The 56,514-nt window shown below is 40.0% G+C and overlaps 1 protein-coding gene, 8 non-coding genes and 1 pseudogene across 9 annotated transcripts; 6 read left to right on the top strand and 4 right to left on the bottom strand.

The window, feature by feature from the left end:
* Positions 1-3,194: 3,194 nt before the first annotated feature.
* Positions 3,195-7,467, top strand: LOC134321631 (aurora kinase-like). Its single transcript, XM_063003432.1, has 14 exons — positions 3,195-3,418; positions 3,686-3,737; positions 3,925-4,022; positions 4,265-4,500; positions 4,699-4,779; positions 4,935-5,033; positions 5,202-5,264; positions 5,402-5,496; positions 5,692-5,742; positions 5,934-6,327; positions 6,368-6,580; positions 6,692-6,804; positions 7,044-7,077; positions 7,370-7,467. Exons 1-12 carry the CDS (start codon positions 3,195-3,197, stop codon positions 6,796-6,798), a joined length of 1,713 nt encoding a protein of 570 aa, XP_062859502.1. The 3' UTR covers positions 6,799-6,804; positions 7,044-7,077; positions 7,370-7,467.
* A 1,507-nt stretch (positions 7,468-8,974) lies between these two features.
* LOC134321630 (serine/threonine-protein kinase pim-1-like) lies at positions 8,975-13,552 on the top strand (annotated as a pseudogene).
* Positions 13,553-19,546: 5,994 nt separating this feature from the next.
* Positions 19,547-19,619, top strand: trnaa-agc (transfer RNA alanine (anticodon AGC)). The gene has a single exon. It is a non-coding gene; the product is annotated as a tRNA-Ala (tRNA).
* Positions 19,620-23,335: 3,716 nt separating this feature from the next.
* trnak-uuu (transfer RNA lysine (anticodon UUU)) lies at positions 23,336-23,408 on the bottom strand. The gene has a single exon. It is a non-coding gene; the product is annotated as a tRNA-Lys (tRNA).
* Positions 23,409-28,656: 5,248 nt separating this feature from the next.
* On the top strand, positions 28,657-28,729 carry trnaa-ugc (transfer RNA alanine (anticodon UGC)). The gene has a single exon. It is a non-coding gene; the product is annotated as a tRNA-Ala (tRNA).
* A 1,470-nt stretch (positions 28,730-30,199) lies between these two features.
* On the bottom strand, positions 30,200-30,272 carry trnak-uuu (transfer RNA lysine (anticodon UUU)). Its single transcript has one exon. It is a non-coding gene; the product is annotated as a tRNA-Lys (tRNA).
* Positions 30,273-41,907: 11,635 nt separating this feature from the next.
* trnaa-agc (transfer RNA alanine (anticodon AGC)) lies at positions 41,908-41,980 on the bottom strand. The gene has a single exon. It is a non-coding gene; the product is annotated as a tRNA-Ala (tRNA).
* Positions 41,981-45,921: 3,941 nt separating this feature from the next.
* trnaa-agc (transfer RNA alanine (anticodon AGC)) lies at positions 45,922-45,994 on the top strand. The gene has a single exon. It is a non-coding gene; the product is annotated as a tRNA-Ala (tRNA).
* A 9,831-nt stretch (positions 45,995-55,825) lies between these two features.
* trnak-uuu (transfer RNA lysine (anticodon UUU)) lies at positions 55,826-55,898 on the bottom strand. The gene has a single exon. It is a non-coding gene; the product is annotated as a tRNA-Lys (tRNA).
* A 203-nt stretch (positions 55,899-56,101) lies between these two features.
* trnal-aag (transfer RNA leucine (anticodon AAG)) lies at positions 56,102-56,183 on the top strand. The gene has a single exon. It is a non-coding gene; the product is annotated as a tRNA-Leu (tRNA).
* Positions 56,184-56,514: the final 331 nt, after the last annotated feature.

Here is a 56,514-nt window from a genome sequence, read left to right as displayed (position 1 = left end):
CAGCATCTTTAAAAACAGACCAGTCAGTGCAGTCAAAGCAGTCCTGCAAAGCTGTTGTGGCTCCCTCAGGCCAGATCCTCACCTGTCTTGTGGAAGGTTTAGTTCTGGTGAGCATGGGTCTGTATGCGGGTGTTAACATCACAGTTATGTGATCAGAAGAGCCAAGGTGGGGGCGGGGGGATGCTTTGAATGCTCCCTTGATGTTAGTGTACACATGGTCCAATAGATTGTCGCCTCTTGTCCCAAAGTCCACATGTTGGTAAAAGTGAGGGAGAACTTTCCGCATGTTTGCTTGGTTAAAATCTCCAGCAACAATAAATACTGCCTCAGGATAGGTGGTTTGCCAGTCATTCATTAAAACATAGAGGGTGTTTAGGGCTGCCTTTACGTCTGCGTCGGGGGGTATGTAAACAGCGCTGATGACTATGGTGGAAAATTCCCTTGGGAGATAAAAGGGACGGCATTTAACTGACAAAAGTTCAATGTCCGGAGAGCAATAAGAATAGATCCTGTCAGCGTTTCTGCACCATCTTTTATTTATATAAATGCACACTCCACCGCCACGGGTTTTACCACTCAGAGCTCCAGATCTGTCTGCTCGGAAGATGGTTAGCCCCTCCATGCTAATCGCGTCATCCGTAACCGCGTCGTTAAGCCAGGTCTCGGTAAAGATTAAAGCACAACAGTCCCTCACCTCCCGTTTTCTTGTTAAATCCAGTCTGAGGTAGTCCAGTTTATTCTCCAAGGAGCGGACGTTGGCCAGCAATATAGACGGCATCGGTGTTCTGCATGGGTTAGCTCTTAGCCTAGCGCTAGCTCCTCCGCGGGTACCCCGCTTGCGCCTCCGCGTACACCGTCTGCGTCTCCTCCGAAAACGGGCAGCGTTGGTAGGAGTTGTCGGTGTTGTACAGGCCTCTCCAGGTGAGCGTAGCAAGCCGAGCTCTTTTAACGTATCCAAAGTATTTGAATCAACAGGACTCGTTTGTATCGTTTTATGCAGTAACAACAAGCTGTTACGATCATAGATCAGTCTTTCTGCGCGATTTCGGACAATGCCAGATTCCCTAACGGTGTTTTTACCGGTGTTTTTATCGTGAGCCGATGCAGCCGCTGCCGACATGGGCGCCGCCATCTATCAAGTGTGATTGTGTGGGGATGCTTTGACATTTGGGTGACTTCATGGGAGTCTTAATCGATTGAACCAGGAATAATGAACCACTGCCCTGATTCTCAGTGCTGAGAATCATCCACTTACTAAATAATACCTGCTCTGTGGTGGTCCTGACCATTGAAGAACAGAGTGAGCAGTCTAGAGTCAGTAATTGTAGAACTACAAAGTGCTTCTATATGGTAAGTGGAGCTGATAAAATAGACAGTGAGTGTAGAAACAAGGAGGTGGTTTTAATGTTATGGTTGATTAGTGTAAACTCACACACTGCTGTATGTGCTTGCATGACTGTAGGACGAGTTTTCAGTGCATTACCGTAATATCCATAAAATGTGTCCTTGCGATTTCAGTGCAGAAAAGTTTGTGTAGAGACTGCAGCAGCGGATACTGTGTTTGTTTAGAAATTGTGGTCATACTTTTTTCAACAAGGTAAGTTTATTAAAATAAAAGTTTTTTTGTATATTAGCTTCTGGATATTTTCGGATACTACGGACAAAACTGTGTTGTACTGCTATGATGATACGACTTTGTTCCAAACCCTTTTAGACTCTTCCACCACCGTTAGCGCTTCTCTCGGTTAGTTCAGCTCATTAAATATATTATCCACAGTATCGCTTACTTTTACAAATCCAATTTTAAGGTTTAGACAGAAGGGAAAATGTCAATGTAAATATACAGCAGTTTGTAAAAGATGTTATTTATATTCTAGCATACAAACATACATCGCTCCAAAATATGAATGAACGCTTCAGTCAGGGTTCCCAGATTGCGCATTTAAAACTCCGCCAAAATACATGGAAAACCGCCCAACATACTCACGAAAAACAGCCGATAATCAGCGCTTAAACAATATTAAACCAGTTAAACATGATCTACTACTGCTGATATCTCACAAATCAGTGATTGATTATAAATTATGAATGGCATTTGAAATAATGAATGGCATTTGAAATAATAAAAAACTAAGACTAAGAAGTCTTAAGAAGTGTTTATTTAGGTTTTTTGTGTTCTTGCTAGAACTGTTTCTACTTGAAGAACTATTTAGTATAATTCAAGGTTCTTTGCTAACTCAATTAGATTTTTATGGACTTTTTTATTTTGCCACAAATAAATGCACATAACATTTAAGGACTGGAAAACAATCGTGCAATTGATACAGGAAAAAGGTGAAAGAAAGGAATCTGTTTGTAATCTACCTGCTAAATTTTCCTCCAGAGATGTTTTTCTTTGTGTGTGTAAGCAGCAACATACTTCACCTAAAACTTTATATAATCACCTTCAAGAGAGCCGAAACAGAAATAAAACGTTTTATATTAATTCTACACGACAACGTATGTTAAAGTTTGTAATTTAAGTCACATGCTTGTGAGGATTAAAGTTGTTTGCAGAGCTCGGGTAGCTCAGTCGGTAGAGCTTCAGACTTTTAATCTGAGGGTCCAGGGTTCAAGTCCCTGTTTGAATTATCCACAAAGTTGAATCAGTTCATCTGGACACAATTTTGTTGTAGAGATACGTTTCGTCACTCAATCCGAATGACTTCTTCAGTCTGAGCTGGTGTTGAATACCCTAACCTTATATGCAGTATATCCATCTCCTCTCTACCGCTTTCATAACATTGATTGGGGCATTTAAAAAAGTTAAAAAGTGTTTCTTCAGCAGCTGTTTTCTACCATTCATTATTTATTCTTTGACTAAAAATGATTTATGTAAATGTATTTGATACACATGTTGTGTAAGGTTACAGTAATTATCACTAAAAGCACAAATAAAAGAAATAATTAACACAGTAAAATCAAAGAAAGACATTTTTCATAAATTAGGTGTGGGGGGGGGGGGGGGGGGGTGTTAAAATCATTTGAGTAAAATAATGAAAAATAAACAAATGGTGAAATTTAAATGTACACCATCACCTGCAGCGCTGCAGCACTGAGACCTTCTGCCTTTGTGACATCATTGTGATGACACTGAGTGTTCTATGAGAGCTCAGTTTAGTTGAACCTTCAGTGTTTGTACATCATTTCTCATGATGGCTGCTGAACAGGAGAGACGTGCTACCGACCATCCTTCTCTAATGCGACGCTTTTGGCGTAGTCTGTGCTGGCCGTTCGGTCGAGTTCGTTCTCAGACGTCTTTTCAGGACGTCTGTGGTGTCGAGACCGAACCGGAGGGCAGTGTGGACGCAGAGAACCAGACAGTTATGGAGGGATACTTGTTCAAGAGGGCCAGTAATGTCTTTAAAACATGGAACAGGTCTGTAGAGAGCTAGAACACACGATGAGTAATCATTTAGGTAGAAATGAATGGCAAATTAAACCCCTCTAATCATCATAGCAATCGTTTCCTAAATATTGTACATTTTACTGACTCTGACTGATCAACGGCATGTTAAATCAGAATACACGACGATTCAACATGATTTAATATAAAGTTCATTTACAAGTGAAACCCTGCAGAATTTCAGTGCTATGCAGTTGTTTTATTTCTATGATTCCTTTTGTTTCTGTTTCTTTCCTTCAGGCGCTGGTTCCTGATTCAGAACAACCACCTTATGTACAAGAAGAAATCCGGGGTTAGTCACGTGTCCTTTGTCTAAAGTAAAATCAGTAGCAATAGTGGCCTACTGCAAAATCAACATAAAAAGGAGCAACTGTTCCTAAACAATCACTTTTAAGGACTTGTTTGCTAAAGTTTGAGTTGTTTTTGCTGGAACATTAGAGGTAAAGAAATGTTTGAGAAACCTTTTGTGCCCCCAGCAGAATATCATGGTGGTCATAGCTGATTTACGCCTGTGCACGGCCAAACACTACAAGAGCATCGGACGCCGTTGCTGCTTCCAGGTGGTTTCACCTACAAAGTAAGTCCAGTGTATCATCAGGCATGAAAATTCATTTGATTTCTTTATTTATGACACTCTGAAGGGCGTGGACGTGCAACAGTTCTGCTATACAAAGATGAAGAATTAAAAAAGGAAAATTTTACTCTCTTTCTAATAGAAATGACATGAAAACCGGAGTGGAATAAGCACTTTGTTGTGCTGTAGATTCATGCCATGTTTAGGGTGTGTGTATGTGTGTGTGTGTGTGTGTGTGTGTGTAGGATCTGGGTATTGCAGGCCGATTCAGAGGAGAATAGAGAGGCTTGGATCAGAACCATTCAGAACATGGTTGCTAACACCGATGGTGACAGAACAGGCGACTCCATCACTTCCCAATCAAATGAGGTGGTGGATTTGAGCCCAAAACAGGAAGGATCCAGTAGCTCCTCTGAATCACGAGGATCCCAACACACAGAGAGAGACTCGCTACGTCCACCATCCACTTCTGGAACCTCAGGTGAGTTTGAAACTCCAGTCTAACAAGAACACTCGATTCCATCAAGTATAAAGCAAACCAGTTTAAAATGGCCAAAATCAACATTTGAATGGATGCAGACACATTCCATTTCCACTCTCCTACTCTTTATGATTGATAACTGCTCCATTCCAAACCTCGTACCCTTGACCATCCACTTCTGACCTTGCCTCTGTATAGCTGAGCTGAGTCTTGGTGAAATTGTGCTGGAATCGGCTGCTGTGTTGGATTCCCTCTCTGATGCTTCTCTAGCGAGCAGTGGTAAGTACACACTACAGCAAGTCGACTAGAAAACCATTTTTTTATTCAGAGCTAAATTTACTAGGTGAAAGGTTTTGAGTGAATGAGTGCAGTGATTTAGAAAAGAATCCAGTTGATGTAAAACGCTGATACTAACACAAAACACGTCTTTTAAGTCGAGAGCATTTACGGTACAGTTGGAGGGACCTCACACATCGAAGAGAGCCCGGTGGAACTGAGCACCAGCACTTCCTCCAGCAACTTCATCCACACAGGTCAGCCAGAGCTTTACTGAACCATTCAATGATATTGTGAACTGGTAAGATTTAATGATAAAACATTTGTAACGTATGACTCTGTAAAGCTCTGTACACTTGTTGTACATCTGATGTGTTAGAGATCATTTACTGACAGCGATTAAATTACATTTGTGTGAACAACAGCTGGTGAGAAGAGCACGACTACAGGAAAGCACTCGGTCCAGAGAGGCAGCGCTCCTTCCAAAGGTCTGTCCAGCCTCACACCTTTCATAGAACAAATATTTTCTAGAGCTTAAATCATGCTGCTCGTGAGTTTTTTTTATTGAGTTTTTTACTTTTACTGAGGAGTTTCTATCAGATTAACAACACGTCCTGTTTTACAGAGTGCTTCGATAGCCTGTACGGAGTCGGAAAGCTTCTGGGCAAAGGAGGCTGCGGTTCTGTGTTTGCAGGACTTCGTAAGGCCGATGGAAAACAGGTGAGATATTTACTCGGCTCGGCTCAGAGTGACACGAGAATTGTCGATCATTACAAAGCTGCTTTGATCTTAAGATCCACATTGACTACGCATGTCATCAAACTTGTAGTTAAAAAGCGAACGGCCCTTTTGGTTACTGTTGGTCCGTAATATTCGTTCCTGATTTTAATAGTTTTGTTTTGCATGTTTTAATAGGTTGCTATTAAGATTGTGCTGAAGAGTGGCTGTGACAGATTCATCACCATTGTAAGTAACATTTGTTTCACTTGTGAAATATTGCAAAGATGCAACAGCCATATAAAATATAATATAATAATAAATCAATCTTATAAATGACATGATGCATTAAAATGCAAAATAGCATCGAATGTAACCGCCACTCTGCCTATTGACTATCGATTCCAACCCCATGTTAACCATGTCTGCTCAAATATTAGCCTGGTGAGAAGAACGGTCTCCCTGTAGAGGTGGCGTTGATGCTGATGGTGTCTGAGCCACCTCGCTGCGAACACGTCCTGGAGCTCCTGGAATGGTTCGACATGCCCGAGTGCTACGTCTTGATCCTGGAGCAACCCGCCCGCTGCATGGACCTCTTCGAATACCGCAGGAACGGCTCACTTCCCGAACGTCTGGCTCAGGTCATCATGTGGCAGGTGGTTCTCGCCGCCCGTCACTGCCGTGATCGCGGCGTTCTCCATCGGGATATCAAGGAGCAGAACCTTCTGGTCAGTTTCGACACGTTAGAGGTCAAGCTCATAGACTTTGGCTGTGGGGACTTGCTCAAGTCGACACCCTACAGACGTTTTGCAGGTAATTGTACCTCGGAGGTCAGTAGCTATGAAACACAGATGACAGCGATCGCATAGGAAAGCCGTGTGTGTGAACCGTTTCTCGCACTTTTATTCAGGCACCATACTATACGCCCCACCTGAATGGATCGAGGAAGGTAAGTATCATGGTTGTGCTGCAACGGTGTGGAGCCTGGGCGTCCTTTTGTTTGTTTTAGTGTGTGGAGAGCTGCCATTCTGGAATGAGAGGGAGATCGCTGCTGGACACTTGATCTTCAAAGCTGGTGTGTCTAAGGGTAAGAAAATGCAGAAACATAAGAAGCATGTCTCTTATCGTTTTTTTTTTTTAAGTGATGTTAAATAGTTTCTATTACAATATTGTAACGACCCGATCACTGCACGCACAGCCTGCCGTCATCTGATAAGACGCTGCCTGGCCAAGGATCCGAATGAGCGACCCAGCCTCGAGATGATCCTGGAGCACAACTGGTTTTCAGAGATCCTTGGGAACTAAGTCCAGGTCAGTCAGAACACATAAGGATAGACCTAAATGGATTTAGCTAAGAGTCTGTATTAGCATATAGGCCAGATCACATGTTGCAATGAATCATCGTTGCATTTTGCTAATAACATCAAAGACACTAGGTTAGTAATTGGTGTGTAAAGAACTTTTAACCAAATACAATCATAATTTTTTTATAGCTATAACAACAATTCCTCATGTCAAACTGTTTTTTTTCCCTTTTCTTTACTCTACAGGCACCTGTATGGGTTTGTAGCAGACGGATCATGGGTGAGCATATCGGAGACTAAGCAATGACTAAATGTGTATGAACAAAACCGTCCACTGTTTGCTTTCATGTAATGTCAAAGTAATCTGAGAGCATGAACACCAGAAAACACAACAGGAGTGATTTGGAGATCAGCAAAATTTTGTGGATCAGCTTGACGAGTCAGTCGACTGAATAATACTGAAGTTTTTCAAGCTGCTTTTCATCCGTTTCCCCCCCTTAGATAATTATTAGCTTAACATCCCCTTAACACATGATGGAAATCAATCTCACATTATGTTTTCACCACCACAGCACAGGTCTGCTACAAGAACACATCCAGAGGTTTTTAGCTGAGGTTCAGATCACCTCCATTCCTCAGCACCGTGTACATACCACGCCAGATCAGAAAGGTGAGTGCTGGGAGAAAGTGGTTTAGCCAGTTAGGAGTTTAACATAATTTAAACATCAATGATTGATATGGGTGTGTGTGTGTGTTCTGGGTAATTGCCTTATAGAAAGCCCCATCAATGAACAAGTCTAACCTACTGGAAGAAGCAACCAGATCAGATTTGGGCCTAAGCACCTTGATACCTGGCAGAAGATGAAATGACTTTGAGTCACCACAACAATCTACGGTGGGTGTCTGGGAATGGATCCTGCAGACTTTTAACACATGTGTATTGGGCCTTGATTGAAGTTGATGGTAATTTAACGGTCAGTACATTGTTTTGCGTCTTTACAGATCAACGACCACGTCTGTCGTCCAGAAAGCACTTTGACCTTCTCTGTGGTGGTGTATGAGACAAGAGATAATTGAATAAAATATTGAATAAAACTGTGTTTGTACTGGCGTGTGTATTTTCTTTACCCACTTTATGACCTGCACAACACAGGAGAGCACATTTTATAAAGAATTGATGCAGAAATGTAGATGAATCCTAAACAAGTTTGGAATGACCTTTTCCTGCAGCTGTAGTTTTGTACAGCTGAGAACGTATGGATATAAAAAATGATCAAAATGACCCTTTACAATTAGACACATTTTGCCCAGCAACATTCCAGAAAACCAGACTTCACTCACTAAATCACTAAAGTACTTTATTTAAACCAGAGGGTCTAATGTCATGTAACAAAAAGCTTTTTCAAAACTGATTTCGTTCATTAAAACATGTTACATGACATGTTCTGACATTTCAACAACAAATGTTTAAAACACAACATAAAGGCACTGATCCCATAAACTGTAGTCCAGTGGTCATCAACAGGAACACTTCCATGTTTTTAATAGAAGACTGTGCAACTCCCCAGCACATCACTGTTGTTTAGAACTGGCACTACTTATGTCTGTCCAAAGATCTCTCATGGTTCTGTACAGGCTAAACAACAGAAAAAGAAATGAACAAGCAACTCGTCACATAAGTGATAAAATATTATAAACTGAAATCTTTATCAATGAATAATGAAAATATTGAAAAAAAAATAATTCAAGTTAAATCAAGGAAAGTAAGGTGTGACTCATTTGAGAGTCGTTGCCCCACCCTGCCAGGTGTGAATTGGGGTTAAACTGACTACGAGGGACATGCTTTATAGGTGGCTGACCAATTGGTGTGAAGTCCTTGGGATAAAGCAGGTTGTGTCTAAAGGTGTTGCTGGGTCTGAAAAAGTCATTTTGACGCTCGCTCTGGCTGCACGCTTTCTGTCTGCTCTCTGCTTGCTTTTAGTTTTTAGTTATTTTAGTCATTTTTTATCTTTTATTTCTAAAATATAGAGCTCAATCAGCAGACACCGACAATAGATCGGCTGGAAAGGCACAGAATTACAGAAATACAATACAGAAATACATTAAACTAGACATTTAGTTAACGGAGTTTTCCACTAGCCGTCAGACTAAACTCGGGCACAGTTATCAGGACTACCATGGCTCCTATCACTACAGCGGGTTCTTCGTGCTGCTCCAACTGCTACAGACTCCTATGGAAAATTGCTGTGCTGGAGACAAAAATGCTCACAATCCTACCTGGAACGGGTAGGAGAAATGGTTTCAGATCACTCGAGGGTGAGTCAAAATCTAACACAGAACAACCAGCTAAACTAAGGCTAGACAGCTTAACAGACTTCCCGAAGCTTGACAGAAGTCAATCAAAACAGGGGAACAGAAACGAGCCATGTGAGAGAATAAGTCGGTGGCACAAACTTGGAGCAAAACCAAAAGCACAAAAGCAGCAGGTGGCTGTCTTAATGTCTTCCATGCCAGACTGTTCATCATGGGCTCGGAAAGCTAAAACTATTCCAAAAGCTAGCACAATTGCACCCCGTGGGAAAATAGCAGGGTCGCAACAAAAACCGATCCCTTTGCTGAATCGTTTTGAACCGCTCAGAAATCTGATCGAGGTTATCCCCAGTGGTAATGGTAACGAATCAAAACCAGCGAAGCTGACTATAAAAGGGGTCTCAAAGCGGGCTAGCTAAAACACGAGGCTAATTAAGCAGAGGCCCTCGCCTGACGCAGAGAACGCTCCGAAAACTCTGATCGTCTGTGACTCTGCCATCAAGAATATAGGCAGCAGATCAATGCTGTCTCCCGAACGTGCTGTCTCCCGAACGTGACTGTCACGGAATTAAATGAGGAACTTCCCAACATTCTCTCCCAGCATGGAGCGATCGACCGAATTATTCTGCACGTGGGCAGAAGTGACATCCGCAGAGAGGAGTCAGAAATCTTAAAGAACAACTTCACTGAACTGTTTAATACACTTGAGAAGCTGACTGCTCAGAAGTTCATCAGTGGGCCTCTCCCAGCCCGAGGATCTAATATGTTTTCACGGCTACTCAACCTCAACACGTGGCTAAGCAGAACCTGCAGTTTGAAAGGTATGGATTATATTGACAATTTTAATCTATTCTGGGGGCGCAGAGAATTTTTTTACCCAGATGGCACCCACCTAAGAAAGACTGGAGTGAAGGCACTAAAGGACAACCTCCATTTTGCTCTTCGCCACCCATCTGCTTCTTGGACTGACTCGACACAATACGTGCATCCTCAACCTCCCTCACCTGCCTTCAACCAAGAAGGACCATCAAACATACAATCCCCATCACTGGAGAACACAGCTCAGGCTGAGTTTCTGACTCTTGACGAAAGCTACAGTGGGGCCAAAAAGTATTTAGTCAGCCACTGATCGTGCAAGTTCTCCTACTTAGAAAGATGAGAGAGGTCTGTAATTTTCATCATAGCTACACTTCAACTATGAGAGACAAAATGAGAAAAAAAAATCCAGGAAATCACATGGTAGGATTTTTAAATAATTTATTTGTAAATTATGGTGGAAAATAAGTATTTGGTCAATAACAAAAGTTCAACTCAATACCTTGTAACATAACCTTTGTTGGCAATGACAGAGGTCAAACGTTTCCTGTAAGTCTTCACCAGGTTTGCACACACTGTAGCTGGTATTTTGGCCCATTCCTCCATGCAGATCTCCTCTAGAGCAGTGATATTTTGGGGCTGTCGCTGGGCAACACGGACTTTCAACTCCCTCCACAAATTTTCTATGGGGTTGAGGTCTGGAGACTGGCTAGGCCACTCCAGGACCTTGAAATGCTTTTTACGGAGCCACTCCTTCGTTTCCCGAGCGGTGTGTTTGGGATAATTGTCATGCTGGAAGACCCAGCCACGTTCCATCTTCAATGCTCTCACTGATGGAAGGAGGTTTTGGCTTAAAATCTCACAATACATGGCCCCGTTCATTCTTCCCTTAACATGGATCAGTCGTCCTGTCCCCTTTGCAGAAAAACAGCCCCAAAGCATGATGTTTCCACCCCCATGCTTCACAGTAGGTATGGTGTTCTTGGGTTTTTCTTCTTCCTCCAAACACGGCGAGTTGAGTTTTTACCAAAAAGTTCCATTTTGGTTTCATCTGACCACATGATATTCTCCCAATCCTCTTCTGGATCATCCATTTGCTCTCTGGCAAACTTCAGACGGGCCTGGACATGTACTGGCTTAAGCAGGGGGACACGCCTGGCACTGCAGGATTTGAGTCCCTCTCGGCGTAGTGTGTTACTGATGGTAGCCTTTGTTACTTTGGTCCCAGCTCTCTGCAGGTCATTCATCAGGTCCCTCCGTGTAGTTCTGGGATTTTTGCTCACCGTTCTCATGATCATTTTGACCCCACGGGATGAGATCTTGACCCCAAGGGAGATTATCAATGGTCTTGTATGTCTTCCATTTTCTTACAATTGTTCCCACAGTTGATTTATTCACACCAACCTGCTTGCCTATTGTAGATTTACTCTTCCCAGCCTGGTGCAGGTCTACAATTTTCTTCCTGGTGTCCTTCGACAGCTCTTTGGTCTTGGCCATGGTTGAGTTTGGAGTCTGACTGTTTAAGGCTGTGGACAGGTGTCTTTTATACAGATAACGAGCAGTGGTAAGTACACACTACAGCAAGTCGACTAGAAAACTATTTTTTTAGTCAGAGCTAAATTTACTAGGTGAAAGGTTTTGAGTGAATGATTGCAGTGATTTAGAAAATAATCCAGTTCAGGTTTGATTTAGAACAATTTTCTAGGAAAGACTCACTCTGTGATTGTTTGAAAGTCGATGTAAAACGCTGATACTAACACAAAACACGTCTTTTAAGTCGAGAGCGTTGAAGGTACAGTTGGAGGGACCTCACACATCGAAGAGAGCCCGGTGGAACTGAGCACCAGCACTTCCTCCAGCGACTCCATTTACACAGGTCAGCCAGAGCTTTACTGAACCATTCAATGATATTGTGAACTGGTATGATTTCATGATAAAACATTTGTAACGTATGACTCTGTAAAGCTCTGTACACTTGTTGTACATCTGATGTGTTAGAGATCATTTAATAACAGCGATTAAATGACATTTGTGTGAACAACAGCTGGTGAGAAGAGCACGACTACAGGAAAGCACTCGGTCCAGAGAGGCAGCGCTCCTTCCAAAGGTCTGTCCAGCCTCACACCTTTCATAGAACAAATATTTTCTAGAGCTTAAATCATGCTGCTCGTGAGTTTTTTATTGAGTTTTTTACTTTTACTGAAAAGTTTCTATCAGATTAACAACACGTCCTGTTTTACAGAGTGCTTCGATAGCCTGTACGGAGTCGGAAAGCTTCTGGGGAAAGGAGGCTGCGGTTCTGTGTTTGCAGGACTTCGTAAGGCCGATGGAAAACAGGTGAGATATTTACTCGGCTCTGCTCAGAGTGACACGAGAATTGTCGATCATTACAAAGCTGCTTTGATCTTAAGATCCACAATGACTACGCATGTCATCAAACTTGGAGTTAAAAAGCGAACGGCCCTTTTGGTTACTGTTTGCCAAAAGTACGTTCCCTTAATATTCGTTCCTGATTTTAATAGTTTTGTTTTGCATGTTTTAATAGGTTGCTATTAAGATTGTGCTGAAGAGTGGCTGTGACAGATTCATCACCATTGTGAGTTACATTTGTTTCACTTGTGAAATATTGCAAAGATGCAACAGCCATTAAAAAAAAAACCTTATTTTATAAATGACATGATGCATTAAAATGCAAAATAGCATCGAATGTAACCGCCACTCTGCCTATTGACTATCGATTCCAACCCCATGCTAACCATGTCTGCTCAAATGTTAGCCTGGTGAGAAGAACGGTCTCCCTGTAGAGGTGGCGTTGATGCGAGCCACCTCGCTGCGAACACGTCCTGGAGCTCCTGGAATGGTTCGACATGCCCGAGTGCTACGTCTTGATCCTGGAGCGACCCGCCCGCTGCATGGACCTCTTCGAATACCGCAGGAACGGCTCACTTCCCGAACGTCTGGCTCAGGTCATCATGTGGCAGGTGGTTCTCGCCGCCCGTCATTGCCGTGATCGCGGGGTTCTCCATCGGGATATCAAGGAGCAGAACCTTCTGGTCAGTTTCGACACGTTAGAGGTCAAGCTCATAGACTTTGGCTGTGGGGACTTGCTCAAGTCGACCCCCTACAGACGTTTTGCAGGTAATTGTACCTCGGAGGTCAGTAGCTATGAAACACAGATGACAGCGATCGCATAGGAAAGCCGTGTGTGTGAACCGTTTCTCGCACTTTTATTCAGGCACCATACTATACGCCCCACCTGAATGGATCGAGGAAGGTAGGTATCATGGTTGCGCTGCAACGGTGTGGAGCCTGGGCGTCCTTTTGTTTGTTTTAGTGTGTGGAGAGCTGCCATTCTGGAATGAGAGGGAGATCGCTGCTGGACATCTGATCTTCAAAGCTGGTGTGTCTAAGGGTAAGAAAATGCAGAAACATAAGAAGCATGTCTCTTATCGTTTTTTTTTTAAAGTGATGTTAAATAGTTTCTATTACAATATTGTAACGACCCGATCACTGCACGCACAGCCTGCTGTCATCTGATAAGACGCTGCCTGGCCAAGGATCCGAATAAGCGACCCAGCCTCGAGATGATCCTGGAGCACAACTGGTTTTCAGAGATCCTTAGGAACTAAGTCCAGGTCAGTCAGAACACATAAGGATAGACCTAAATGGACCTAAGAGTCTGTGTTAGCATATAGGCCAGATCACATGTTGCAATGAATCATCGTTGCATTTTGCTAATAACATCAAAGACACTAGGTTAGTAATTGGTGTGTAAAGAACTTTTAACCAAATACAATCATAAATTTTTTATAGCTATAACAACAATTCCTCATGTCAAACTGTTTTTTTTCCCTTTTCTTTACTCTACAGGCACCTGTATGGGTTTGTAGCAGACGGATCATGGGTGAGCATATCGGAGACTAAGCAATGACTAAATGTGTATGAACAAAACCGTCCACTGTTTGCTTTCATGTAATGTCAAAGTAATCTGAGAGCATGAACACCAGAAAACACAACAGGAGTGATTTGGAGATCAGAAACATTTTGTGGACATTAAGAATATAGGCAGCAGATCAATGCTAACATGCTGTCTCCCGAATGTGACTGTCTCGGAATTAAATGAGGAACTTCCCAACATTCTCTCCCAGCATGGAGCGATCGACCGAATTATTCTGCACGTGGGCAGAAGTGACATCCGCAGAGAGGAGTCAGAAATCTTAAAGAACAACTTCACTGAACTGTTCAATACACTTGAGAAGCTGACTGCTCAGAAGTTCATCAGTGGACCTCTCCCAGCCCGAGGATCTAATATGTTTTCACGGCTACTCAACCTCAACACGTGGCTAAGCAGAACCTGCAGTTTGAAAGGTATGGATTATATTGACAATTTTAATCTATTCTGGGGGCGCAGAGAATTTTTTTACACAGATGGCACCCACCTAAGCAAGACTGGAGTGAAGGCACTAAAGGACAACCTCCATTTTGCTCTTCGCCACCCATCTGCTTCTTGGACTGACTCGACACAATACGTGCATCCTCAACCTCCCTCACCTGCCTTTAACCATGAAGGACCATCAAACATACAATCCCCATCACTGGAGAACACAGCTCAGGCTGAGTTTCTGACTCTTGACGAAAGCTATTACGACCTTCATCATCAGGCAGTGACACAGCAGTCAACAGCAGAGACATCACAGTCATCCTCCAACTTCTCTCTCTCAACAACATCACCTCCACATATGGATTTCACAGAGAAAATGGAGAAACTGGTGTGTGTTGGGACTAAATTCTCACACTCCATCTCAGCCAGTCCACAGGTTTCACCCAAAAAGCCCAGGGCACCAACCAGTCTAACCTCTTACCTGTACCACGACAACCTTGGGCTGCCTCAGGGGCTCCTGTGGTTCCTTTAAAGCTAGCTCTGCTTAATATTAGATATCTAGCCAACAAATCATTTTTAGTGAATGACATAATTCTATCTTACAGTTTAGATTTTCTGTTTCTAACTGAAACATGGTTAGCAGAAGGCAGCAGTGCCACTGTTCTTAACGAAACAGCACCAGCAAACTTCAGTTCTATGAATGTGTGTCGAAGTGGTAGGAAAGGTGAAGGAGTAGCTGCCTTATTTAAAGATGTATTCCAGTGCAAAGAGACTGTGCTTGGCAATTTTATGTATTTTTTATTTTGAAGGGTACTCCCAAAATTTTATTTTTAACCATTTATAAAACTCCAAGGTACTCTGCACATTTTATAGATGAATTTACTGAACTACTGTCAGTTATCTCCACTGAGTACAGCTTTTTCATCATAACTGGGGATTGTAACATCCACTTAGATACTAACAAGGACAATAACACCAAAGAACTTCTTGGACTTTTTGACACGTTTGGTCTATTGCAACATGAGAAAGGGCCTACACATACTCGAGGGCACACTCTGGATCTAGTTATTACTAAAGGTCTAATCATTTCTTCTGTTATGGTCAATGACTTAGCCCTCTCTGATCATTTTTGTGTCTTCTTTGAAATGCTGATCACTTCAGATGCTCAAACTAGCACTGTTTCTGTTAAGAAAAGGTGCATAAATGAAAGTACTAGTTCTCAGTTTATGGAGGCCATAGCTATATCACCAACTTTAATTGCAGAGTCAGTTGATGAACTCCTGGATAACTTTAACGTGAAAATATTGACTGTCATGGATGTGGTTGCCCCGGTAAAAGTCATGAAAACGTTGAGCAAACAGAAAGCACCATGGCGTAACACAATGATGGTAATAGCTCTGAAAAGAGAATGCAGGAGAGCTGAACGTAAGTGGAGGAAAACTAAACTTCAAATCCACTATGATCTCTATAAGCAAAGCCTTTGTAGTTTTAACTCGGAGTTAGGCAGGGCTAGACAGCTGCACTTCTCTAAGATCATTAACAGGAACATCAACAACACCCGCACTCTATTCAACGTGGTCGACAAGCTTACAAATCCTCCCAGATCACGCCAGAACTTCTGTCCACAGAGAAATGTAATGAATTTGCTCATTTCTTCTGTGAAAAAATAAAAACTATTAGACTGACCATCAACGCCACTCAGTCAAACGATGAAACCATGCCGCCCCTACAGACACCTAGAAATAACATGACTATTATGTCACAATTTAATACAATAGACCAAAAAACTCTGGAGAAAACAGTTCAGCTGTTCGGTTACCTTATGCCTTTTTTTTTGTCTCTCTAACTCCTTACTTACGTTGCACATTCTCTGTACCCCAGGTCCAACAATGCAGGTCTTGTCAAGGTGACAAAGACTTGTCAGAGCGGAAAGAAGTGGCTGATGCTGGCACCAGCCGACACTGAGCCTTGCAGTTTCCCATATGGTCTATCAGTCAGTATTCCTGTTTTTTACCCAGGCGGCCTGGGTTCGACTCCCGGTATGGGAATTGGACTTGAGCAAAACTTTGCCTATTACTTCTTCGGCGCCTTGTTGCTGCAGCTCAAGCACATTGTTCTGTTGGAACTATGACTGCAGTCTATCGGGGGCAGCCAATGTGAGCCACCAGTGGCAGACTGCTGGTAAGCCGTGATCGTATAGTGGTTAGTACTCCGCGTTGTGGCCGCAGCAACCCCGGTTCGGATCTGGATCACGGCACTGTCCTTTTGTATGCCGTGCTTCGAAGGTTTCTATTCTCTCCTCAGTCAAGAGACAGAAATGGGGCTGGAGCTTCAGGAAAGTCACGACCGCATACTCACAACTTACGCAATACTGTTATTTAATCCACACAGACAATTATTGCAACATATCAAATTCTTTATTTAAATCACTGCAAATGCTTAAAAAACTTTCAACAAAAACGTGTACAAGTACAGAATTTCCTTAAAAACATTCTTACTTTAATCCATGCAACTTTCAACATACATTTAAAACAACACATTTAAAATAACACAATGTGCATTAACTTAACATGTACAAAATTCATGTTAATTCATATTACAGAAAAACACTTTTACTGTTAAATTATTCAGTATTGAATGCATAGTACAACAATAAACAATGAATCTAGATAAAGTTACATTAGAAATAACACAAGAGCTTCAGAAATGCAGGGTTACAGAAACACAGTAGTTTTGGTATAAAACTCCACTCAACACTGTCGACTCACATACCCGACTGAACATGAAATGAAGCGTGTTCCTAGGTAGATCCTGGGTAGCAAACGCAGCGAGGTAAACCACTTCTTAACCTGCAACCTGCTTTGTTCTTTCCCCTTAACAATCCATTCAGCATTGTTCACCTGTAATCACAGAAAGATCATCTTTAACACTTCTATGCAATTCAATACAGTATCCTCAAAATAAATCTAATCTTTCTAAAAAATACAATGTTTTGTAAGGATCCTGTGGCGACTGTTAAACGATGTCACAGTTTACAGCGTCGCAGGAGATTAGCTACTATGCTAGCGCTGTCGTGTCATAAATTTCACCTAACCTGACTAACTTAGCTTTTAAACATAAAACTCAGACATTTGTAAAATGGAACGTTTACTTGTTTTACTTTGGAAAAAAGTTGCCGACAACTAATGCTAACGCTCCTATAGTGCACAACAGACCCGATAACCGTGACTAGTGTTAATTTATTGTCCTAACTGTCGTAGACTCTTTACCTTTATTTATTGCTGGTTCCCAGTTTTGGTGTAAAAAATCCTCTTCGAGGGTCAGCACCTCTGCTGCTCCACTGCGGCTCCATCCATCATAGCCAAACTGTTTCTGTGTGCGCGCCTCTCCTAAACTCCTTCCCGCAAAACCTGAGATAATGTGGTGGTTCCGAAGCTGAACCGTTAGGCAAACAATGTCAGTTTAAAACTCTCACAGCTGAAAATTAGGTTGAATCTTGTCAATAAAATTGTTTGGCGCCAAAGGTAATTACAGTAATTTACCTCAATGTAAAAAATACAGTAAATCTCTGTATTCAGTATTTGGCATCAGGCAAAATTGTCATGATGCAGTGGAAAATACTGTTATGTACTGTAAAAACTATTTACAGTATTTTACTGTGTGGTATGTGGTTAATAACTGTAGAAATTACAGAAATGTCTAAGCGAGCGCTCTACCATTTGAGCTAATTCCCCTTACACAAAACTTTCCTTTACCCTTTGTAAATTGTAATGTACTAACAGAGTGTTAATGCTGCATTATAAAGTGAGTGCAACATGTTTAAGCTCACGTACTCTTTTCTATATTATGCGTTGCTTTTCATTAAAATGTTATGTGCATTTATATGTGGCAAAATAAAAAAAATCTATAAAAATCAAATTGAGTTAGCAAAGAACCTTAAATTATCCTAAATGGTTCTTCAAGTAGAAACAGTTCTACCAAGAACACCTAAAAGAACCCTTAAGAAACACTTCTTAGTGCTACATACATCAGTTGTATTCCACACAGGTCAGCATGCGATGAAACTTTGCTCGAAACAGACATCGTTTTACTTTCTAACTGTATTCATATTATGTCATCTAGTGGACAATTGAATAGCCTACAACGAGCACAAACAGGGTTTGAGTTCTTAATGAATAATTATTAATCTTAATAAATAATCCAGTCAGTTAAAAACCCAACAAGAAGGCTGTACCTAATACACTCAGACTAGAGAAAAGAGCACTTAACAATGATCCACCCAAAATCATTATTTGGTCAGTTGGAGATCTCATATGGGGCTCCCTTTCTACTGATTTTTGGTTTACAGCCTAGTGACAAAGTGTACAGTGCAGCAAATGGGTTACAGTCAGTACATTTACAATACATGATAATGTGAAAAGATTAAGCAGTTTATGGGTTCGAATCCCACTTCTGACAGCTCATGATTTAAACAAACCTACTTCTTTAGAGGACACAACCATCAGGGAATACAGTTTTCATCAAAGGGTGTACATGGTCTGCAACAATGCTGAGGTAGGTGGTACGTGTCAAAGTAACATCCACGTGGATGCCAGGACCCAGGCTTTTGATCACTGAAAATCTGAGAAACTGAATCATGTATTCATCCTGATCTTGCTCTGTTTATTGTTGCAGCTCTGCTGGAGGGTTATTTTGTTGGTGTTTGTGGTGGTGGTGGTGGTGGGGTCTTTGTTCCCATTTTGGTTTATTTAGTATATGATGTACTTTACATCCTTTTAAATATGTACTTAAATACTTAAATATCCATTTAAGTATGTTTATTCAGCGTCCATTTACATTGTTACAGCAGTATTTTATGACAAAAATGGAAATGTTCACATTATTTAAATGGATGTAAAGTACATCATATACTAAATAAACCAAAATGGGAACAAAGACCACCACCACCACCACAAACACCAAGAAAATAACCCTCCAGCAGAGCTGCAACAAGAACAGGACAATCTCCTACAGGTCCAACAAAATCAAAGAAAAATGCACTTCAAAAAAGACCTCACATTGTTCGTCCTAAAGGCTAAGATCAACGTTTTAAATAAACTGAGTCTGTGATGGTTTAAAAACAACGCGTAATACAGAAAAGAGTACGTGAGCTTAAACACGTTGCACCCTCACTTTATAATGCAGCATCAACACTCTGTTAGTATATTTCAATTTACAAATCCTAAAGGATGGTTCTGTGTAAGGGGAATTAGCTCAAATGGTAGAGCGCTCGCTTAGCATGCGAGAGGTAGTGGGATCGATGCCCACATTCTCCAATGCCGAAACATTATGATCACTTAAAGGCAACACATAACATGAAAGTCGTTGCTCACTGAAATGCTGCATCAAACATTAGGTCAGTCTGTAAGTTCTACAGTGACAGTTATGCTCTATTTTTACTCAAATCGTTTGGTTTAAAACCTTTTTTGACTTGTTTAAATTGACATTTAAAATGTAGCGCCCCCTAGCAACCCTGGCTGTATTTGGAAAGCGCTCCCTGACTTCTTTTATTTGTTTAAGAAATCTCTTTCTTTGTGGTAATGTAAGGATTTAAAAGGGACACTACTTATCAGAACTTACGGTTATTTTATATTTAAGCTATACTCTTATTTAAACTGAAAAAACTTCAATTACCCTATATATACAGTGGGGTCAAAAAGTATTTAGTCAGCCACTGATTGTGCAGGTTCTCCTACTTAGAAAGATGAGAGAGGTCTGTAATTTTCATTATAGGTACACTTCAACTATGAGAGACAAAATGAGAAAAAAAATCCAGGAAATCACATTGTAGGATTTTTAAAGAATTTATTTGTAAATTATGGTGGAAAATAAGTATTTGGTCAATAACAAAAGTTCAACTCAATACTTTGTAACATAACCTTTGTTGGCAATGACAGAGGTCAAACGTTTCCTGTAAGTCTTCACCAGGTTTGCACACACTGTAGCTGGTATTTTGGCCCATTCCTCCATGCAGATCTCCTCTAGAGCAGTGATGTTTTGGGGCTGTCGCTGGGCAACACGGGCTCCACAAATTTTCTATGGGGTTGAGGTCTGGAGACTGGCTAGGCCACTCCAGGACCTTGAAATGCTTTTTACGGAGCCACTCCTTCGTTGCCCGAGCGGTGTGTTTGGGATCATTGTCATGCTGGAAGACCCAGCCACGTTCCATCTTCAATGCTCTCACTGATGGAAGGAGGTTTTGGCTTAAAATCTCACGATACATGGCCCCGTTCATTCTTCCCTTAACACGGATCAGTCGTCCTGTCCCCTTTGCAGAAAAACAGCCCCAAAGCATGATGTTTCCACCCCCATGCTTCACAGTAGGTATGGTGTTCTTGGGTTCTTCTTCTTCCTCCAAACATGACGAGTTGAGTTTTTACCAAAAAGTTCCATTTTGGTTTCATCTGACCACATGATATTCTCCCAATCCTCTTCTGGATCATCCATATGCTCTCTGGCAAACTTCAGACGGGTCTGGACATGTACTGGCTTAAGCAGGGGGACATGCCTGGCACTGCAGGATTTGAGTCCCTCTCGGCGTAGTGTGTTACTGATGGTAGCCTTTTTACTTTGGTCCCAGCTCTCTGCAGGTCATTCATCAGGTCCCTCCGTGTAGTTCTGGGATTTTTGCTCACCGTTCTCATGATCATTTTGACCCCACGGGATGAGATCTTGACCCCAAGGGAGATTATCAATGGTCTTGTATGTCTTCCATTTTCTTACAATTGCTCCCACAGTTTATTTATTCACACCAACCTGCTTGCCTATTGTAGATTCACTCTTCCCAGCCTGGTGCAGGTCTACAATTTTCTTCCTGGTGTCCTTCGACAGCTCTTTGGTCTTGGCCATGGTTGAGTTTGGAGTCTGACTGTTTGAGGCTGTGGACAGGTGTCTTTTATACAGATAACGAGGTCAAACAGGTGCCATTAATACAGGTAATGAGTGGAGGACAGAAGAGCTTCTTAAAGAAAAAGTTACAGGTCTGTGAGAGCCAGAAATCTTGCTTGTTTGTTATTGACCAAATACTTATTTTCCACCATAATTTACAAATAAATTCTTTAAAAATCCTACAATGTGATTTCCTGGATTTTCTCATTTTGTCAGGCATACAGCATAAACAATGTCACTAATCGACTGCAAGATGTTAATATAAAACTCACTGTCCGTTTGTCTTTACGCATCAAGAGAGATAAATCCTAAACAGGTGTTTTACCCGCTTACATGACACTTGTTTCACATCACGCTATTTTCTCCACTTTTTTCTTCTTTTTCCACCCACTTTCTCCCGCTCTTTTCCCGACCTGTGACAGTTCATGCTGATTGGCTTAAAAATAAATCAAGGGAGGGCTATACATACACTATACTTTAAACAGCATAAAACAACCAGAACATTATTTACAGAACAAATAAGAACAACTTATTTACTAGTTATAAATTAACATAAACAAAATATTAGTAATCTCCAATTTTTAATTGGGCTACACAAACACACAATAACTTATAATTCTCCAATTTTGAAATGTCTCTGAGTTTTATCTAAAACGACTTTTTGTTAAAGCAGCGGTTTTTCATTTGGTGAAACTGCTTCATAAAAGATGAACAGCTGAAACTCACGACATCCCCTTAAGTCAGTCTATCAGTTGTACAAAGACAGTTTTGATTGGGTTTAGTTTGTCCTTAAGGCTGCGATAAACGGAGTCTGTGATGGTTTAAAAGCAAGGCATAATACAGAAAAGAGTATGTGAGCTTAAACACGTTGCACCCTCACTTTATGATGCAGCATCAACGCTCTGTTAGTACATTACAATTTACAAAAGACTAAAGGGGGTTCATCGTAAGGGGAATTAGCTCGAATGGTATCGCACTCGCTTAGCATGCGAGAGGTAACTGGATCGATGCTCGTATTCTCCGAGTTTGCTGGCCAATTAAGAACAGGGATACCATGGTCCTTAAACCAGGTACTGGTAGCTTTGTCACTGTGTGCAGGTGCCAAGTCCTGTTGGAAAATGAAATCTGCATTTCCATAAAGTTGGTCAGCAGCAGGAAGCATGAAGTGCTCTAAAACTTCCTGGTAGACGGCTGCGTTGACCTTGGACCTCAGAAAACACAGTGGACCAACACCAGCAGTGCCTCTCCTCTCTTCCTCCAGACTCTGGGACCTTGATTTCCAAAGGTAATGCAAAATTTACTTTCATCAGAGAACATAAATTTGGACCACTCAGCAGTCCTTTTTGTCTTTAGCCCAGGCGAGACGCTTCTGACGCTGTCTCTTGTTCAAGAGTGGCTTGACACAAGGAATGCAACAGCTGAAACCCATGTCTTGCATACATCTGTGCGTGGTGGTTCTTGAAGTACTGACTCCAGCTGTAGTCCACTCTTTGTGAATCTGCCCCACATTTTTGAATGGGATTTGTTTCACAATCCTCTCCAGGGTGCGGTTATCCCTATTGCTTGTACACTTTTTTCTACCACATATTTTCCTTCCCTTCGCCTCTCTATTACTGTGCTTGGACACAGATCTCTGTGAACAGCCAGCCTCTTTAGCAATGACCTTTTGTGTCTTGCCCTCCTTGTTCAAGGTGTCAATGGTCGTCTTTTGGACAACTGTCAAGTCAGCAGTCTTCCCCATGATTGTGTAGCCTACAGAACTAGACTGAGAGACCATTTAAAGACTATTGCATGTGTTTTGAGTTAATTAGCTGATTAGAGTGTGGCACCAGGTGTCTTCAATATTGTACCTTGTCACAATATTCTAATTTTCTGAGATACTGAATTTGGGGTTTTCATTAGTTGTCAGTTATAATCATCAACATTAAAAGAAATAAACATTTGAAATATATCAGTCTGTGTGTAATGAATGAATATAATATACCAGTTTCACTTTTTGAATGGAATTACTGAAATAAATCAACTTTTTCATGTTATTCTAATTTTATGACCAGCACCAGTAGTACGGGACATTACCGCTTACCCAACACAGTAAGAAATAACTCGCCCGAACAGGGACTTGAACCCTGGACCCTCAGATTAAAAGTCTGATGCTCTACCGACTGAGCTATCCAGGCTGTAAAGAGCTAGACTGTCTCTCTTGAACGCGATTGTATAAAGTTTTAGGTGAAGTATGTTGCTGCTTACACACACAAAGAAAAACATCTCGGGAGGAGAATTTTGCAGGTAGATTACAAACAGATTCCTTTCTTTCACCTTCTTCTTTTTTTCCTGTATCAACTGCACGATTGTTTTACAGTCATTAAAATGTTATGTGCATTTATATGTGGCAAGAGAAAAAAAATCCATAAAAATCAAATTGAGTTAGCAAAGAACCTTAAATTATATTAAATAGTTCAAGTATAAACAGTTCTAGCAAGAACACAAAAAGAACCCTTTCAAAAAACATTATTTGGTCAGTTGGAGATCTCATGATTCGATTGATATATGGTTTACAGCCTAGTGACAAAGTGTACAGTGCAGCAAATGGGTTACAGTCAGTAAATTTACCATACATAATAATGTGAAAAGCAGTTTGTACAATCAGTTCGCCCGTGTGGGGCGAGGGTGATGGCGATGGTACCCAAGCTAGTCAGGATGAGGTCTAAAACGCTGAGTTCAGGTCACGGTGTCCCACTGAAGCGTGGGTTAGAATCCCACTTCTGACTGCTAGTGCTTCATACAAATTTATGTCTTTAACCCTCTAACATACATAATAATGTGAAAAGATTCAGCAGTTCGTACAAATCTTTGGCCATGTGGGGGTGTTGTTGGTAAGTGTCAGGATGGCCAAGCGGTCTAAGGCGCTGTGTTCAGGTCGCAGTCTCCCCTGGAGGCGTGAGTTCGAATCCCACTTCTGACATCTCAAGCTTTATACAAATTTACATCTTTAGAGTCAACAGCCATCAGGGAATACAGTTTTCATTAAAGGGTGTACATGGTCTGCAACAATGCTGAGGTAGGTGGTACGTGTCAAAGTAACATCCACATGGATGCCAGGACCCAGGCTTTTGATCTCTAAAAATGTGACAAATTTTCACTGATTAGTCAATATGGCCCACAAGATATCAGCAGAGATCCAGTAAAATATCAGTAATTACATGAAAAAGAAAGTTAAGCTTAAAGCAATATCACAACATTCAAAATGGGAACAAAAACACAAATGTACATGAGGTAGTAAAGTTACATATAATCACAACCCCCTTCCCCTAACCACCACCACCACAAGTCCAACAAAATCAAAGAGAAAATGCACTTCATAAAAGACCTCACATTGTTCGTTTAAGTGAGTCTTTAAAGCATCATAAAATATGTGGGTATTAATACACATAAATATAGATTTAAACGGTCCTCTATTTACTACAGTCTGTTTGAAACAGCTGGGCATTCAACTAGGGGTGGAGAACATGTTACACATCCAGTGTGCTATTATTTCAAGCTTATCAAGTACATGCTATTTCAATTTGAAATATCTCACAAAGTATGAATTTTTCATCATTCTAAATAAACCATGTAGTACGGGACATTACCGCTTACCTAATGCAGAAACAACTCGCCCGAACAGGGACTTGAACCCTGGACCCTCAGATTAAAAGTCTGATGCTCTACAAGAATGTGACATAAATTACAAACTTTAACATACGTTGTTCTGTAAAACTTCAATTAATATAAAAAGGTTTTTTGCCAAAAGTATTTACTCATCTGCCTTCACACGCATATGAACTTGAGTGACTCCCATTCTTAATCCAAAGGGTTTAATATGATGTCGGCCCACCCTTTGCAGCTATAACAGCTATAACTCTTCTGAGAAGGCGTTCCACAAAAACCGGGTTTGAGTTCTTAGGAAATAATCCAGTAAGTTAAAAACCCAACAAGGAGGCTGTACCTAATACACTCATACCAGAGAAAACACACCCTAACACGCTAGTGCTGTTACAATGCTAAGAATGGTCCACCCAAAAACATTATTTGGTCAGTTGGAGATCTCATATGGGGCTCCCTTTCTATTGATATATGGTTTACAGCCTAGTGACAAAGTGTACAGTGCAGCAAATGGGTTAGAGTCAGTAAATTTATCATACATAATAATGTGAAAAGATTCAGGAGTTTGTACAAATATTAGTTCGTGTGGGGCGGGAGTGGCGTCAACAGTGTCCAAGTTAGACAGAATAGTTTAGCAGTCTAAGGCACAGTATGCAGTCTTCCCTGGAGGGATGGATTCAAATCCCACTTCTGATAGCTCATGCTTTATACAAATTTACATCTTTAACCCTCTACCATACATAATAATGTGAAAAGATTTAGCAGTTTGTACAAATCTTAGTTGGTGTGAGGCGAAAGTGGTATCAATGATAGCCCAGCTAATCAGGATGGCCGAGTGGTCTAAGGCACTGCGTTCAGGTCGCAGTCTTCCCTGGAGGTGTGAGTTCAAATCCCACTTCTGACAGCACATGCTTCATACAAATTTACATCTTTAACCCTCTACCATACATAATAATGTGAAAAAAATGATACAACAGTGTGTACAAATCTTAGTACTAGTTAGTCTTAGTTTTTTATTATTTCAAATGCCATTAATAATTTATAATCACTGATTTGTGAGATATCAGCAGTAGTAGGTCATGTTTAACTGGTTTAATATTGTTTAAGCGCTGATTATCGGCTGTTTTTCGTGAGTATGTTGGGCGGTTTTCCATGCATTTTGACAGACTTTGAAATGCGCAATCTGGCAACTCTGGCTGAAGCGTTCATTCATATTTTGGAGCGATGTATGTTTGTATGCTAGAATATAAATAACATCTTTTACAAACCGCTGTCTATTTACATTGACATTTTCCCTTTTGTCTAAACATTTTTGGAATTGGGTTTGTAAAAGTAAGCGATATTGTGGATAATATATTTAATGAGCTGAACTAACTGAGAGAAGCGCTAACGGTGGTGGAAGAGTCTAAAAGAGTTTGGAACATAGTCGTATCATCATAGCAGTACAACACAGTTTTGTCCGTAGCATCCGAAAATATCCAGAAGCTAATATACAAAAAAAACGTTTATTTTAATAAACTTACCTTGTTAATAAAGTATGACCTCAAAATCAAAACAAACACAGTATCCGCTGCTGCAGTCTCTACACAAACTTTTCTGCACTGAAATCTCAAGGACACATTTTTTGGATATTACGGTAATGCACTGAGAACTCGTCCTACAGTCATGCAAGCACATACAACAGTGTGTGAGTTTACACTAATCAACCATAACATTAAAACCACCTCCTTGTTTCTACACTCACTGTCTATTTTATCAGCTCCACTTACCATATAGAAGCACTTTGTAGTTCTACAATTATTGACATGACCACCACAGAGCAGGTATTATCTAGGTGATGGATCATTCTCAGCACTGCAGTGACACTGACATGGTGCTTGTGTGTTAGTGTGTGTTGTGCTGGTATGAGTGGATCAGACACAGCAGCGCTGCTGGAGTTTTTAAATACCGTGTCCACTCACTGCCCACTCTATTAGACACTCCTACCTAGTTGGTCCACCTTGTAAATGTAAAGTCAGAAACGTTCGCTCATCTATTGCTGCTGTTTGAGTTGGTCATCTTCTAGACCTTCATCAGTGGTCATAGGACGCTTCCCACTGGGTGCTGATGGCTGGATGTTTTTGGTTGGTGGACTATTCTCAGTCTAGCAGCGCTGCTGTGTCTTATCCAGTAATACCAGCACAACACACACTAACACAGCATCACCTGACTTTCCTGCATAAATTTGTAATAAAATATTTTCTGCCTTACTCAGCCCTCTGCTTCCTTGTATAGAAATAGGCTAAAAACAGGGGGTAGTAAGTCCTGCTGTCCACAACAAAGGACATTGGATAAATGTTTTGTTTAGAAAGGGTTCAAATTGCTGTACATTTCTGTAATCTTTATAAACTGAAGTTACGACTCACATTGAACGAAACTGATCTCTTACTTTGCTTATTTCCATGAAATGTAAAATATGACATGGCAGCCATTTTTAAAAGAAAGTTCATGAGCTGCTTGCCGCACACCCACAAATGTGACATTAATAAAAAGCTCAGGATGTACTCTATAAAATACAGTAGTACTCAAATGGATTGCATAAACGGTGCTTGAGTTAGAGATCTCGGACACATGTCAAGCAAAATTTATTTATATAGCGCTTTTTACAATGAACATTGTCTCAAAGCAACTTTACAGAATCCAGGCCGAAGGGCGAGAGTGGCAAGGAAAAACTCAGGAAGAAACCTTAAGAGGAACCAGACTCAGCAGGGACCCATCCTTCTTGGGTGGCCTGGAGGATACTTTAAATTAAAAGGATTTACACAAATCATACAAACACAAAATTAAATTGAACTGAAAGCTGTAACTAGCAAAAAAAAATAATGTGAGTTCTTCATTGTTCAGTCCAGTCTGTGATAAAGTCTGTTGTAAGTTCTGGACATTTTTGGTGCAAACACGCCAGGTCACTGTCACATCTAGTAGGAGCAGCATTGTTGGCACTGCAGTCTCGACTTTCAGTCTTTAACCTCGAGAGGGTGAACAGGTTTCCGTCAGAGCCACCTCGGATTAATACAACAGAAGATGTTGTTACAATGTGAAATCGTTAAGAGTAAAATATCAGAGAGTTTTACAGGTTTAGACTCCAGCACCCCTAACTATTACAGCATAACTAGGTTTGCTTGTTTAGTTTGAAAAGACCAATCAAAAGCCTGAGTAAATAAACATGTTTTCAATCTAGACTTGAACATAGAGACTGTGTCCGAGTTCTGACAGCGGATCTCCCTAAGTTTGAAGCAGATCTGTGATGGAAATGTTGTGTTTCAATAAGCAATAAAAGTTATCAGGAGCAATTTATTGGAAAGACTCCAAAAGGGGTTACCAAAAGTACAGTTGTTTTACATCAGGGGTGCCCAATACGTCGATCACGATCTACCAGTCGATCTCACAGTGCATACAGGTAGATCGCCCCTCATTTTTTCCCTAAGTAAAAACTGTCATTACCTCAACATGTCATTACCAACACATAACTTGTTGTGATGGTAAAAACACTTAGTGATGGTAATAACAGGTTATTAGTTTCACCATCACTATCTTATTAACTGTTTAATATTTAAAGCTAATTAAAGCTAAATAAGCATAATGGTTTTATTATACAAGGCAGCGCATTAATTTTCACTGATTAGTCAATATGGCCCACAAGATATCAGCAGAGATCCAGTAAAATATCAGTAATTACATGAAAAAGAAAAGTTAAGCTTAAAGCAATATCACAACCTTCAAAATGGGAACAAAGATGTGTCGTAAGGGGAATTAGCTCAAATGGTAGAGCGCTCGCTTTGCATGCGAGAGGTAGCGGGATCGATGCCCGCATTCTCCAGTGCAGATACATTATGATTATTTAAGGGTATCATGTAAAATGAAACTCGTTGCGGCATCGCTTAATGAAACGCAGCATCAAAAATTAGATCAGGATTTAAGTGAGTCTTTAAGGCAACAAAAAATATGTGGGTATTAATATGTAAAACTCAGCGCATTATTAGGCTACACATAAATATAGATTTAAACGGTCCTCTATTTACTACAGTCTGTTTGAAACAGCTGGACGTACAACTAGTCGGTGTGGAGAACATGTTACACATACAGTGTGCTATTATTTCAAGCTGACCAAGTACATGATATTTCACTTAATAACATCTCACAAAGTACAAATTCTTCAACTTTGTAAATACAGCATGTAGTACAGGACATTACCACTTACTTAATGCAGTAATAAACAACTTTTAGATTAAAAGTCTGCAAGCTGCTTTAATCCTCACAAGGATGTGACTTGAATTACAAACTTTAACATACGTTGTCCTGTAGAACAGTTCCAGCAAGAACACCAAAAAAACCCTTAAGAAACACTTCTTAGTACTACATACATTAGTTGTATTCCACACAGGTCAGCATGCGACATCGTTTTACTTTCTAACTGTATTCATATTATGCCATCTAGTGATCGATTGAATAGCCTACAACCAGCACAAACAGGGTTTGAGTTCTTAACACATAATCCAGTCAGTTAAAAATCCAACAAGAAGGCTGTACCTAATACACTCATACCAGATAAAACACACCCTAACATGCTAGTGCCGTTACAGTGCTAAGAATGGTTCACAAATGGTCCAAAATCATTATTTGGTCAGTTGGAGTGCTCATATGGGGCTCCCTTTCTATTGATATATGGTGTGGTGTCAATGGTACCCAAGCTAGTCAGGATGCGGTCTAAGGTGCTGCGTTCAGGTCACAGTCTCCCCTGGAGCTGTGGGTTCAAATCCCACTTCTGACAGCGCATGCTATATACAAATTTACATCTTTAACCCTCTACCATACATAACAATCTGAAAAGATATAGTTTCAGTGAGCAATGAGGCATTGACTTTCGTATTACATGATGCCATTAAATTATCACAATGTTTGTACACTGGAGAATGCGGGCATAGATCTCGCTACCTCTCGCATGCTAAGCAAGCGCTCTACCATATAAGCTTATTCCCCTTACAAAGGACTCTTTGTAAATTGTAATGTACTAACAGAGTGTTGATGCTGCATTATGTAAGGTCCAAAATAGTGCAGGATATACCAGCTGTTTAATGTAGTGCAATTACTACAGTCTGTTTGAAACAGCTTGGCGTACAACAAGATGGGGTGGAGAACATGTTGCACATACAGTGTGCTATTATTTCAAGCTGATCAAGTACATGCTATTTCACTTAGAAATATCTCACAAAGTACAAATTCTTCAACTTTCTGAATAAACCATGTAGTACGGGAAATTACCTCTTACCTAATGCAGTAAGAAACAACTCGCCCGAACAGGGACTTGAACCCTGGACCCTCAGATTAAAAGTCTGATGCTCTACCGACTGAGCTATTCAGGCTGTAAAGATCTGTGCTGTCTCTCTTGAAGGCGATTGTATAAAGTTTTAGGTGAAGTATGTTGCTGCTTACACACACAAAGAAAAACATCTCAGGAGGAGAATTTAGCAGGTAGATTACAAACAGATTCCTTTCTTTCACCTTTTTCCTTTTTTCCTGTACCAATTGCACGATTGTTTTCCAGTCATTAAAATGTTATGTGCATTTATGTGGCAAGAGAGAAAAAAATCCATAAAACTCAAATTGAGTTAGCAAAGAACCTTAAATTATACTAAAGGGTTCTTCAAGTAGAAACAGTTCTACCAAGAACACAAAAAGAACCCTTAAGAAACACTTCTTAGTGCTACATACATCAGTTGTATTCTAGAGGCAGGGATGGACTGGCCATCGGGAGGGTCGGGAGTTTTCCCGGTGGGCCGCTCTGTATGTGGGCCGCTGAGAGAGTGAAAAATAAATTCTGTTTTAAATATTCCTGAATAATAATCCTGAAGTGTGCATTGGCCCACCACAGTATCCTCGCTGCATGTCCATTGGCCAATCACAGAAATGTCCCTCCCCCAGGATAAACCGTAATCACAACCACCAGTACAAGAACTATGAATGAGTGCGAGATGGAGAAAGGGTCGAAAAAGCGTAAAGGAAGTGCAGAAAAAGCCCGTGATAAAAACAGAAAAAGTGGTTTTAAGGACGATTTTTGTAAAAGTTCTATGATGTCATGTCCAACATAGTGCACTACATAGGGCGGTGGATATAATTTGAGATGGTACCATTAGTCTCTGCTCTTCAGAAAAAGTAAACACTATCTTGTCATCTATAATACAGAAAGGAAAAATGCAGCTGTTCAGGAATTTTTTTAGAGTGATTATGTGCATAGCCCACATGGTTAATTTCCCTTGTCAACATATAAAGTATTTATTTCTTTGCTCATCAGAGCAATGCACTAATTTGGAACAAACGTGAATCACGTGTCATTAAAAGTGCGAAAAAAGCATATTTACCAGTGTTAAAGGTTTAATGAAAGAAAGGTTTAATTTTATTTCTTGCGGTTTAATGAGACAGGATGGGGAAATCCAATAGAACCATTTAAGAAATTGTTAATTTTATGTGTGTGATAGATGGATAGAACTATTAATCCCAAAGAAAAGTGTTGGAAATATATATATTTGTTTGTAGTTATTTTTTTATTATTTTAATTTTTATTATAGTGAGTTATTAACTTTAGTGGTACGATAGATGAAAACTATTAATATCAATCATCTAACATTTGATTAGGGGGTGATATGTGTGGCGCGATGTGCTTGTAGTGGGCTGGTCAAGAAAAAAGTCCAGGGCTGAATTTTGTTCCCTGTCCAGCCCTGTCTAGAGGTCAGCATGTGATGAAACTGATAGAAACAGACATCGTTTTACTTTATACCACAGTTAGTTCCGACCTTACAATCTGATTGGTTGAGAAGCGTTCTAACCGTGCTGATATTCGTGATAACAGCACAGCCTTTTCACACCACAACTGTATTACTCCGCTGACACGTTGCCAGTAACGACAAGCTTCATGCACACAAACGCGCACGCAGGCAACACAGACCTTTTTTCCCGATCGCGTTTTAAATCCGATATCTGATATACTGTACTTGTACTCGGTTGGGAAAAAATGGTATCGATGCATCCCTAATCTCAAGTACAAATTCTTCAACTCTCTAAATAAACCATGTAGTACGGGACATTACCGCTTACCTAATGCAGTAAGGAAGAACTCGCCCGAACAGGGACTTGAACTCTTGAACCTCAGATTAAAAGTCTGATGCTCTACCGAATGAGCTATCTGGGCCCTACAATCTGTTCTTTTCCTCACAAGGATGTGAGTTAAATTACAAACTTTAACATACGTTGTCCTGTAAAACTTTAATTAATATAATATGTTTTTATTTCTGTTTCGGCTCTCTTGAACGCGATTGTATAAAGTTTTAGGTGAAGTATGTTGCTGCTTACACACACAAAGAAAAACATCTCTGGAGGAGAATTTTGCAGGTAGATTACAAACAGATTCCTTTCTTTCACCTTTTTTCCTTTTTTCCTGTATCAATTGCACGATGGTTTTAAAGTCATTAAAATGTTATGTGGCAAAATAAAAAAATCCATAAAAATCAAATTGAGTTAGCAGAGAACCTTAAATTATACTAAATGGTTCTTCAAGTAGAAACAGTTCTACCAAGAACACCTAAAAGAATCCTTAAGAAACACTTCTTAGTGCTACATACATCAGTTGTATTCCACACAGGTCAGCATGCGATGAAACTTTGCTTGAAACAGACATCGTTTTACTTTCTAACTGTATTCAAATTGTCATCTAGTGGACAATTGAATAGCCTACAACCAGCACAAACAGGGTTTGAGTTCTTAATGAATAATTATTAATCCTAATAAATAATCCAGTCAGTTAAAAACCCAACAAGAAGGCTGTACCTAATACACTCAGACTAGAGAAAACACACCCTAACATGCTAGTGCTGTTACAGTGCTAACAATGGTCCACCCAAAAACATTATTTGGTCAGTTGGAGATCTCATATGAGGCTCCCTTTCTATTGATATATGGTTTACAGCCTAGTGACAAAGTGTACAGTGCAGCAGATGGGTTACAGTCAGTACATTTACAATACATAATGATGTGAAAAGATTAAGCAGTTCATGCAAATATTATTCCATGTGTGGCGAGGTCAGGATGGCCGAGTGGTCTAAGGCGCTGCGTTCAGGTCGCAGTCTCCCCTGGAGGCGAGGGTTCGAATCCCACTTCTGACAGTTCATGATTTATACAAATCTACTTCTTTAGAGGACACAGCCATCAGGGAATACAGTTTTCATCAAAGGGTGTACATGGTCTGCAACAATGCTGAGGTAGGTGGTACGTGTCAAAGTAACATCGCCAGGACCCAGGCTTTTGATCACTGAAAATGTGAGACATTGAATCATGTATTCTTCCTGATCTTGTTCTGTTTATTGTTGCAGCTCTGCTGGAGGGTTATTTTTTTGGTGTTTGTGGTGGTGGTGGTGGTGGTGGGGTCTTTGTTCCCATTTTGGTTTATTTAGTATATGATGTACTTTACATCCATTGAAATATGTACTTAAATACTTAAATATCCATTTAATCCACAAGTATGGATATTCAGCGTCCATTTACATTGTTACAGCAGTATTTTACGACAAAAATTGAAATGTTCACATTATTTAAGTGGATGTAAAGTACATCATATACTAAACAAACCAAAATGGGAACAAAGACCCCACCACCACCACCACCACAAACACCAAGAAAATAACCCTCCAGCAGAGCTGCAACAAGAACAGGACAATCTCCTACAGGTCCAACAAAATCAAAGAAAAAATGCACTTCATAAAAGACCTCACATTGTTCGTCCTAAAGGCTAAGATCAACCTTTTAAATAAACTGAGTCTGTGATGGTTTAAAAACAACGCGTAATACAGAAAACAGTACGTGAGCTTAAACACGTTGCACTCTCACTTTATAATGCAGCATCAACACTCTGTTAGTACATTACAATTTACAAATCCTAAAGGAAGGTTCTGTATAAGGGAAATTAGCTCAAATGGTAGAGCACTCGCTTAGCATGCGAGAGGTAGTGGGATCGATGCCCACAATCTCCAATGCCGAAACATTATGATCATTTAAAGGCAACACATAATATAAAAGTCGTTACTCACTGAAACGCTGCATCAAACATTAGGTCAGTCTGTAAGTTCTACAGTGACAGTGACAGTTATGCTCTATTTTTACTCAAATCGTTTGGTTTAAAGACCTTTTTTGACTTGTTTAAACTGACAAATATAGCGCCCCCTAGCACCCCTGGCTGTATTTGGAAAGCACTCCCTGACTTCTTTTATTTGTTTAAGAAATATCTTTCTTTGTGGTAATGTAAGGATTTAAAAGGGCCACTACTTATCAGTACTTACGATTATTTTATATTTAAGCTATACTCTTATTTAAACCGAAAAAACTACTTCAATTACCCTATATATATGTGGTACTAACCTTGCACAAAAAAACCTGCGACTAACACCATTTACAGTAGCTGTATTAACATTATCTCTGACTCACATACCAAACTTGTATACGTTAATAATAATACTTAAACAAATTAACTATTTACTCATTTACACAATCATTAATATGCATTTCAAACCCCAATATATTTTACAAAAATGTTATAATACAATAAAAAAAGGGTATCCAAAATTACCGTTGCAGGCCTGATCCAACCTAATAGTCCCAATCAGCACAGATCACGAAGTATATTTGGTCGGTTGTGGTGGAGCTGTCCACGTTCTTTGTTTACATGGATGAAACAGAAAAAATCCACCAGTCTTTTTCCTTTTGATCTTGGATGAAACGATCAGAGTTTATCCGATGCTTTTAATCCACTGTAATCGTCACAGTTGCTGAGGAAGCGTACTGCCTTCAATGTCCATGCGCGTAAACTCAAGAGACGAAGTTCACGGCTGATGCAGCATAAACAATGTCACTAATTGACTGCAAGATGTTAATATAAGACTCACTGTCCGTGTGTCTTTACGCATCAAGAGAGATAAATCCTAAACAGGTGTTTTACCCGCTTACATGACACTTGTTTCACATCACGCAATTTTTCAATTTTTTCTTCTTTTCCACCCACTTTCTCCCGCTCTTTTCCCGACCTGTGAAAGTTCATGCTGATTGGCTTAAAAATAAATCAAGGGAGGGCTATACATACACTTTACTTTAAACAGCATAAAACAACCAGAACATTATTTACAGAACAAATAAGAACAACTTATTTACGAGTTAAAAATTAACATAAACAAAAATATTAGTAATCCCCAAATTTTAATTGGGTTACACAAACACACAATAATTTATAATTCTCCAATTTTGGAATGTCTCGGAGTTTTATCTGAAACGACTTTTTGTTAAAGTAGCTGTACGTGACTTTTGAATGGTTTTTCATCTGGTGAAACTGCTTCATAAAAGATGAACAGCTGAAACTCACGACATCCCCTTTAAAATGCTGAAAAATGACATCCCCTTTAAAAAGCACGAATGCTGTTTTTTGACTTCAGCTCAGCATTTAATACTGTAATCCCTTCCAAGTTAGTCACTAAACTTGGAGATCTGGGTATTAACACCTCCCTTTGTCACTGGATTATGGACTTTCTTACCAACAGACCTCAGCATGTTAGGTCAGGCCACACCTACTCCATCACCATCTCACTCAATACAGGCGTACCACAGGGCTGTGTGCTGAGCCCATTCCTCTACTCCCTTTTCACCCACGACTGCAGGCCTGTGCATGGATACAACTCCATCATTAAGTTTGCTGACGACACCACGGTGATTGGACTCATCAGTAACAACGATGAGACAGCCTACAGGGAGGAGGTACAGCATCTGGCCACATGGTGTGAGGACAACAATCTGCTCCTCAACAACAACAAAACTAAAGAGCTCATCGTGGACTTCAGGAGGGAAGGAGGAGGCACGCATGACCCCATCCACATAGACGGAATAGCTGTTGAACGTGTCTCCAGCTTCAAGTTTTTGGGGACCCACATTTCGGAGGACCTGTCCTGGACCACCAACACCTCCAGCTTGGCCAAGAAGGCTCACCAGTGCCTCTTCTTCCTGAGGACACTCAGGAAACACCATCTGTCTTCGGCCATCCTGGTGAACTTTTACCAGTGTGCAATAGAAAGTATCCTGACCAGCAGTATCACAGTCTGGTATGGAAACTGCACTGTTGCAAACCGCAAGGCACTGCAACGAGTGGTGAAAACGGCCCAGCGCATCACAGGGACTTCACTTCCACCCATTGAGGACGTCCAGAGGAAACGCTGTCTGCGTCGAGCTCGCAGCATTCTTAAGGACTCCTCCCACCCTGCACACAGACTATTTGCCCTTCTGCCCTCTGGCAGGCGCTTTAGGAGCCTCCGGACAAGGACTACTAGACTGAGGAACAGCTCCCCCCCCCCCCCCCTCCCCACACACACACTACAAACATGATAATTTTTATCCTTTTTCCGCTTTGTATTTCACTGGTACATACCTCATTTGTACATAAATCTCATAAATACTGTATATATCTGTTTATTATGTTTTTACGTACTCATTCCTTGATCGTGTCCATAGCACCTTAATCACTTTAACCTGCATAGCACCTTAATATTAATATGCACCTTAATATATATAGTTTTCAGCTACATATCTTGTTTATAGTATAGTTTATAGATCCTGTTAATACCACTGCTATTTACCCACTGTAAATAATGTATATCATAAATACTGTTTATTCTGCACTTTCTGCTTATTGCACTTCTGGTTAGATGCTAAACTGCATTTCGTTGCATTGTACTTGTACATGTGTAATGACAATAAAGTTGAGTCTATCAGTGGTACAAAGACAGTTTTGATTGGGTTTCGATCGTCCTAAAGGCTGCGATAAACAGAGTCTGTGATGGTTTAAAAGCAAGGCATAATACAGAAAAGAGTATGTGAGCTTAAACACGTTGCACCCTCACTTTATAATGCAGCATCAACGCTCTGATAGTACATTACAATTTACAAAAGGCTAAAGGGGGTTCATCGTAAGGGGAATTAGCTCGAATGGTAGAGTGCTCGCATAGCATGCGAGAGGTAGCTGGATCGATGCTCGCATTCTCCAATGCAGAAGCATTGCAAACTTTTAAGCACATTTTCCCGTGAGCTAAGTAGGGACTTGTAAATAACATTTAGACTTGTAACGCACTGTAGTTAAAAACATGGTCTTCATACTATTTATTTTGTTCTTCTGTCTGTGTAGGGTTTTTACCATGAAGTAAAATCGAGGGAATCTAAATGCATTTATCCATCCAACAATCCATTCATTAGCTTTTAACTATTCATGCAAACGAATGACTTTTTATATTTATATATTGCTCATTGTAGTACTTGTGTCTGCATGGACTTGAACATCACATGACTAAACATTAGGTAGAACTATAGAGACTTATTTACTGTCTTGCCCAAAAACAAACTGGCATAAAGTATTCGACGAGTACAACACACTGAACAATAAAATATAGATGACATACTATAGGCCAGTGAGGTGGCTGCTGCTTCTGGGTGTGTAGTTTCTAAATGATCAAGTCAGCACAGGCACAAGCACTACAAGTATTTATAATAAAGTTTATGTTTAATATTGTGTATATACTGTATACTTTCCCTCCGCCCAGAAATTCCCAGTAAAAAATGACCCACCACAACCCCGTCCAAGATAAAAATGTTTGATGAAAATTAAATTAAATAAAAGAATATGCTGCACTTACACGCACCTGAGATAAATCTACTTTTGGTTTAAAATAGACTGTGCTGGTGTTATGTTGGGTTAGTCTGTAACTGAGCAACAGTGTATGCTACAATGACAACTATAACAATGGTTATCACTGCACACTAAGCTATTCAGTTTTTTGTGATTGTCATTTTAAGATAATACTGAATCAGTCATCAATAAGGTCAGTCAGAACACAGAAAGAACTCATTATGTAAGGGCCAAAATAGTGCAGGATATACCTACTGTTTAGTGCAGTAACAAAACGGCTTTGTAAGGCAAGAACTGAACAAAAAAAAAAAAGCATTTAATTTGACATAAAATATGTGGGTATTAATATGTACAACTCAGTGCATTATTAGGCTGCACATAATTATAGTTTCAAACGGTCCTCTTTTTACTACAGTGTGTTTGAAACGGCTGGGGGTACAATTTGTTGCTGTTGCTGTTTACACACACAAAGAAAAACATCTCAGGAGGAGAATTTTGCAGGTAGATTACAAACAGATTCCTTTCTTTCACCTTTTTCCATTTTTTTTTATATCAACTGCACGATTGTTTTCCAGTCCTTAAATGTTATGTGCATTTATATGTGGCAAGAGAAAAACAAAACCAAAAAAATCAAATTGAGTTAGCAAAGAACCTTGAATTATACTAAAGGGTTCTTCAAGTAGAAACAGTTCTACCAAGAACACAAAAAGAACCCTTTCAAAAAAACATGATTTGGTCAGTTGGAGATCTCATATGGGGCTCCCTTTCGATTGACATATGGTTTACAGCCTAGTGACAAAGTGTACAGTGCAGCAAATGGGTTACAGTCAGTAAATTTATCATACATAATAATGTGAAAAGATTAAGCAGTTTGTACAAATCTTAGTCCGTGTAGGGTGAGGGTGGTGTTGATAATAACTCAGGTAGTTAGGATGGCCGAGCGGTCTAAGGCACTACGATCAGGTCGCAGTCTCCCCTGGAGGCGTGGGTTTAAATACCACTTCTGACAGCTCATGCTTAATACAAATTTACATCTTTAACCCAATAAGATACATAACAAACTGAAAATATATAGTTTCAGTGAGCAATGACGCATTGACTTTGGTATTACGTGATGCCATTAAATGATCACAATGTTTGTACACTGGAGAATGTGGGAATTAATCCCGCTACCTCTCGCATGCTAAGCAAACGCGATACCATTTGAGCTAATTCCCCTTACAAAGGACGCTTTGTAAATTGTAATGTACTAACAGAGTGTTGATGCTGCATTATGTAAGGTCCAAAATAGTGCAGGATACACCAACTGTTTAATGTAGTGCAATTACTACAATTTGTTTGAAACAGCTGGGCATACAACTAGTTGGTGTGGAGAACATGTTACACATGCAGTGTGCTATTATTTCAAGCTGATCAAGTACATGCTATTTCACTTAGAAACATCTCACAAAGTACAAATTCTTTAACTTTCTAAATAAACCATGTAGTACGGGACATTACTGCTCTACCGACTGAGCTATTCGGGCTCTGCAACCTGCTTTAATCCCACAAGGATGTAACATAAATTACAAACTTTAACATACGTTGTCCTGTAAAACTTTCAAGAATTTTAACAATTAATATAAAAAGGTTTTATTGCCAAAAGTATTCACTCGTCTGCCTTCACACGCATATGAACTTGAGTTCACCCTAACACGCTAGTGACGTTACAGTGCTAAGAATGGTCCACCCAAAAAACATGATTTGGTCAGTTGGAGTGCTTATATGGGGCTTTCTTTCCATTGATATATGATTTACAGCCTAGTGACAAAGTGTAGAGTGCAGCAGATGGGTTACAGTCAGTAAATTTACCATACATAAAAATGTGAAAAGATTCAGGAGTTTGTACAAATAGTAGTCCGTGTGGGGTGAGGGTGGTATCCGGGGTACTCCAGATAGTCAGGATGGCCGAGCGGTCTAAGGTGCTGCGTTCAGGTCGCAGTCTCTCCTGGAGGCGTGGGTTCGAATCCCACTTCTGACAGCTCATGCTTTATACAAATTTACATCTTTAACCCTCTACCATACATAATAATGTGAAAAGATATAACAGTTAGTACAAATCTTAGTACTAGTTAGTCTTAGTTTTTTATTATTTCAAATGCCATTAATAATTTATAATCACTGATTTGTGAGATATCAGCAGTAGTAGATCATGTTTAACTGGTTTAATATTGTTTAAGCGCTGATTATCGGCTGTTTTTCGTGAGTATGTTTGGGCGGTTTTCCATGCATTTTGGCGGACTTTGAGATGCGCAATCTGGCAACTCTGACTGAAGCGTTCATTCATATTTTGGAGCGATGTATGTTTGTATGCTAGAATATAAATAACATCTTTTACAAACTGCTGTCTATTTACATTGACATTTTCTCTTCTGTCTAAACATTTTTGGAATTGGGTTTGTAAAGATAAGGGATACAGTAGATAATATATTTAATGAGCTGAACTAACTGAGAGAAGCGCTAACGGTGTTGGAAGAGTCTAAAAGGGTTTGGAACATAGTCGTATCATCATAGCAGTACAACACAGTTTTGTCCGTAGCATCCGAAAATATCCAGAAGCTAATATACAAAAAACGTTTATTTTAATAAACTTACCTTGTTGAAAAAAGTATGACCTCAATTTCTAAACAAACACAGTATCCGCTGCTGCAGTCTCTACACAAACTTTTCTGCACTGAAATCGCAAGAACACATTTTATGGATATTACGGTAATGCACTGAAAACTCGTCCTACAGTCATGCAAGCACATACAACAGTGTGTGAGTTTACACTAATCAGCCATAACATTAAAACCACCTCCTTGTTTCTACACTCACTGTCTATTTTATCAGCTCCATTTACCATATAGAAGCACTTTGTAGTTCTACAATTATTGACATGACCACTACAGAGCAGGTATTATTTAGGTGGTGGATCATTCTCAGCACTGCAGTGACACTGACATGGTGTTGGTGTGTTAGTGTGTGTTGTGCTGGTATGAGTGGATCAGACACAGCAGCGCTGCTGGAGTTTTTAAATACCGTGCCCACTCACTGTCCACTCTATTAGACACTCCTACCTAGTTGGTCCACCTTGTAGAGATAGTCAGAGACGATCGTTCATCTATTGCTGCTGTTTGAGTTGGTCATCTTCTAGACCTTCATCAGTGGTCATAGGACACTGCCCACAGGGTGCTGTTGGCTGGATGTTTTTGGTTGGTGGACTGTTCTCAGTCCAGCAGTGACAGTGAGGTGTTTAAAAACCTGCAGCGCTGCTATGTCTTATCCACTCATACCAGCACAACACACTAAGACACCACCACCATGTCAGTGTCACTGCAGTGCTGAGAATGATCCACCACCCAAATAATAGCTGCTCTGTAGTGGTCCTGGGAGAGTCCTGACCATTAAAGAACAGCATAAAAGGGGGATAAAAAAGCATGTAGAGAAACAGGTGGATTACAGTCAGTAATTGTAGAACTACAAAGTGCTTCTATATGGTGGAGCTGATAAAATGGACAGTGAGTGTAGAAACAAGGAGGTGGTTTTAATGTTATGGCTGATCGGTGTATACTCACCATGTATGCGTGGCTTTCCTCCGGGTATGAAAACGTGCCAGTAGGTGTAATTGCTGCTCTAAATTGCACCTGTATGTGTGAGTGAGTGGATAAATTAGTGTGTGATGCTTTGCGGTGGTTTGACGCGCCCTGTCCAGGGTGTATTTTTGTCTTGAGCCCCGTGTTCGTGACACTGGACCCACGCTTGCCCTGTAATGCTGAATATCAATACAGGCAAATGAAGCGCATTTAAAAAAGCTTTAAAGCATTCTTGAAAAATGATGAGGCCAACCTTTTTAAAAAGTAGATCCCGATGACCTGTTGACTGAAATAGTAGATCCCAAGCCACATAAGTGTGGGCACCAGTTTTCCATTGGCTACGTTTTAACAAGACGTACCAAGAATGGCCTGTAGATGGCGCCCTGTAGTCGTTTTTAAAAGCAAGCTATGGCCAATTATGCCACCGAACTTAAATATGTACAATACTTTATATTGTATCAATTGTAACAGTATCAAATAATAAAACATTATAAAAAATTATAAGTTTATGCGTTTCTGTCAAAACAAAACAAAAAAGGTATGTAAACAAAACTGTTTGAGCGTAAATAGGGCGTTACTGACATTGTAACATGGACAGACTAGCCTTATGGTTAATGCTGCAACGAATTTTACCCTAATTTCATCTTTTCAGATTGCAAAATGATCATAATGTTTGTGTACTGGAGAATGTGGGCATCGATCCCACAACCTCTCGCATGCTAAGCGAGCACTCTACCATTGGAGCTAATTCCCCTTACACAAAACTTTCCTTTACCCTTTGTAAATTGTAATGTACTAACAGAGTGTTAATGCTGCATTATAAAGTGAGAGTGCAACATGTTTAAGCTCACGTACTCTTTTCTATATTATGCGTTGCTTTTCATTAAAATGTTATGTGCATTTATATATATAAAATAAAAAAATCCATAAAAATCAAATTGAGTTAGCAAAGAACCTTAAATTATACTAAATGGTTCTTCAAGTAGAAACAGTTCTACCAAGAACACCTAAAAGAACCCTTAAGAAACACTTCTTAGTGCTACATACATCAGTTGTATTCCACACAGGTCAGCATGCGATGAAACTTTGCTCGAAACAGACATCGTTTTACTTTCTAACTGTATTCATATTATGTCATCTAGTGGACAATTGAATAGCCTACAACGAGCACAAACAGGGTTTGAGTTCTTAATGAATAATTATTAATCTTAATAAATAATCCAGTCAGTTAAAAACCCAACAAGAAGGCTGTACCTAATACACTCATAGTAGAGAAAACACACCCTAACATGCTAGTGCCGTTACAGTGCTAAGAATGATCCACCCAAAAACATTATTTGGTCAGTTGGAGATCTCATATGGGGCTCCCTTTCTATTGATTTTTGGTTTACAGCCTAGTGACAAAGTGTACAGTGCAGCAGATGGGTTACAGTCAGTACATTTACAATACATGATAATGTGAAAAGATTAAGCAGTTTATGGGTTCGAATCCCACTTCTGACAGCTCATGATTTAAACAAATCTACTTCTTTAGAGGACACAGCCATCAGGGAATACAGTTTTCATCAAAGGGTGAACATGGTCTGCAACAATGCTGAGGTAGGTGGTACGTGTCAAAGTAACATCCACATGGATGCCAGGACCCAGGCTTTTGATCACTGAGAAACTGAATCATGTATTCATCCTGATCTTGCTCTGTTTATTGTTGCAGCTCTGCTGGAGGGTTATTTTTTTGGTGTTTGTGGTGGTGGTGGTGGTGGGGTCTTTGTTCCCATTTTGGTTTATTTGATGTACTTTACATCCATTTAAATATGTACTTAAATACTTAAATATCCATTTAAGTATGTTTATTCAGCGTCCATTTACATTGTTACAGCAGTATTTTACGACAAAAATGGAAATGTTCACATTAATGAAATTAGGGCTGCACGATATTTCGTTTCAGCATCGTCATCGCGATGTGTGCATGCGCGATAGTCACATCGCAGGACGTGCGATGTTTCTTAATGCAAATGATATCAAATACGTCATGCTACAACTTTTTTGCTGCTTGACACAAAACAAAAATTCACACCGTTCTCATTTTCAATGACGGCTCACACCCGCCTTGTGTACTGAGCAGCAGCCAGTCAGAGGACTCATAAGATCCGGGTTCATTGAGATTTCGGACTCGTGATTCCTGATTCAGTACAAAGATTCGAATCATTAACCCGGTTGATTCAGGAACCGCCCAGCTCTAGTATTGAACAGTCTAAGCTGCAGCATTTCTCTCCCATTGATAAAAATACGGAACAAAGCGCATCCCGTATCAGTTCAATACGGAACGCGACATTCAGTTTTCAAATACGGAACGATTCCGTATTTTACGGGACGGTTGGCAACCCTAGCGCTAACATGTCAATATAACATCTCGATTCGTGTACAGAAAACGGTTACATTTGCTGACAAGCCCATACTTGCTAATAAAAACACTTGTTTAAAATCAATAATTATTTATTTACGTTTGAAAATAACTTTGTCCGCTCCGTCAGCCATGTTTATTTTTCTGTGAGAGAAGAGATATTGAAGCTTTCTTAGTTTAATGCTCAGTTTCAACCAAGTACAAAGATGTAGCTGGTCATAATCTTTTGTAACCCTTGTAGGCACCACCCTTTTTCACAGATGAGCCCCTTATTTAGAGTAAGATACATGCATTATTAATATTATTAGCAATGTGGTGAAAATTCCTGCATTTTTTTAATATCGCAATATACAGTATATCGCAGGGGGAAAAAAAATCGCAATGTCAGTTTTTTCCAATATCGTGCAGCCCTAATTGAAATGGATGTAAAGTACATCATTTACTAAATAAACCAAAATGGGAACAAAGACCCCACCACCACCACCACCACCACCACCACAAACACCAAGAAAATAACCCTCCAGCAGAGCTGCAACAAGAACAGGACAATCTCCTACAGGTCCAACGAAATAAAATAGAAAAATGCACTTCAAAAAAGACCTCACATTGTTCGTCCTAAAGGCTAAGATTAACGTTTTAAATAAACTGAGTCTGTGATGGTTTAAAAACAACGCATAATATAGAAAAGAGTACGTGAGTTTAAACACGTTGCACCCTCACTTTATAATGCAGCATCAACACTCTGTTAGTCAGTGGTGTATAGTAACGAAGTAATAATACTTCGTTACAGTACTTAAGTAGTTTTTTGAAGTACTTGTACTTTACTGGAGTATAAAAACTTTCACTTTTACTCCACTACATCTTCTAAAGAAATTGTGTACTTTTACTCCGTTACATTCGCTGTATGTAAATTCGTTACTCGTTACTACAAAATGAAAGTTAAATGATGTGAGATGTGTGACAGACTGCACGCTGGTTTGGTGAATCTGCGCTTGTGAGTTAAACACATTAATGCGCATGTGCAAACGTTCTCTAAAAGCTATCAGAGTTTTCTAGATGTGCGTCGTTCACCCAAAGACCCGCAAATATGGAGATTTCAGAAGCTCCAACACACTGATGTAAGTTAACAATGATTAACAAAGTAAAGCTGAAGCATCAGCGTTTTTTTTTTCATATTATTAGCATTAACATTGTTCAGATATCTACCTACCACTTTCACCGATTACATTCGAACCACAAATAAAACGTTTCATAAATCATTACATTTGTTTGGAATTCATTGACTGCAAAACTCATGAAGACACGTCCATTATTTTTAAAAACTCACCTACGGACAAATATTTCCTCAGATAATTTCTGTATTAGACAGGCGGAGGAGAGATTCATGGTGCTGAGGAACATGCAGCACGTCTTTAACCTTTAATGCTCTCAACAAGAACTCAACTTATCCAACTTATTATTCATGATTTTTCAGCTGTTGGCTTCAAGTTAGAAATGGTGTTTTCTTAAAGTAAGAATACCAATATTTTTTTTGTTCAACACATGCCATTCAGTGAGTAGATACAGCCCAAAAAAGATGATTTAAATACAGCTTATTTTACTCAAATATTTTGATTTAAAATAATGGTTGAACAGATCATTAAAGGGATAAAAGTGCCACACGTTGTTAAACTCTCTTGAGTTTTGCTTTAAATTAATTATGCCAAAATTATTTTTTTGTTATTGAAATATACTACCCAAATAAAAAAATGGGACAGTATAGAAAATGCAAATAAAATAGATGCAGTGTTTCTTATATTTACATCGACTCACATTCTAAAAACGTTGGAACAGGAACATTTAGGGCTAGTAATAAGTTAAAAAACAACTAAATAATGTCATGATTTCAAACAGGTGATGTCAACAGTTGATTATGATCATGAATTGGCACAAATCATGTTCAGATGAAAGGAAGAAAACAGGTTAATTGTTAAGGTGGTTTACAGGCTTAAAAGAACAATCTTTATATTTAAAATGAGCGCTTCAGTTTATACTAACAGCATTTACTTTTACTTCTACTTTTAATACTTAAGTACATTTAATATCAAATTACTTTTGATACTTAAGTACATTAAACATCAGATACTTTTAGACTTTTACTTAAGTAATATTCTAAAAGGTGACTTTTACTTCTATCAAAGTAAATTTCTGGTAAGATACTTGAACTTTTACTCAAGTATGGCCTTCTAGTACTTTATACACCACTGCTGTTAGTACATTACAATTTACAAATCATGAAGGAAGGTTCTGTGTAAGGGGAATTAGCTCCAATGGTAGAGCGCTCGCTTAGCATGCGAGAGGTAGTGGGATCGATGCCCACATTCTCCAATGCTGAAACATTATGATCACTTAAAGGCAACACATAATATGAAAGTCGTTGCTCACTGAAACGCTGCATCAAACATTAGGTCAGTCTGTAAGTTTTACAGTGACAGTTATGCTCTATTTTTACTCAAATCGTTTGGTTTAAAGACCTTTTTTGACTTGTTTAAATTGACAAATATAGCGCCCCCTAGCACACCTGGCTGTATTTGGAAAGCGCTCCCCGACTTCTTTTATTTAAGAAATCTCTTTCTTTGTGGTAATGTAAGGATTTAAAAGGGCCACTACTTATCAGTACTTACGATTATTTTATATTTAAGCTATACTCTTATTTAAACCGAAAAAACTACTTCAATTACCCTATATATATGTGGTACTAACCTGTCACAAAAAAACCTGCGACTAACACCATTTACAGTAGCTGTATTAACATTATCCCTGACTCACATACCAAACTTGTATACGTTAATAATACTTAAACAAATTAACTATTTACTCATTTACACAATCATTAATATGCATTTCAAACCCCAATATATTTTACAAAAATGTCATAATACAGATTCACTCAAATTACCATCAGTAATATTCAAAATATTATCAATCTCTCCTAAGTTAGGTAAATAACTAACTAAAAAAAGGGTACCCAAAATTACCATTGCAGGCCTGATCCAACCTAATAGTCCCAATCAGCACAGATCACGAAGTATATTTGGTCGGTTGTGGTGGAGCTGTCCACGTTCTTTGTTTACATGCATGAAACAGAAAAAATCCACCAGTCTTTTTCCTTTTGATCTTGGATGAAACAATCAGAGTTTATCCGATGCTTTTAATCCACTGTAATCATCACAGCTGCTGAGGAAGCGTACTGCCTTCAATGTCCATGCGCGTAAACTCAAGTTCTCCGGTTCTCCGGTTCTCTGGTTGAGAGTACGCTGTGCGTGATTCCGTCGCTGCCGCTTCTCGCTGGATTTATTCTAATTTCTTTCTACTCTGTGCTACCTAAATCTACTGTTTCCATCTGCACTGGGACCTGTCCGAACTTCTGCTGTCCAGTCTATTGATTGCATGGTTTTCGCTAAACCTGCTATTGCATACATTGCTGTGCCGCTCCCGCTGTTAGCATTTAGCTTCGCCGGCGTTAGCAGTCAGGTTGCGGTACAATCTGCGAGCCTTCTACATACTGCCTGGTCTCTTAGCTTCCAGGAGGTGAGTGAATTTAATTCTGTTCATCTCATGGTTCTGCTGACAGCTATCTAGTGGTTTCTGGTGTTGCTACTTGATTGTCTGGTTTGAGCCTGGTTGTTTGTCGGCTAACGTGGCTCCGTGGCTGCGCTGTCCAATATTGCGCTGATGTCTTGCATCTCGGGCTATAGCAAAATTCCATGCCAACGGCTCATATATTCCTCTGCTGATCTCTGCTCTTTACGCACTACCCGCCGTCTGGATTCTTCCACCTACTGGCTGTGTCAATCACTGGGGATTGCAAGAAAGCGTTACATACATCGCGGTCAAAGACATCGACGCACTCTCTCTGCTTCCCCCGCTGCTTCTTCATACACTGCCTGTTCTCCTGAAGTTCATATTACAACTCTTGGATCCAGGAGACGCCGACGCAGACTGCTTCGTGGAATAGACTTCAGTGTTATACGTGAGATTCCTCGAGTTATGGACTCACAACCTGCTCACCAACCTTCACCATCACCTCGGCTTCTCAACTTTGGACTATTCAACATCCGCTCTCTCACAGACAAAGCCACAATTCTCCAGGACTACATTGTCCACCATCATATCGATCTGTGTTTTTTGACTGAAACCTGGCAGAAACCGGGGGAATTCATCCATGTAAACGCAGCAACCCCACCTGGATTTAAACCATTTACAGCACCTCGAACTTCTGGTCGGGGTGGGGGTTTGGCTGTACTATGTAGTCCAGTGATCAACCTTTCTGTTTGCAACGTCCAAGTTGTCTCTTCATTTGAATGTCTGGCTTTAAAAATTACTGGCCCACGTCCAGTTACTCTACTACTAATATACCGCCCACCTAAAAGCTCAGTACATGATTTTCTATCTGAACTCAGTGAAGTTCTCACAGTCATTAGTTCACTGTCCCCCTCATTAATGGTTCTCGGGGATCTCAATATTCCCCTTGACACTGGGTCTGTTGTTGCATCTGATTTTCTTTCTCTGTTACATTGCTTTGACTTAATTCAATATGTTGATTTTCCAACTCACAAACATGGTCATATTCTAGATGTCATCTGTTCTAATAATGGGATTGTCAGTAAATTCTCTGGGCACTCTACTGGCCTATCTGATCACCTCTTTATTTCCTTCTGTGCCTCCTTACCTGTTCCCAAGTCCCAGCCCAAACTGCTACGTTCATACCGAAATCTCTCTGCTGCTGACCCCTCTTCCCTGTCTACTCTGCTTAGTGTGTCTCATTTCAATGACATCTGTTTACTTCACTCTCTCGATGAGGCTACACTATCATACAACACAACACTGGCAAGGATTTTTGACACCCTGGCACCGATTAAGTCCCGGTTTGTGCCTTCCTCTCACTCTGCACCCTGGTTCAACGGCGAGCTTCGTGCCCTCAAAACGTTGGGTCGGCGCCTAGAGCGGCGTTATAAGAAATCTGGCCTCTCGGTTCATTTTTTGGCATTTACGGACCACGTGGCCGATTATAAAGCGGCCCTAAATAAAGCTCGCTGTTTGTACTACACCGAGGTGTTTAAAAAAGCTGGTCAAAATCCTAAGCGGCTGTTCACCACAGTCAAAAAACTAGTATGCCCCCCCAGTGACCCAGTTGTCCCCTCCCCTGGTTTGTGTGAGGCCTTCCTTAACTTTTTTAGTGACAAGGTGTCAACTATCTATAGGGGGCTTCAGGGTGCACCTGCATATGCCCCATCCCATCTTTCGCTGGTGTCTGGTTCTGAACTTTTCTCTTCCTTCCTACCAGTTGATCTTGCTGAAGTTTCACAAATCATCACTAAGTCAAAGTCTACCACATACGCCCGTCTTGACCCTATCCCTACCTTCCTTCTTCAGTCCTCTGTGCCTGCTTTTGCTGCCCCTATCTGTCACATGGTCAATTTATCACTTTCTTCTGGCTATGTTCCTCCATCATGGAAACTCGCTGCAGTCACTCCCATCATCAAGAAGCCTGATCTTGATATCACTGATCTCAGTAACTTCAGACCTATTTCAAACCTTCCGTTTCTTTCCAAGATTACAGAAAGAGTCGTGGCATCCCAGCTGCTTGATTTCTTAAATTCTAATCACCTGCTCGAAGATTTTCAATCTGGTTTCCGTCCATATCATAGTACAGAGACTGCATTGCTTTGCGTTTTAAATGACCTCCTTTTGTTCGCTGACAAAGGGTTGGTCTCCATGCTTCTACTTCTCGACCTCACTGCTGCATTTGATACTACCAACCACACTATTCTTCTGTCCAGACTGTCCAATATTGGTCTTTCTGGCCTGCCACTTGCATGGTTTAAATCCTACCTCTCTGACAGGCAACATTTTGTGCAGCTAGGGTGCCATGTCTCAAATAATGCACACATACATCAGGGTGTGCCTCAGGGCTCGGTCCTTGGACCACTGCTATTTATTCTATACATCTCTCCCTTGGGTGAAATTTTCCGAAATCACGGGTTAAAATTCCACTGCTACGCGGACGACACACAGATTTACCTTAGCCTCAGGCCCTCTGATCCCTTTCCTCCTACTGCCCTCTCCAGGTGTCTTCAAGATCTCATCCTATGGCTGCGGGAGAATTATCTTCAATTAAATACCGATAAAACTGAGCTTCTGTATATTGGCTCGAAAGCTGCACTTTCCTCTTTCTCTTGCCCTGTTCTTCTCATTGGGAACACCTCTGTTTTTCCTGCTGCTACTGCACGGAACCTTGGTGTGACAGTCGACCCTCTCCTAACTTTTCAGCCCTACATCCGCTCCATCACAAAGTCTGCTTACTTCCACCTACGTAACATTTCTCGTCTTCGCCCCATGATTTCACCTCAGACAGCTGAGCTTTTGGTCCATGCTTTTGTTACTTCTCGGCTGGACTATTGCAACTCACTGCTCTATGGTCTTCCTAACAAGTCGATACGCCCTCTACAGCTTATTCAAAATGCTGCGGCCAGGATCCTCACATCCACTCGAAAACACGACCATATCACCCCGGTTTTGGAGCAATTGCATTGGCTCCCTGTGCATAAACGCCTCCAATTTAAAATACTACTCCTTACTTTTAAAGCCCTTCATGGACTTGCCCCGGTCTACCTCCCATCTGCTGACACCTTACATACCCAGTCGCTCACTCAGGTCCTCCGATGCTGGCCTGCTGGCCACACCTAGATTTAGGCTGTCAACCTTGGGTGGCAGATCATTTAGTGTGGCTGCCCCCACTCTGTGGAACGCTCTCCCTTCTTCTCTTCGCTCTGTCTCTTCACTTCCACAATTTAAATCTCTGTTAAAAACCCATCTCTTCAATTAACTATGCTTTCTTTTTGTACCTCACTGAACTGTTTATTGTTTGATGTAAAGCGACCTTGGGTATCTTGAAAGGCGCTATATAAATTGAAAGTATTATTATTATTATTATTAAGAGACGAAGTTCACGGCTGATACAGCATAAACAATGTCACTAATCGACTGCAAGATGTTAATATAAGACTCACTGTCCATTTGTCTTAACGCATCAAGAGAGATAAATCCTAAACAGGTGTTTTACCCACTTACATGACACTTTTTTCTTCTTTTCCACCCACTTTCTCCCGCTCTTTTCCCGACCTGTGACAGTTCATGCTGATTGGCTTAAAAATAAATCAAGGGAGGGCTATACATACACTTTACTTTAAACAGCATAAAACAACCAGAACATTATTTACAGAACAAATAAGAACAACTTATTTACTAGTTATAAATTAACATAAACAAAATATTAGTTATGCCCAAATTTTTATTGGGCTACACAAACACACAATAACTTATAATTCTCCAATTTTGAAATGTCTCGGAGTTTTATCTGAAATGACTTTTTGTTAAAGTAGAGGTACGTGACTTTTTAATGGTTTTTCTTCTGGTGAAACTGCTTCATAGAAGATGAACAGCTGAAACACACAACATTCCCTTTAAAATGCAGCATCAACCCTTAAGTCAGTCTATCAGTGGTACAAAGACAGTTTTGATTGGGTTTAGATCGTCCTAAAGGCTGTGATAAATAGAGTCTGTGATGGTTTAAAAGCAAGGTATAATACAGAAAAGAGTATGTGAGCTTAAACACTTTGCACCCTCACTTTATAATGCAGCATCAACGCTCTGATAGTACATTACAATTTACAAAAGGCTAAAGGGGGTTTTAAAGGTGCTTTAAAGGTGAAGGCTGTTGCTGTTTACACACAAAGAAAAACATCTCTGGAGGAGAATTTTGCACGATTGTTTTCCAGTCATTAAAATGTAATGTGCATTTATATGTGGCAAGAGAAAAAAAAATCCATAAAAATCAAATTGAGGTAGCAAAGAACCTTGAATTCTACTAAAGGGTTCTTCAAGTAGAAACAGTTCTACCAAGAACACAAAAAGAATCCTTAAGAAACACTTCTTAGTGCTACATACATTAGTTGTATTCTAGAGGTCAGCATGCGATGAAACTGTGATAGAAACAGACATCGTTTTACTTTATACCACAGTTAGTTCCGACCTTACAATCTGATTGGTTGAGAAGCGTTCTAACCGTGCTGATATTCGTGATAACAGCACAGCCTTTTCACACCACAACTGTATTACTCCGCTGACGCGTTGCCAGTAACGACAAGCTTCATGCACACAAACGCGCACGCAGGCGACACAGACCTTTTTCCCGATCGTAGTGTTAAACTTTATATTCTTTGTGGAACTACTTTTTGGCAGAAGGTATTGTCAATATTAAAGCATATTTATTATGAAATTCAGGGCTTCTTTGATTTATTTTCTTTCTTTATTTTGTAAAAACTGTTGTATAAAAGCAATAGAACACTTGAGGTCATGTGTTATCGCGAATAACATCACGGCTGCGACCGAATCACAGCCGTGATGTTATTCACGATAACACACTCCCTCTCGTGTTCTATTGCTTGATTCTAACGCAATATTAACTGTATTCATATTATTCCATCTAATGGAGGATTGAATAGCCTACAACAAGCACAAACAGGGTTTGAGTTCTTAATAAATAATCCAGTCAGTTAAAAACCCAAAAAGAAGGCTGTACCTAATACACTCATACCAGAGAAAACACACCCTAACATGCTAGTGCCGTTACAGTGATAACAATGGTCCACCCAAAAACATTATTTGGTCAGTTGGAGTGCTCATATGGGGCTCCCTTTCTATTGATATATGATTTACAGCCTAGTGACAAAGTGTACAGTGCAGCAAATGGGTTACAATCAGTAAATTTACCATACATAATAATGTGAAAAGATTAAGCAGTTCGTACAAATGGTGGTGTCGATGATACCCAAGCTAGTCAGGATGAGGTCTAAAACGCTAAGTTCAGGTCACAGTGTCCCATGAGGCGTGGGTTTGAATCCCACTTCTGACTGCTAGTGCTTTATACAAATTTATGTCTTTAACCCACTAACATACATAACAATGTGAAAAGATTCAGCACTTTGTACAAATCTTTGGCCATGTGGGGGTGTTGTTGGTAATTGGCATTAGGACCTGGCAAGCATGTCAGGATGGCCGAGTGGTCTAAGGCGCTGTGTTCAGGTTGCAGTCTCCCCTGGAGGCGTGAGTTCGTATCCCACTTCTGACATCTTATGCTTTATGCAAGTTTACTTCTTCAGAGTCAACAGCCATCAGAGAATACAGTTTTCATCAAAGGGTATACATGGTCTGCAACAATGCTGAGGTAGGTGGTACGTGTCAAAGTAACATCCACATGGATGCCAGGACCTTGTTTTTTGATCTCAAAAAATGTGAGAAATTTAAACATGTATTCATCCTGATCATAAACTATGTTTATTCAGCGTCTATTTACATTGTTACAGCAGTATTTTACAATTGAAATGTTCACATTATTTAAATGTATGTAAAGTACATTGTATACTAGCTGTTTACTTTTTTCCCTAAGTAAAAACTGTCATTACCTCAACATGTCATTACCAACACATAACTTCTTGTGATGGTAAAGACACTTAGTGACGGTAATAACAGGTTTTTAGTTTCACCATCACTATCTTATTAACTCTTTAATAATTAAAGCTAAATAAAGCTAAATAAGCATAATGGTTTTATTATACAAGGAAACATTAATTTTCACTGATTAGTCAATATGGCCCACAAGATATCAGCAGAGATCCAGTAAAATATCAGTAATTACATGAAAAAGAAAAGGTAAGTTTAAAGTAATATCACAACCTTCAAAATGGGAACAAGGGAGCATCGTAAGGGGAATTAGCTCAAATGGTAGAGCGCTCGCTTAGCATGTGAGAGGTAGCGGGATCGATGCCCGCATTCTCCAGTGCAGATACATTATGATTATTTAAGGGTATCATGTAATATGAAACTCGTTGCGGCATCGCTTAATGAAACGCAGCATCAAAAATTATGATCAGGATTTAAGTGAGTCTTTAAGGCAACGTAAAATATGTGGGTATTAATATCTAAAACTCAGCGCATTATTAGGCTACACATAAATATAGATTTAAACTGTCCTCTATTTACTACAGTCTGTTTGAAACAACTAGTTGGTGTGGAGAACATGTTACACACACAGAGCGCTATTATTTCAAGCTTATCAAGTACATGGTATTTCACTTAATAACATCTCACAAAGTACAAATTCTTCAACTTTCTAATTAAACCATGTTGTACGGGACATTACCGCTTACCTAATGCAGTAATAAAAACTCTCCCCAAACAGGGACTTGAACCCTGGACCCTCAGATTAAAAGTCTGATGCTCTACACTACACTACATCTAGTGTTCGATTGAATATCCTACAACCAGCACAAACAGGGTTTGAGTTATTAACAAATAATCCAGTCAGTTAAAAACCCAACAAGAAGGCTGTACCTAATACATTCATACCAGATAAAACACACCCTAACATGCTAGTGCCGTTACAGTGCTAAGAATGGTCCACCCAAAATCATTATTTGGTCAGTTGGAGTGCTCATATGGGGCTCCTTTTCTATTGATATATGATGTGGTGTCAACGGTACCCAAGCTAGTCAGGATGCGGTCTAAGGTGCTGCGATCTGTAACCCTCTACCATACATAATAATGTGAAAAGATACAACAGTTCATCCAAAGCTTAGTTCACGTGGGGGTGTTGTGGGATTGGTATTAGACCTTTGCAAGCAGGTCAGGATGGTTGAGTGGTCTAAGGTGCTGTGTTTAGTTTGCAGTCTCCCCTGGAGGTGTAGGTTTAAATTCCACTTTTAACATTTTACATTTACATTTTCTGCATTTAGCAGACGCTCTCATCCAGAGCGACTTACAGAAGTGCTTCCATAGTAAACATTTCATTTCTCAAGTTTTAGTAAACAACAGTCAAAGAACACAAATCTGCTGAAACCTGTTAGAAGTGTTTTTTTGTTAGTTTTTTTGGAAATGGAAAAAAAAATGTTAGTAAATAAGTACAAGTCAGCTTAAGTGTTTAGTAAAAAGGTGGGTTTTTAATCGTTTTTTAAAGACAGCAAGAGACTCAGATGTTCGGACAGACAGAGGAAGTTCATTCCACCACTTGGGTGCTAGAACAGAGAAGAGCCTTGATGCTTGTCTTCCTTTAGTCCTGGGTGGGGGCTCAAGTCGAGCGAGACTAGTGGCTCGGAGGTTGCGTGGTACAGAGCGGGGTTTGATTAGACCACGATGGTAGCTTGGGGCTGGTCCATTTTTGGCTTTGTAGGCAAGCATCAGTGTTTTAAACTGAATGTGTGCAGCTACAGCTCATGCTTTATACAAATTTACATCTTTAACCCTCTACCATACATAATAATGTGAAAAGATTTGTTTCAAGATTGTTTCAAAGTTATTGCATGTTTGTCAATTTAAAAAAATTAATAAAGGTCTTTAAACTAAACGATGAATGAAAATAGAGCGAAAACTGACCTCATTTTTGACGCAGCGTTTCAGTGAGCAATGACGAAACGATTCTTACATTACGTGTTGCCTTTAAACGATCATAATGTTTCTGCATTGGAGAATGCGGGCATCGATACCGCTATCTCTCACACGCGAAGCAAGCGCTCTACCAATTGAGCTAATTGCTCGTATAAAGAACTCGCCTTTACCCTTTGTAAATTGTAATGTACTAACAGATCATTGATGCTGCATTATAAAGTGGGGGTTCAACGTGTTTAAGCTCACGTACTCACGTTTATCGCAGCCTTTAGGACGAACTGAACCAAATTGTAACTTTGTACCACTGACAGACTGACTTAAGGGTTGATGCTGCATTATGTAAGAGCCAAAATAGTGCAGGATATACCAACTGTTTAGTGCAGAGCAATAACAAAGCAGCTCTGTGAAGCAAGAACTAAAATTATGATGGATGTCATTCAACATAAAATATGTAGGTATTAATATCTAAAACTCAGTGCATTATTAGGCTGCACATAAATATAGATTTAAACGGTCCTCTATTTACTACAGTCTGTTTAAAACAACTAGTTGGTGTGGAGAACATGTTACACATGCAGTGTGCAATTATTTCAAGCTTATCAAGTACATGCTATTTTACTTAGAAATATCTCACAAAGTACAAATTCTTCATCATTCTAAACAAAGCATGTAGTACGGGACATTACCGCTCACCTAATGCAGTAAGAAACAACTCACCCGAACAGGGACTTGAACCCTGGACCCTCAGATTAAAAGTCTGATGCTCTACCGACTGAGCTATCCGGGTTCCTGCCTTCTCTTTGACTTTCATTTAAAAACCAGTCTGAAGAAGAAAGTTCATCACCAACTCATGATGTTTACCAGTTTGGTGTAGCTTGTGCTCCATCACAAGTGTGGTGACTGCACTTGCAAACCTCTTTGACTTCTATTGGAAAATGCAGGTAGAAATTGCATACGTAGTTGCTCGTTTCGATCTGCCCCTTAAACAGTGGTAGCGTGGCCGAGCGGTCTAAGGCGCTGGATTAAGGATCCAGTCCCTTCGGGGGCGTGGGTTTGAATCCCACCACTGCCAACTCATGCTTTTCAACGCCGGCTCCATGTTTACCCACCCAATGCAACGTATACTCAATCACAATCCCAAGTGTGGCACATGCCCTTTTTGACCCATAACCTTCTTTTATGTAACTGTGCACACAAACCTTAACTTGGTGTACCTTTGTATTGTTGCTGTTATCTCTAGCATCACTCTGACTACATGCAACTATGATATAATAGGAAAAAAATTTACTCACCCAATAACTGTGTTTATATCTAAAATGGAACGCAGACACTGTGAAAACAGCATACGTTCTAAAGCCAATGAGCTTTTGAACAAGCTCAAACACACCGATGCACCACGAAGT

Source organism: Trichomycterus rosablanca, chromosome 10, assembly GCF_030014385.1.
Source record: "Trichomycterus rosablanca isolate fTriRos1 chromosome 10, fTriRos1.hap1, whole genome shotgun sequence".
In the NCBI taxonomy this organism is placed as follows: domain Eukaryota; kingdom Metazoa; phylum Chordata; class Actinopteri; order Siluriformes; family Trichomycteridae; genus Trichomycterus; species Trichomycterus rosablanca.
Note: the sequence above shows the minus strand (reverse complement) of the source record. Positions and strands in the feature narration are given on the sequence as shown.

Coding starts and splice junctions, on each gene's coding strand:
- LOC134321631 (XM_063003432.1), top strand. CDS start 3,195: ATGGCTGCTGAACAGGAGAGACGTGCTACCGACCATCCTTCTCTAATG. Junction 5,265..5,401: donor AGGCAGCGCTCCTTCCAAAG/GTCTGTCCAGCC, acceptor CCTGTTTTACAG/AGTGCTTCGATAGCCTGTAC. Junction 6,581..6,691: donor CAAAGCTGGTGTGTCTAAGG/GTAAGAAAATGC, acceptor CTGCACGCACAG/CCTGCCGTCATCTGATAAGA.